This window comes from Epinephelus fuscoguttatus, linkage group LG4 (genome assembly GCF_011397635.1).
Source record: "Epinephelus fuscoguttatus linkage group LG4, E.fuscoguttatus.final_Chr_v1".
Lineage (NCBI taxonomy): Eukaryota > Metazoa > Chordata > Actinopteri > Perciformes > Serranidae > Epinephelus > Epinephelus fuscoguttatus.
In genome coordinates, this window is record NC_064755.1 from 3,646,383 (window position 1) to 3,718,471 (window position 72,089).

Sequence of the window (72,089 nt, forward strand, 5' to 3'; positions counted from 1 at the left end):
GCTATATATATATAAAATTTACTTACTTACTTACTTACTTACACCTTTAAATATGTCAAGTGCAAATAAACACATTAAAATTGTGAAAAATGTAAATTAAAATGCATGACGTTTTGTACAGAAAAAATAACACCTTATCTCATAATTGCGACATAAGATCTCGTAATTATGAGATCCTGATGTCGTAATTATAAGATAAGGTGTCAATTTCTTTTTTCCTAGTCAGTGAAGGCAATGCACCTCCGTAGTGTAGTGCAATTTGCAGTGCTAAATGTAATTACATAAACACACGTTTTCTGTAGGCCTACAAATGTCTTTATTTTGCATGTTGTTGTATGGGGCTATAAATGTAGCCTTCTTATATTCTGGAGGCACATTCATGGGAAACACGTTTCCCCTTGGGTGGGAGGGTCTGTCTATTATTCCAATTAATCCAATCTCATTTTAAGACATACAGCATGCAAATAAGCCATCCACTCTGTGGACAACTTGTTTTATATATTACCAGCAGAGGGCGCTTCACAGTGTTGCCAAGTCCGCTTATTATAAGCGACTTTGGGCTTGTTTTTTTTGTAAAGTCACTTACAAATATTGGTAGTCGCGGGTCGCGGTTTTTTGGCTTGTTTCTAAAGCGTAGTTGCTTATTGGGCTTGTTCGCAGCTCCATAATAAGTTGTCAAGCAGATATTTTTGATATGTTATTTAAACGTAGGATAGCTTGTCTTGCCTGTTCCCTCTGTCCCTCCCCTTTCCCCATACTCACAGGAGTTTTTTCCCCACCCACATCCTGCTTCTAATTGGCTCTGACTCTGATGGCAACGAGTACTAGCCAATCAGAGGCAGAGCAGGGTAATGTGTTTTTTTTTTTTTTTTCTGGTTAGGAGAAGATCAGTCCTGTAACTAAAAGAAAAGAGATGAGTGCATAAAAAGCAATAATAAATAAAGAATTTGTGAATTCAGGATGATATTTATTTGTGTGTGCAAATTTTAATTATCAGAGGTTTACTGTGTATATAATGTACTTGGTACATCAGTCTATATTTGATATCCCATCTGTTTTCTAATGTTAAAAGGTGGTTTAACTCCCTCTTGTAGTCCTTGTCCTGAAGCTCAGGGGGGAGAAAAATAAATAAACTGTGTACCGTGAGTTCAGTTTTCTAAAAATTGTGCACTTTACTTATCTGTTCACGTGGATGTAAATTGACAATCTGTACCCACAGTTTAAAATCCGTCCCCACGGATTGTAAAACCGTGCACACAGTTTATTTAATTTTCTCTCACCAGAACCTAGGGGGGGTCCGTGCATAAAGTCGCTTGTTTTGGGCTTGTTTTCACAGGCCTGGTTGCTTATTTGTCTCACGAGATCTGGCAACACTGGCGCTTCATTTACTTGCCCAAATCCGCTTGAGGTCTTATATTTTCGCAACCCTTTCTTTTTTATCCAAATATCAACACCCGCCCGCCGATGCAACACCGTGGAACAAAACGTGCAGCCCAACGCATTTTGATGACGCCATCACCAACGAGCCACAACAAAAACAACAACAGAACTCAGCTGTTCTGCAGCTAACTAGCCGGCCTAGTTACTCAGTCCTGTGCTTTACGTTTGGGATATGCATAAGTTGCTTTACAGTTGATAATACGTTTTAATATAAAGCAAATCTTATAAAAATCCGCAACAACGCGCTGTAACTAGTTTTTATTTTGATGTCTTTTCTGATAGCTTTTAGCAGCTAGCCTTTGACTGAGGACGGGAGGGAGCGCGTTCGACGTAAAGGTAAAGACGCGACTTTTTTCTTGACAATAGCGCAAAACAGTCACATTATACACTGTAGCCTGTATAATTAGACAGTTGAAGTTTATGGCTAGGCCCGTTTTTTGACGAAAGCTGAACGGTAACTATCTGCAAAGGAGAGGAAATGTTGGAGCTGCTAACAGACCTGTAGTCATGTTGCAAAAACCATGAGTCACATAACGCCATTGTAATTCAATATCGCGAGAAAACTGAGCAAGTGTGTATCACTTTTGGTGAGTTTTGTTGCCATCGTTGAGGTAGCAACTTTTATACAGTCTATGGGTAACAATGGGACACCAACAGTTGTGGCTCGCGTGGTCAATTTCCCAGTCAACTGTAAAGGGCATGAGAACGACTATGTTTTCACCCAACTGTACACAGGACTTAAAGAGTAAAGACACCCCAGTAAAGAATTCGCACAATTAGCTCAATATGGGGTAAGAACTTAAAGGGATAGTTCAGTTTCTTTGAAGTAGGGTTATATGGGGAACTTAATCGTAGACAGTATATTACATCCAGTATTATGTCAATTGCCCCCAGCTTGGAGAAACAGACTGGAGTCTGACATGGAAGCTAAGCAATCTACTGGTGTAGAAGGGTCAGCACACATGTATTTTAGCCACCTAAACAAATCCCACTTAAAAAAAATCAATATGCTATACTGAGACCTATATACACTGCTTTGCTTTAATGTCAGACAGTGATTTCTAACGGGAAAATTAAGCTGTTCTGTCACTCCAGACTCCTTTGAGGGACATTGCTGAACACAGGAGCTGCTGGTCTACCACTTCCTCGAACAGTTTGTTTGAGTAATTGTGTGATTTTTGCATTTAAAAGGTTTAGTTCAGATTCACCAGAGTCACACAAGAATACTAACTAACTAACTGATTGAAACTGGGGTAGACCAGCAGCTACTGTGTTCAGCATGCTGAAATTACTGTTTTTCCCAAGGGAGACCGGTGGCTTTGACGAGAGCATTGATGGGGAAATGAAGCTGTTCAGGCTCTCTGATGGAAAGGTTAAGTGCTGAAAATACTGTCAATATAGCTTCCACTTAGACTGATATTCTTTTAGATGGGACTTTTTTTTAGGTGGTTTAAAATGTTTTGTTGCTGGCCCCCATACACAGCAATACATTGCTTAACTTCTATGACGGACTCCAGCCTGCTTCTCTAATCTATGGGTGTGCCGACAGATGTCTACTGCATGACTACTCCGTACAACCCCACTTAAAAAAATTTGAACTATCCCTTTTAAATCGCCAAATAAGTCAGCATCTTTGTCTATAGATGGTGACAATGGCTCAGAGGTAGAGTGGGTCGTCCACCAATCGGAAGATCAGCGGTTCAAACTCCCTGGCTCCCAGTCTGCATGTCCAAGTATCCTTGAGCAAGATACTGAACCCCAAATTGCTCTCGATGATGCTTCCATCGGTGTGTGAGTGAGTTTAAAAAAACACTGAGTAGCATGTGGCACTTTGTATGGTAGCCTTGGCCACCAGTGTATGAATGTGTGTGTGTGAATGGGTGAATCTGACTCATAGTGTAAATAAGCGCTTTGAGTGGTCGGATGACTAGAAAGGCGCTATGCAAATGGAGGTCCATTTATAGATCTGTGTTATACTATACATCTCAATGAAACTGTACTTTTATTTTTTAGTACATTTATGTACAGTTAATTCTTTGGTACTCCAGCTTTTGGTCCACATTCCCAAGCATTGACTGTGTTGTCCAGGTGGACTAAAATTTATATGAATTCTAATGATATTTTCCTGACTGTGTCCTCAGGTGTGTTGCTGTAAGACAGACCACTTAATGAACCAGAGTAGGTGTAATTTTTGTTCTGCCTGCTACCTTGAACATCTTCAAAAAAGAAACAAAAAGGTCAACCTCTTAAATTTATTTCTGTTTCTTTTCTCTGTCTCAAAGACTTCCCCAAGCCAGAGATATTTATGGCAAAGGCAGACCACAAGACCGTCGGCGGAGATTCTCTCCTCCGTCAATGACCACCAATATTATTTCATCACCTGTCATCATGTCGCCGCGAAAAAGACCCCTAATCCCTGTAAGCAGCCGGCGGAAAGCAGTGGATGACTTCTTTCCTTTCAACTTCCTGCCAGTGGAATGCCAGCTGCACGTCTTGTCCTTTTTGAATGAGGTGGATAAATGTAGCTGTGCTTTGGTTTGCTTGAGCTGGAGCTGCCTGGTCCGCTCATGGAAGCTGTGGCGGGTGGCAGACTATTCCCGTCGCGGCGTCTTCCATCTGGGTCAGGAGGGGCTGCTTGTTTCTAACCGTGAGTTTGAGAGGTGGAAATCCTGGGTCCACCATTACACCCATCACCTCATCTCCCGGCGGGCCAGCCTGCTCACACTGAAGGCCAGCTTCGACCTGGGGGATCGCTGCAACAAGTGGGGTGACCTGCTCAGTCACCTGCTGGATAATGTCCACTGCAGAGACCTGAGCCACCTGGACCTTAACTGGACATTTACTCTTCTTGAGCCACTGGACCTCAGAGTGCACTCCAGCTCCAGTTCGCACCAGGACAGCATAACCAAGATGGACCAGGTAACTGGGTTTTACTCAAGTTTATTTCACATGAAAGCATGATTGCAACAATTGGTAACTGAACTTAAGTGGCCTCAGTAAACATTGCACTTACGTAACCACCCTTGAACCAAAATGTGTTTAAAGTTCCCTCTGTGATGATTAGCTTTATCACTTCTTGTGTGAAGGAAGGACGAAACTGCAGGGGCATAGACTGATAATTTGTACATTGACTACGCTTCATTGCAGGCCCTCTTTGTAAGACAACTGATAAATGGTAAATTGTCAATGGACTTGTGCTTGTGTAGCACTGCTTTCACACTACTTGTCATATTCACCCATTCACACACATTTATGCACTGGTGGTTGAAGATACCTTACGAGACGCCACCTGCTACTCAGTTAGCCATTTTAATGCACTCACACACTGACGGAACAGCCATTGAGAGCAATATGGGTTTCACTATTTTGCCCAAGGATACTTTGACATGTGGACTGGAGTCAGAGTCAGATTTAGATAACTTAATTAATATCATCAGGGGCAATTTGTTTGAACAGCTTCCCTTGCACACATACTATAACATACAGTAACATGTAGACATATATCTAGATAGTAAGAAATAAATGTCAAAAAATGTGCGTAGGAGTTCAGTGGAACAAAAGAATCTAGAAATTATTAAAAAGTTAATAGACTGCTCATCAATAAAAGAAATTAAATCAATAAAATAAATTTACTAAATATTTAAAGAGAATTTAAAAGGCGATTCACAGAGGGAACAAAAGATTTCAAACAGCAGTTAGTTGAGGGTGAGAAGTGTCCATCATTTGACACACAGCTTTTTGACCATTTTGAGTGCGCTCGTAGTACACTGCATTTTCCCGTATTGTGCAGTGTGATCCCTACTTCCCAACTGCATATAATAACAACAACTCTTGGTAATACAGGGTTCTTGCAGATCCTTAAAAAGTCTGAAAGGGCATTTAGTTCAATAATCGAAAAAGAAGACCTTATTTGGTATTAAAATGTCTTAAATCAATTTTTCTCAAGTCTTAAAAATGCTACAAAATAGGGAGTCAGAACTTATGATTTTTTCTTCTTGGACGCTGCATTGTAAAATCTCAAAATAATTGGTGACATCTTTTTTTCTTAAATAATTTCCCAAATGCTCTTTGCATTAACGATGCACAGATCAGGATAGTTAAAACAACAACAGTCATATTTTGTTTCTAGTCGGGATGTTCAGAGCAGAGGATCCACTTTCTGCAAGCCAGCCATCACTGTACCCTGAACAACGAGGGGAAGTGCAAATTCAATTGAAATTGGCTATTTAACCAAGATTTCACAGCCTGAAATCGCTTTAAAGGGAATACATACAAGCCTGTGTGTATTTCATGAAAAAAATGATTTAAACTCACTACAGGAGGCAGTGAAACCCTACATGCAGAGTGAGAAACACAAAATTGGCAAGAAAATCCTCCAACAAATGGCAGGTAATTCCCAGTTCTGTCTCCTCTCCACCATGCAACAAAGAAGTCAGGTTTTATGATACAAACAAATATTTGGGCAAAATTTTATCTAACCATTCAAAATGAATGTCGGTTCATATTTTTTTGTCTTCTGTTTTGGTTATTGTAAAATAACCTGGTACCCTGCAATATATAATTAATTCATGTGACTAGGACCCACAAAAGTGGCACAAAATTGAGTGGATTGACCTATATAGAAATTATTAACTTGTGTAAGTTAATTTTTTATATTATTTTTGCTATGATTTGCACCAATCATGAGTTGATGAGCCTCCTAGCTACTGTGGCTAAGAGAGATAACAGTAACACTGTGTTAAATTTTGCAGCTGTTTTAGATTTAGTCTTTGTCCTGAGACAGAAATCACATTATTATCCTTAATAGTTTTAGTCTAGTTGTAATCATTATGTTTCTGCATTTAAAAATTGAATATAGACATTTTTTTTCTACAACTACAAATAATTCTACACACTTACAAACTATCATTTCTCCAGCAGTGTTTGACAGGTTTAAGGGGTGGTTTACAAGCACACACTGATCATCATTTGAAAAGCTCAACATCTCTATTTATGCTCTCAAAAACGTTGACACCACAGTTAACTAATCTGAGACAACTAGGATTTGTACCCAGGTTCATTGTAAACTCCAACTTTTCCATCTCACTGTTCAGAAGCAGAAAAAAAGCCCGAATTCTTTATTAATCTGCAACATGTTAGTCTGGAAATTTAAACTCGTCTCCTCTCACAGAGTTGGTGATTAAAATTTAACTTTCATCTCTGTCAGAGAAAACTGATCTGAGATCAGACTGTTTACTTACAGTACAGCTACACTCACAGATAACTGAGCCTTCTCCCTGCCTGTCAGACAGCATCAAACCATTAACCTTCCTGAGATAGTCCTGATCTGAGTGGAGTCCTGCAGGCATCAGCTGCGATGTCCGACAGCCAGTGGCATGTCGTGATCTTGGCAAGGCTATTAAGATATATTCAGACAGCAGAATGACACAGAGTACAACATAGACAGATTTGGGGGAAAAACTGCTGATGATCATTAGAGTCAGTCTGGGAAAAGCACTTGCACTTAAGTCTTTGCACGATTATTTAGTTATTTCAGTAAAATCTGGCAACTTGACACTTTTGACACACATCCCCATTATTGCTAGTGGTGGATTTAAAAATATGATCAATTTCCAAGGAATGGTTTTCTTCTATAGAGGGACTTGGCAGAAAAAAATCAGGAACCGTCGTTGTGATCTGGTCTTTTCCATACTAAAATGTCATTTACACAGAAAAATGTCCAGGCAGTTGGTTTATCTGTGTGATTTGATTTGACAGGTGACCAGTTTCCAGGAGCTGCTGACCAAACTCACCCACAGCTGCCCACGCATCTCCAAAATGCGGTTACACTTTGACTGGTCGGATGTGTCCGTGTCACTGCTCACTCAGTTCCAGCAGCTCCGAGTCCTTGAGCTCAAATACTTCTGGGTCTTTAAAGGAGTGACGCCCACAACACTGCAGACCCTGACCAAATCCTTGCCTAACCTGAAGTCTCTGACATTGCAAATCCTTGTGCCGCTGAGGAACCTGGGCATCTCGTACATTTTGGAGTCTCAGTCTCTGGAGTTCCTGGACGTGTCACCCAGCCGAGGCTTGGTCTTCTCATGTCTGAAGCTACCTGCCTTGCGTGAGCTTCGAGCCAAGAAGATTGTTCGCGGCATCACACTGGACCGCAGGACCAGGCTGAGTATCCAGAGCCGGTGGCCCTGCCTTTACCACGTCCTCCGAGAGGGGACGCCAAAGCTCCAGGCCCTCAACAATGAGAGACTACTTCCTACATGGAGAGAGGAGAGCTATGGGGAGCTGTCTGCCATCCTGGAACAGTCCTGTTACTGTGTTCAGCATCTAGACAGCTGGCTTTGGTAGTCAACTGCGTGACTTGAAACTAAGTACATTAGACAGGTGGTCATTAGTAATGTATTGCTTTTATACACACACCATATTTGTCCCCATTTGAATGAACTGAACATGTCCTCAGAGGGACACATTTTTGCACATAGTTGCAGATAACAAAATAGTCTTGAAAAGAAATTAAAGGACTGCAAGTTGTTTTTTTTTTCACTTCTTAAACAGAAAGCTGCTGTTACAGTTGGAAACACGTACCAAGGACAATGATACACAGTGTGTCTACAACTGTTTTAATTAGTTTGCCCATTATGTCCAAAAAGCAAAGGTGCTTCATGCTGATTGCACTGTGTTGTGCTGGCCTGGATTTGTTTCCACCAAAGTTCTGCGCTGGAAAACTGACAACATTAACTACAACCCGGAGCTGAGAGTGAATGTGAAAAGAAGACTTGAGTGTAATGGTGACTCAGAGTTGTGGAGAATGCCTTCTAAATTGTAAAAGAGAGAAATGATTGAGAACCAGGAGAAAATGTATATGAAGTTTTATTTTCGTTACTTTTTACAATGAGCCTCAACTGTTTGCTTCTGTCGAGTCAGAAATGGAAGCAGTGCTTTTGCAATGATCTTTCTAAACAGCAGAGGTCCTTACTGTCACAGATTTGACTGTGGAGATTTCTCTCCCAAAGGTCTTACAACTCAAACTTGTGTTTACATGTGCATTAGTGTAACCTTGTCTCTTAGTGGACCAAAAGATTCTGAACATTTCACTTGTCACTTGTCAACACTTGTGCTCATGTGTTGTATGAGTAGCAGATGTGTGCATGAGGGTATTTTTGCATCAATGTATTTGTGAGATTTGGCTGATATGATGGAAGGTTTGAGTGGAGAACATTTCACAGAATTCATCATGAAGAACTGTTTTTAATCTTAAAGCTGCAGTTGGTAACTTTTATTAAAAAATACACTTTTTTTTCATATTTGCTGAAACTGTCACTATAGTCAGTTCAATTCAGTTTTATTTATAAAGCCCAATATCACAAATCACAATTTGTGTAACCACAGCCCACAGTCCAGGTGCAACCATGATCGAAGGGAACCTGCGAGACAAGGGAGGACAAAGGCTCCAGGGAAAAATCTGAGTTAGTAACATGCATTAACGGAACATGAATGTTTGTTAATGGAGAGAGACAGAAAGAGAGAGGAGCTCAGTCAGCACATTTACATGACATTAGAGAAAATGTCATACATGTTGAAATACATGTAAACATGTTCGATCAAATCAAATTTCTCAAAGCTAGATACCCAGACCCAGATAATGTGATTGGGAGTCTAATTACTCCTGCATGTATACAGACAGTTGGACCCAAACTGGCCTAGGCGCTCTGTGCATGCTCCACAATTTCCGCCCCAGGCTTTGACCTGGAAGTCGAATAGCATTAACTGCGTAACAGAAGAAGCCGGTAACAACATGACAAAATCTACATCCAGAGCCGTGCATTTTTGGACAGATGAAATGTATAGAGCTTTAAAGTTGTCCACCATGGTACCAGTTTGTTGCTAGCTAACCACAGCTAAATTGTTCGTTGTTGTTTGGTCTGTGACGTAATAAGTCAACAGGAAAAAGGTATAATAATAACAGGCTAACAGAGTCAACGTACTTAGGTCAATAAATCGATTCCCCTCACGTGCTTGTATACTGAGACAAGGACAGTAGCCCAATTAAATGGCTAAGTAGAGCTATATCCGTAGCTCAACTTAACTATGCATGTAAATTGATTGATCGATTGATTGATTGATTGATTGATTGATTGATTGATTGATTGATTAATTATTTTTATTTCCATGTCATGCACAAAGTGCCCAACCCTAATGGGTTTATAAGACACCAAAAAGAAAGTACAGTTGCAGTGTACATTATTATTATTATTATTATTATTATTATTTATTTTTTTTTTTTTCATTTCATACATAATTACAGCCCCTTTTATGGCTCAGACTTTAAACAGAATATTCTGCCTTCTCTCCCACGCTTTACAAATAAAATCTGCAACAAAAAAGGTTCCCTTTCTTAAACACAACTCAAGTTTCTCATACTTGTCCAGCCAAAAGAAATCAGCATAAATAGAGGACATTTTAATAAAAAGTACATCCCTCAAGTCCTCATAAACAAGACAGTAAAACAGAAAATGGACCTCACTCTCAATTTCACCGAGCTCACACACCTGACAAAGTCTGTCCTCCTCTGGAATGGCATTAAACCTGCCGGTCTCTAAAGCCAAGGGTAATGTTCCTGAACATAAACATACTCAGTATGTCATAGGGAGTCCTCGGCAGACCAGTCCTGTGTCATCCTCAATAATGGCTGGCCCAAGGTAAGCCCGAGCCAGCCCTAACTATAAGCTTGATTCACACAGCACTAAATTTGTGCATCTCAAAGTCAAGGATGCTTCCTTAGTAAGACAAGTCCTTCCAAGTCAGGTAGTCAGTACAGAGGCTTGGTAAGACTCCTTCCTAGCATTCAGTGAACACACATTGGAACATGGTACTGAGTGTCCAGGTGTCCGTCATTGAAGAGGCACCACCTTCACTTCTGGCAAATCATGTGAAAACAATTGTGGGTACTTCACACCCACTAAGGATACACACATATTCTTAAAAATTCTCTGAAGGAAGCCTTTTATCACAAACTGTTGGTATGTTTTCTTATGAAAAAACCCAAATCCCTACATATCCCACATTTTTCAAAAGGCTGCGATCACACATCTAATACACTGATAGGAGTTAACAAGGAAGCAGTCCAGAGCGATCTTGTAAGGAGGCAGGTTGAGGTATGGCTGGTTCACAAAAGTCCGGATTTTCCCCTGGAGTGGCGTGTTTGGAACCATGTGAACATGGAATCATTTTAAGGTACGTCCTCACTGTGTTTCTTTCCTAAACCTAACATCCATAACTTTACGTTAATAAAGTAACTGTACATTAAGGTCATTTGTTATGTGCTAATTCATACGATATCATATGAACTGTTGTGCATGCATTTTACATAGGATATCATATGAACAGTTCTATGAGCAATCCTTTTTCTAAAGGAAGAACTCAGTCCTCGGTAGACTTGGAAGGATCCTTGACATTGAAACAGTCCTTCAGCGGGACTCAGTGATGTGGCCTCCTTGAACCTCAGCTGTTAAGAATCCTTCCTTGACTTTGAGAAGCACCAAATGAGACCAATTATCTTACAAAAAAGCCTTGTAGCACTTGTAATGGCATCATCTCATGTAATGAAACATCGACTCAGAGCCAAGGGGTCTCCAACACAGCTGCCAGTCATGCCAATCTCTGTTAAACTAGGCAGCGCTGATAAAATATGAATCAAGATTCTGTTACTGCATTGCCTAATTATCACCTCAAATGTTTTCAGAAACATATCTTTGTGTACCGTTTAGCTGTAAAATGAGAAAGTTAGGAACCTGGCCGCCATGATGGAAAGTTGAGCTGAAACAATACACCACCTACCAACAAGATAAAATTTTTTACAACTTAACAGTACATTCAAATGTGTTTCTGAAAACAGGAGGAGAGACTCCTCGGCTCTGATTTGTTGTTTTCAGTGAGCAGCAGTTAGTTCTGGCAAATGCCATTAGAAGCAGCTGGAAGAGGAGGAGGGGTGTGATTTTTTTCAGACTATCTGTTTCATGTAGTTCTCTCACAAAAAAAGTGGTAGTTTCAGCAAAATGACAAAGTTTTTATAAAAGTCACTTACTGTAGGTTTAACTGTTCACAGGCTTGTGTGTTTGTGTGTGTAAGGCAGCAGATTAAAGTTTCACTGAGAAACATGAATCATTTTACAGACAACAGCTCTGATTCCAGGACTTACCTCCTGCTTTCTGAGGGAAAATCCCTCCTGAACAACAAATGCACAGAGTGAGTAAAAAGCTCTGACATTTAGACAGATGTTGTAACATCTGGTTTGGACCACTTTTTTCACATCATAATACATAATAAATTTAATTTTATGGACTCCAATGCAATGGAGCATTGTTATAAGTAAGCACTGGGGAAGTATTTGCTGTTGTTAAACTTTTGATGAAATGGATGGAATTTACTTTAAAAGTTTCTTTTTCCCAAAAAGCTTTCACAAGTGTCATAACCATCATTACAGCCCATAACAGGCCATTAATCAGAGATAATGTGGAATATGGCCTTGCTTGGCTGCTCCTCCACCTGGCTCCAGTCTCACAGCGACGATGATTTGCCGTCATTGTTGCGCCATCTTAGTGTTTCAGTATGCTCGTGCTGGTCTGATTTCCTTGATCCTGCAACAGGGACATCTGTTCTGAGTACAAACAACCACCGCCGCACCCAGCACAGACTCTCTTCCTGCACTGTTCCCATTTTCTCTATTTGTCTCCCTGTGTTTTCTCTCCTGAGGTGAGGCGTGTGTGTGTGTGTGTGTGTGTGTGTGTGTGTGTGTGTGTGTGTGTGTGTGTGTGTGTGTGTGTGTGCGTGTGGTCATGGTGGTCGTGATTCCCTGAAGTTTGGGCTTTCCAGCCAAATCTGCTCTCTACTCTCCTCCTCTTCTTTCTCCTCTCTTTTCCAGCCCACTCAGCACTCCTCCCTTCATATGCTTCTCGTTTGTTAAGAGTTTGTTGAGCGCACAGGATCTGTGTTGACATGTATCGCTGGAAACCATCATCTGACCCCCTGCACTGAGGTTTTACCTGGCCGTGGAGGGCAGTTGTTTGAGGGAGACACCACTGCATCTTGAAACTCAGGACACCTTCACCTACAATCCAAAGTGGTGACGCTGATGTTCTCCTTCTGAAGGATTTTCTTCAGCTACAGCTCTTGTTTCCATTGAGACGTGATTATGATGATTCGGGCAGTGTGTGCTATGTTCATAGAAAGGGAATGTGAGGGAGTGTGTGTGTGTGTGAGATGGGTCGGAGAGTGCAGTGTGAGGATAAAGTGTTCCTTGAGGTTTACCTAACCCCTGCATTAGTGGCAAGACCACAGTAACCGCCTCCAGATGTCTGAGAGCACAATCTGACTGATTATTTACGACGAGGCCAATGAACATCGCCCTCTTCACACTATAACACTTACTCTTTGCTCCTTCGGCAATGCCCAAGTTAATGCTTAATCAAAGTACAGACCCTTAATTGCTAAGGCCAAGCCCTGTTTATGGGAGGGAGGTTACTTGGATGTGAACAGATCAGTCATTGCAAACCAAAGGCACACAAGCTCAGGGACTCATCAGAATCATCTCTACCAGTCAAGCAACAGGACCCTCAGGACTGACCGCAGGAAACAGCCACCATGCCCAAAAAATCCATCATATCCAAGGCTTTCGGCGCTGCTTTTGTCATCCTGACTGTCTCTGTCATCGCCGGTATTGTTATCATGATCATCTTTTACAACACTGAGCTCTCTACATTGAACCCGACGCCTCGTCCAACCTTCCTACCCACCACCCAAGGTCCACCACCCACCATGCGGCTGCCAAAGAATCTCATACCTCACAGCTACAAGGTCTTCCTCCAGCCTCACCTCTACACCCGAATCATTGAGGAGGTAAATGTCACCAGTCCCAACCAGACAATGCTCTTTACGGGGAACTCTACTGTCTACTTTCACTGTGTCCAGAGGACAAACACCATCTACCTCCACAGCAGTGACCTGACAGTGTCTAATCCACTGGTGATGAACAGGGACACGAATGAGATGATTAGTGTTTCTACAATGAGAGACCACTTTGAAGGCACTTACTTTCTAGAGATCCAGTTGAACAATGCACTGGAGGCGGAAGGGAATTACAGTTTGTTTCTGGATTTCAAGGGAGACATGTCACAATCTCTCGATGCGATGTATCCAAGCACATATGTTGAAGGTGTCCCAGCTCATGAAGGTGATAAAAATACAGAGAGGTGAGTAAAAAACAATAAAGCTTTTATGTTTGTGTGTGTAACTATTCTGATGGTATACATTTTTGGAAAAAACATTCTGTAAGGGTTTACCCCAGAAAACCATTAGGTACCAAATTTGAAATTTCCCAAATTTAAAATCTTGGTGACTTTTAGACACACAACATAAGATGAAAAGGCTCAAGCTATGCCATCATTACAGCAGAGTCAAATTGCAATGCTTTCATGGAAACTAAAAGAACGTATGAACTGCAGTTGAACTTAAAGCTTGAAGTATTCATGTCCAAAGTTCTGTGTTGTAAATTATCCTCATCCAGCTTTACTTTAATTCCCAGACTTAATTTGTTATTCTGTGATGATAAATCAGCAAACTTCCAATCCATCATATTTTGTAGAATTATTTAGTGAGTTGCTAAAAAATGTTATCATCAATTACTTTCGTTTCTTTACTAAGTACATAACAGTAGAAAAAAAGTTACATTACTTGCTACATTACATTTGTTCAAGTCTAACTCTTTACCAGGAATAACTCGTTTTTTGAAGTGGGGTTGTATGGGTTATTTTTCCAAAGACAATACATTACCAAACTGATATCAGCTTCCATCAATCTCATTCTTCAGTCAGTCATAAACCAAGAGGGAACACAAGAGCCACCCAAAGCTCAGCCTGAAATGATGCAGCAGACTTTTTTCTGTGCTTTTAATTTCCAAAGCCAAAGTGAAGTTGTGAGCTTCAGTGTTGAAGAAATATGTGAAATAAAAACTGAGACTAAACTTCAACTATAATCTTCATGATATTTATTCTACTATGAAATATAGAATCAAGAATGAACCACTGTGCTCAGTAAAGAATCAGTGTAATTATTTACCCAAATGAGATACCACAGATGACATTATTCCTTTTTGTTAAGTAATGTGCCTGCCTAAGACGTTTTTGTCATTTGAGGAAACAAACTTGGTCAGCTCACAAGTTTGATTTTTGAGATGATAAGCAGAAAAAAAAATAAGATGGAAGCCAGTTAGTCCCCCCACCACCACACCTCAAAACAAAAACTGCATCAGATGTCTTTGCGGTCTTTTACAGAGTGAGCTGTTTACACATGCACTGTGCTACAGTCAGTGTTCCACAGGCAGCTGTGGCTCAGAGGCAGAGCGGGTCGTTTGATTCCCCGGCTTCTCCAGTAGCCTACGCACGTCGAAGTATTCTTACTGAGGTCCCCAAATTGCTCCCGATGGCTGTTCCATGGGTGTGTGAATCATTACTGAGTAGCAGGTGGCACCTTGTACGGTAGCCTCGGCTACCAGTGTATGAATGTGTGTGTGAATGGGTGAACGTGACTCGTAGTGTAAAGAGTGCTTTGAGTGGTCAGAATACTAGAAAGGTGCTATACAAGTGCAGGTCCACTTACCATTACCATGACAGATTACTGATTACATGCCCTAAAATGTAATTTTAACATATTGTATTAGATTACTCAAACTAAGTGACATATTCTAAATACTTTTGAATTACTTTTGAAAAACTTCATAATCATCTTACTGAGCTCAGTTGTCTGGGTCTTATATTTCCATGCCAAAAACACATCATAGAGTTTAGGCTGTGCATCTCCTCTGCCTCTGCCACTGTCATGCAACACACACTTTTTAAAATCTGTTCACGGGAAATGCTGCCTCTCAGAAATGTTACACAGTGTCCTGATAGCAAGCGAGCATAACTCTCTGTCGACACTCAATCTGTTAAATATGCTTAAATATGTACTTCTGTTACGTCGTGTAAACAAACCACATAAGCGACCTATCAGCTGTGCGCTCGACTGGACACACATCAGATCTTGATGATAGAATTATTCAAGTAGAAAATCTTTACTGATGTACAATGCATAATTTGTTGAGAACAAAATGACAAAACAACAGTCAGTGGCAACCAAAATCATCAACCCGTTAAGGACTGGACTCAAAATCACACCAAAAATCAGACTAAAGAACTGAAATCACAGGCTGATCCAACTTGCATATATTTTATCACGGCACCTCACAATGTGACTCAGTAGTATGGCCCCCATGTGCCTGTATCCACTCCTGACAATGGCTGGGCATGCTCCTGATGAGCTGGTGGACGGTGTCCTGGGGGATCTCCTCCCAGACCTGGATCAGGGCATCAGTGAGCTCCTGGACAGCCTGTAGCGCTACTTGGCGGTGGCGGGTGCAGCGATACATAATATCCCATAGGCGCTCAGTTGGATGTAAGTCAGGGGATCGAGAGGGCCGGTCAATGGCATCGTCATCCAGGGACTGCCTACACACTCTGGCCACATGAGACCGGGCATTGTCCTGCACTACTCTATCCCGCCTGTCACATGTGCTTAGTGTGAACCTGCTCTTATATGTGAAGAGAAAGGGGCGCCAATGGTGGACCTGCCATTTCTGGTACTCTCTGACAAATGCCATTCAAGCTGCATGGTACTGGGCTGTGAGCACATGGGCCCTCATTCCATCCTAATGGAGTCTGTTTCTGACAGTTAGGTCAGATACATGCACACCAGTAGCCTACTGGAGGTCATTTCGTAGGGCTCTGGCAGTGCTCCCCCTGTTCCTCCTCGCACAAAGGAGCAGATACTGGTCCTGCTGCTGGTGTGATGTCCTTCTGAAGTCCTGTCCAGCTCTCCACATGCAATGGCCGGTCTCCTGATGTCTCCTCCATGTTCTTGAGACTGTGCTGGGAGACACAGCCTGGAGGAGCTGGACTACCTGTACAACCTGATTGGGCTGTAGGTTCTGCCTCATGCAACCAGTAGTGACAAGGACACTAGAAGAACACAAAACTAGAGAAGAATCAGTCAGGAAGGATAAGGAGTAATTGCAAACTGCAAAACCTTTTGGGGGTTGTCTTGCTTTTGCCTCTCCACTGCACCTGTTGTCACTTTGATTTGCACCAAAACAGGTGAAACTGATTCACAATCACTTTTGCTTCCTAAATGGACACATTGATATCCCTGAAGTTTAACTGAGTCTGTGTTAGACTGTGATGATTAAGTGTTCCCTTAATGTTTTGAGCAGTGTGTGTTGTATTTTAAATGCATAACTTCTATTAAGTTACTCTCCAACCCTGGCTAAGGCAGGGTGCTGTGACACACAGTTTGTCACATTATAGTCTGTTCTGTCCAGACCCACAGGAAACGGGATATTCCATTTATTACTCACTCGTGTCTTTTCCTCACTATTTACACAATCATTTACACTTATTAAAATTCATAAGCCAAATGATTGGTACTCCTCCCTTAGATGGTGCTCAGTGGTCTTGGGCTAGCTGTTTGCTATTGTCTGTTCCAAATACACAATCCACCTTCTCGCTTCCTGTGTTATGGACTTTGGTATACTGTCCATACATTACCACTGTTTTCATCAGTAATTGAAAGACACAAAGACTGCCCTCCACAAAGTCAATACATTCAGTACTTATAAGGGCATCTGTTCAAAGTGATTTGTCATGAGTTGTTTACAAAATCCAATCACTTCCTCATAGTTTTTATCTAGTGTTCCTGCAGTATGTACCTGATAATAAAAGGCTGGCTGTCTTTATCTGTATTCATAGATTCCTTGTCGCCACCCATGTGGAACCAACAGATGCCAGAAGAATATTTCCTTGTTTCGATGAGCCAGAAATGAAGGCAGAGTTTGACGTGACCATCATCCACAGGGCAGGCACGACAGCTCTAGGGAATGCGGAAAAGTCAGGTAAAAAACAATCTCCTGTGATATTGACTATATGTACAATATACTGTTGCTCGTGTCTCTTAAAAAAGTCCCCTGCAGCAGTAAAAAAGTCATAAAAGAATTCAAGATATCCTTCCTTATACTGGTCTGCCTTGTTTCCACTCTCTTAGACTCCAGCATTATAGATGATGACTGGAAATACACTCGTTTTCATCCAACACCGAAGATGTCAACATACTTGTTTGCCTTCACAGTTTCAGAGTTCACAGCAACCCCCTCCTTACATGACCGTGTGGACATTAAGGTATGTGCACTGTAGATTCAAGATGAATTGAATGTAATTGCCTACTGTTGTTATTTTGCAAGTAAAATTCTGTTGTTTTTTTTCTGCAACATTTTGAAGTTTGCTCGAAAGTTTACCTAGAAAAGAGAGTCCTGCCAGTGGTTTTGGTACGGTTCAGTATCAAATCAAAATACCATTCAGCACCATGAACCAAATTTTTTCCAATACCTAAATCATGTTACCTGTTCTTTATTATCATTATTGTTGTCATTATTATTATTATTATTATTATTATTCAGGTTTTTGACCTCTCACTGTTTTTTGATTAAGCACAGATATTACAGAAGAGAACTAGAAAAGCACTCGGAGAGCGCAGACCTCCGCCAAGCAGCTTGGATTTCCCACCATGTCATTATTTTATCCACTTCGCTTCAACCGATCACCACCCAAATTTTATCATCTGTTCCTTGTCCCATTATCAGCCTTTCCTTTCATCAAAATCCCTTCAGAACTTTTTGAGTTATTTTGCAGACAAACAAACAGACAAACAGACCAACGCCGGCAAAAACATAATCTCCTTGGCGGAGGTAAATATGTAGGAGGATATGTTCTACCTCTGTGTTTTAACTTGCCTCTGTTTCGCCCGTACAGACATATGCTCGTCCTGAAGCCACTGCAGCAGGACACGCTCAATATGCAGCTAACATCACCGGAAAGATTCTCAAGTTCTATGAGAAATATTTTGACATTGATTACAACCAGAAAAAGCTTGGTAAGTCTAGATATAATTGGATGGATGTTGATAAGACCATATGTTCATTATTTAGGAGGGGGAAAGTAGGTAGTGCAAAAAGAGGGATGTAAAATATTTTTTAAGCACCAGGGGGACTTATGTTTTTTTTATTTAGGCTTACAGATGGAGCTTGAGCATAACCTGGGATCGATCTGCTGCCTGCTGGCTAAGCAAATGTCTTTACATTATTTGATGTCCATACCTATGTGATTCCTCCAGATCAAATTGCACTGCCAGACTTAAGTCCTGGAGCAATGGAAAACTGGGGACTGGTCACATACCAGCAAGGAGGCCTGCTTTATGAGGAAGGAGTGTCCTCACTGTTGCACAAGGAAGTGATCGCCACTTTTATCGCACATGAGCTGGCACACCAGGTTAGAAGGGGAAATAAGTCTTTGTGTGTAATAACAAAATATGAGACAAATTTGATCAAGACATCATCTTTTCCCACTAATTATAAGTGTGTTGTGAGTGTTACCTTAACTATCCACATTTTCTCTTTTTGTTGACAGTGGTTTGGAAATCTGGTGACAATGAAATGGTGGAATGAGATTTGGCTTAATGAAGGCTTTGCCACCTACATGTCATTCTTCGCAGTGGATGATGTTGAGCCCACATTCAAATTAGTAAGCTCAGTCCAAACGTTCGGTGCCACAGCAGTAGCCCTCTTCCTAATGAGGATCCTGCTTTAAAGAATTACACACACTTTTTATTTTTGTCAATTCATTTATTTTCACTGAAGCTTTTCAGCTTGTAGTAACCATAGTCATTGAAAACTTAACATGAAAATTAAGCTTGATGCAAAAAGCCAAGACATATATGTGTTCATTTGTTTTTCTTCAGAAAGAGGCACATATCATGGACAACCTCCATGAAGCATTTGAGCAGGATGCTCTGGAATCATCCCATCCTCTCACCCCTCCAGAGGAAGATGTCCAGGAAAATTTTGAGATTCTTGGGATGTATGATTCTATAACCTACTGTAAGGTAGAGAGTCAATAAGACTATAAATACATATTCTATCTATCTATCTATCTATCTATCTATCTATCTATCTATCTATCTATCTATGTCACTCATATTAGTGTACCATGCATATTAATGCTGACATGTATTTGGTGCTCACTCTGTAGGGGGCAGCTGTGCTGAGAATGCTGGCAGACGTCGTGGGAGAGAGGGTTTTCAGAATAGGAATCAAAGTAAGCAATGACTTTTAAGCTCATTCAGATGCGCTTTAATGCTTTTAAATGCCTCTGGCAGGGCCCTGCAGACCATCCCTGAGAGTCAAGACTAAAGGTGACGTCTGACTCCCTATTTAACCTCAAAACACAAGGTGACAGATTAGATTGTCCATTAGTCTGGTGCCAAAATAGGCCAGTGTCCTGACAAAGTAGTTGTAGCTATCTGAGAAGATGCATCCTTTTGATAATTGACCTACAGCATAGGTGGGAAAGCAAACTACCACAGTTTTCTAAGTTGATGCCTTCATTGAGGTTATGAAACATTTAAAGCTGAACTGGACTGAATTTGTGTTTCGTCATTCCATGTGCATTTTTCTATTGACTTTGCAAAGACAATGTAAAGATACATCATATCTACATCCTGTCTAGTTGGTAATCCAACACAAACTCTCTGTTGATTTGGAGTGGTCATGTTACATAACTTAATTTTAATACAATTTCTTTCAGTTTGAAAAGGCAGAGAAACAGGTTTACGATCCACAATTCAATCCACTTGTAGTTTCCATTGCATCAAGCCAGCAGGTGCCGGACTGCTCCCTTGCAGACCTAGAACATCACTGCTGTTGAGGTGCATTTGGCCAGAAAATGACCTTAACATTTATTTCAACATCCCCCTCTTTGGATCTGCAGCTGGCAACTGTGTTTAAATATTTTCTCCCAGTCCTCAACATCAAATTTGAATACAAACTTTCCTCCTAAAAATACTTATTCTGAGTGCAGGGTTATACTGTTAACTATTACCTGTCTCTGGTTCTTTCTGTTTTTGTGTTTTAGGAGTACCTCTCAGACTTCAGGTTTAAAAACGCAGACCAGAACGACCTGTGGAAATATATACAAAAGGTAAAGTCTTAGGTTTAATCAGGTTTTTTTTACACAGTAATTATGCTAGTGCTAATATCATGTCTGAATGACTGACTGAATTAATTGATCAGTTTATATTTTTATAGCATCAAATATTAATGTGCCATGTTTGCAGGCTGACCATAATGATGATGGCCACACTGAGGTTGCCAAGGTGATGAACACCTGGACCAATCAAATTGGCTATCCTGTCATCACCATCAACACTACCAATGGAGAAATCTACCAGAAGCACTTCCTGTTCAATGACTCTTCTGAATCTAGGTATGTGCTAAATGGACATTGCTTCAGTGTGTACAGATAGGTTGAAGCTCAGGACAGTGACAATGATAATAACCGTGCAGTTATGTTTTACTCAAAGTGTCTCAGATCCTATAGATTTATAATGACACTCATTAACATTTAATTTCCACATAAGGATTGCTAAGGTCTTTATTTATATCTTAATCTGTATTATAATATGTTAATTTTATTGAAAAGAACAAATTATTGAGTGATACTCAAAACAAATAGATTTACATCTTTAGCATGGAAACAATGGAAGATATCACAAGAGCAATGGAAATAAAGAATTACATAATTTAAGTATATTAGTATTTAAGTTTGAGTGACAGATTGGCTGCTGATAGTGTCCTCAGCTTCTTCGTCAGATCCACCCCTCACTTCTCCACAGCACCAGCCTCTTGTCCAAATATGGTCACTTCTGGCTTTAAACAACCAAGACGGCGACATCCAAAACACCACACTTGAGGCTTCAAAATGGGAGTCCACAAACCAACTGGTGACATCACAGTATACGTGCATTATTTTATTCAGCCCATGAGTTTCCAAAAAAAATAAAAAATCAATTAATGCAGGTTTAACAATACTGAAATAAGGTAATGTAATAGTTTCTCATTATTGATTATACAGATCAACAATGTTTGTGTTCGACATGAGACACCATGAAGCATACTGTCAACGTTCACCTTCAATAAGCAGACAGTTGAGATGATGTTGTCATTCATTGGCATGTATACTTGATTGTCTCACTAATGGAGGTGGGAAATGTGAGCAAATGTAGTGTAGCAGGAAACTTGTGGTCCTAAATTGGTTCCAAAACAATAACCCAATCCTTCAGTATTTATTGAAATTTTACATCTCAGCTGTGAGTGCTGCCCAGTAGGTCAAGGATTAGAGAAAATCCTTTACCTTCACTATCGTTCCAAAGGCCAAAGTTGGATCATAAATCTGTCCTTCAGCAACTTCATCACTTCACAATGTCTATGTCCCTCTGAAAATAGTTTTCACCAAATAATTACAGAGTCAGGTTCATGTATCTGTTTTGGTTGGCAAAATACAGTAAGTTATTGCATTAATGGTGTCCTTATTAACCAAGTATTTCTCTGCCAGGCCTGCATGAATGCACTGCAACTGATTACAATAGTGTTTTGAAACACTGTGTTGTAATTATGTGCTCCATAACACTGCTGTGGGGAGTTGCGCAATTATTTAACCTGACACGGTTTTAAGTTGTTTTGACCACCCCCACACCATAACCGCTCTGAACAATGGCATGATGGGATTGCAGATATCTGCATATTATACAGGAGATTAGAATTCATGCTCCATTTACAGATCACTGTGCATCACCTTTTTCTAAAAATGTTTCTTTTTGATTTTTATTTTGACACTTCATTGCTTTCTGTATAGATGCTGCTAATCGTTTCCTGGATCATGAGCATCCACAAGTACTTACTCTACCTTGTTTTTTTGTTTATTTGTTTGTTTTTTTCTGCTATTTCCTGTCTGTTTAGTCTTTGGTGGTATGTCCCAATCAGAGTCATGTCAAAGACATCTACACCTACCATTGTTTGGTTGGAATCCAGCAACTCAGGTAGAGTATACAACACATAGCCTTGGAATAACACCTTGTTTCTTCTAAAACACCATTTAAACGACTTTGTTTTCATATTGGATGAACAACCATCAATTAAGATCTTTCCTGTTGCATCAGGCTCACAGAGGACTAGATATAAAATGTCATGAAAACAAACTTTTGACATATTAAGGTAGCTATGTGATGGTCTTTGGTTGGGTACAAGGCAGTTGAACATTTAATGAGACAACAGAACAGATGATTATATACACAAGATTACCTTTTTCTCATTACTAGTTTTTCTTTTGTATGCATACAGTGCCATTGATTATTTATGATATTTACCTTTTAAACAGTAACGAAAGACGAATTCCTTTCTAAGAGTGGAGAGTGGATCCTGGCAAACATCAACTGTACTGGATACTACAGAGTCAATTACAACCCGGAGAACTGGGGACGCCTCCTGACTCAGCTGGAGACAAACCCACATGTGAGCACTGAGCCACATAATGAAAGAGCAAATCACACAACTGAGCAGAAACTAACCTCTGTCTAGATGTTGTTTATCTGAATGATTAAGGTACAACAATTTACAAACTGCTTTTTACTAAGGGTGAATGACAATAGGCGGCAAGTTGCCCTCTGAAGGCTTATCCCTGAAGTTCTTGGAGACTGGCAGACTGAATGAAATCTTGGCTCACTTTTTTAAATCCTGGCTGTTAAACAGAAAATCATTTGCTGTTAACACACTTCCTTGGCTGACATTTGGTCTTGCACAAGAGGAATTATATTGAATCCAGAATGTGAACCTCAGTTTCTTAATCTTGACTCTTGCCAAGTGCTGATTAAAATGAACATTCCTGTGTTCTATCATAGACACCTATTACACAATGGGAGTACTGAATTTGGTACTTGCATTAACAAACAATGTCATCAACATCTGTTTAATAAAAACGATAGAATGTGTCTAGGGATGGTAATGTTTTGGACTGGTCAATCCAACTTGGATGGATTGCCGTGAAATATTGTACAGACCTTCATGGTTCCCAAAGAATTAATTTACTGACTGTAGATTCCCTGACTTTCCATCTAACTCAACCAGTGAGTCAAAGGTCTTTATGTTGGGCTTTGTGAGTTTTTGTGCTTCTGGAGGCATTATGTTTTCTGGTTGTCCGTCTGTCTGCCCATTCTCATGAATATCTAAAAGAATACCTTGAGGCAATTCTTTCAAATTTGGCACAAACATCCACTTTGAGCTAAGGATGAACTAATTAGATTTTGGTGGTCAAAGTCACTGTGACCTCTCTGTCGCATTCTTGTGAATTTAGTATCTAAAGAAGATCTTGTGGGGATTTTTAAAATGTGGCATAAACATTTACTTAGACTCAACAATGAACTGATTAGATTTTGGTGGTCAAAGGTCAAGGTCACTGTGACCTGTCTCATTCTCATGAATATGATATCTCAAGAAAGCCATGGGGGAATTTCCTCAAATTTAGCACAAACATCCACTTAGACTCAAGAATAAAATTATTAGAATTGGTAGTATAACTCAGGAATTCATACATTAATTATGACCAATCTTCACATAAATGTCTAATAGGATAAAATAATGATAATATCCAAAAGGTCAATGGTCCACTTCGCTGTAACATTATAATGTTTTGCAAAAACACTTTTCTGGCTATTATTTAACATCATATCTCAGGAACAGAAGGGGAGACATTTGGTCAGATACTGAATTGATGACACTAATCTTGAAACTGTGCTGCTTGTGCTGCCAGGGGGAGTACACCGTAAAACTTCAATTAAAAGCCTAGTCTCAATTAAATGCCTATTTTCAATTAAATACCCAGTCCCTTTTACTAGCCCGGTGTGGTTACACATTTGGACAAATAAACACCTGTCTCAATTAGACGCCTGGTCTGATTGCCAAGCAGTTCATTTTTTAATAAAAGTTCTTCAAATGTATAAAAGCGGGTTGTTGGCTACCTCAAATTATGTGTCCATTCCCTGTAAGTTATTCATATTCCTTAAGTCCGTAAGGGTCCTCAGATCAAAAGAATCAAAAGGGTTTTTCATAAAAATTAATCCAAGTTTTGACTTTCAACAGGACTAAGTGGTGTTGTGTCAGTGTGCTGAGTGCTGTTATCCTCAAGTGCCATAACTGTCTCTCTGATGCACTGTCTGCCAGAGCTAGATCAAATTAATGATTCATCATTGATATATTATCTGAAGCCTAATTTTTAAACAAGCAATATTCATACTGATTTAAATAAGAAAGTTAATTGTATTTTCCATTTTTGCTGATTGACAGTTTTGTGTGAGAGGCATTAAAGGCCTGTTCCATATAGATGCCTATCCCAAATATGGGACTGTTGATTTCAGTGATTCAAGCAAATAAGAGCTCGGGCTATTAATTGAAATTTTACAGTATATTTAAAGCACCATGTTTTTTACAGACATGGATATAAACTATAAGGGCAACTTGACAGGTTTGTGGGAGCATACCATCAAGAGGCAGTAATTGTAGTTATGGAATTAATACTTGAGTTATTACAATCCTGTAGGAAAGACGAACATGTCCGTACCAAATTACATGGAAAATCCTCCAGTAACTCAAGTCCAAACCAATCATAGGGAGCCTTAGGAGACCCTACCAGGAGTTATTACCTCTTGACAACACAGCTGATTTTGAAAATGTAAAAATTGCATTCAATCAACAGATAATTTTCTGTTGGTTCAGAGCCTCATTTTGCCTTCTTCTTTGGCACTGAAGTCATAATTTCCTGTTCTCTTATTGGTTTTGCTATAATGACTTTGTTCAGTTGTAGATGTCTTCCTGTTTGGGAACTTTGTAAATGGAAATGTCAACTGTCCTTTGTCTTGCTCTTGTTTTTTAGCTGATCCCAGTGATGAACAGAGGGCAGCTTGTTGATGATGCGTTTAACTTGGCAAGGTAACAACTTGGATTCAGTTGATCCAGACTGCTACAGCTTAAATTTCTGTAGGTTATGTGTGTTGTGATCACAGCAGATTTTGCTGGTGGCTCATTTGCCTCCCTGATCTTATAAATCCAATCTCTGTTGCCTCAGGGCCAAACTTGTTGAAGTCACTCTGGCTCTGAATTCAACTCGCTTCCTTCGGAAAGAGAGAGCTTTCCTTCCCTGGGAATCAGCAGTCAGGAACCTTGAGTACTTTGTTCTCATGTTTGACCGCTCCGAGGTGTATGGACCCATGCAGGCATGTGACATTAAAACATCCTTTTTAACTTCTGATATTCAAAATAAAAAATGTATCTTGCTTTCTAACAATACCAACCGAACTGTCCTGTATTGGAAAATAGCAGATGTACAGTGTTATGTTGCTTTGTGTGTTCCTGAAACTCTGCTGCGTGTTCTCTTCCTGTAGGCATACCTCCGGGAACAGGTTAGGGGCCTGTATAACTTTCTCAGGAACTACACAGATAGTTCAAGAGTCCCAGAGGATCACTCCTTACAGTAAGGACAGATGAGCTGTACTACACTCAGTTAATCCTCAACAGATTTACACATGTTTGCAGTTTACTGTTCTACAAATTCACAGTCCACTCTAGAGAACCGATGCAGAACAGATGTGTACGTTTGTATTGTTAGCTTACACATCATCAGTTACACGCATACAAATTACAGATGTGTTGTGTGGACTTATGTAATGACAATATGCAGCATGCGTATATGCAACCAAGAAGCTCTCAGGAATTCAGGTTGTTATAGATTAAGAATAAAATGACTCTACTATCCACAACTTTTGCAAATGGAAAACCAAACCATGACTTGTTAAGTTGATTAGAGCTGCACTGTAACATGCAGTGGAAGTGGGATTATTATTATTATTAATGACTTATCACCCATATCTATAGAGCCTGTAAACCATCAGTGTCATTTCTATACATTTTGAGCAAAAAGAGCTTTGATAAACTAACTGTATATGTTTCTGAGACAGCTTTGGTAAAAATCACTAATGATCTCTAAATGGTAGCTGACTCTGGGCTTTTAACTATTCTCATTCTTCTTGATCTGAGAGCAGCCTTCAACACCATTTCAAATAATATCCGCGTAGAGAGACCAGCGACCATTGATATCAAAGATTTTTATTAAATCTTGGATTTCATACAACTTCCTCAAACTTAACAGTGATAAAACTAAGGTTCTCCTCGTAGGCACTAAATCCACTTTGGCTGAACGGCATTGTTTCTCTCCAATCACTGACAATTCCAAAGTCCATCCATCCCCTCAGGTTAAGAGTCTGGGAGTCATCCTTGACAGTACATCGTCCATCAATAATGTTACTTGGTCTGCATACTTTCGTCTGTGAAATATTAATTGCCTTCACCTGTCACTTACACCTCACAGTGCCGCTATCCTCGTTCACTCTTTACATTCCATGATTGCAATTCTGTCCTCTATGGTCCCCCTCTCAAGTGTCTTCATAAATTCCAGTTGGTCCAGAGTTCAGATGCCTGTATCATTACTAGAACCCCCTCCACAGATCATATCACTCCTGTTCTCCAGAAACTTCACTGGCTTCCTGTTGAATAACGGACTGATGTCATTATTCAACGTCTCACCTTCTCACCTTACTAAGACCTTTTATAATCAAGCCCCTGCGTACCTGTCTGAATTCCTTCATATCTACACACCCTCCCATACTCTTAGATCCTCTTCTGCAATCAAACTCACAGCACCATCTGCCCGCTGACTACCATGGGCCCTAGAGCCCTTAGCTGATCTGCCTCACACCTTTGGAATTCTCTCCCCCATGACATTGACAATACTGGCTCCCTTTCCACTTTCAAATCCCGTCTGAAAACACACCTTTTCAAGTTGGCATATTCAGTTTGATTTTATGGTGACACACATATCGAGACCTGCACTGAAGATGACTTTATGATGGTGATTTTATACCTAATATTCATAATAATGATGTTTGTTAACTTTTATGGTATATTACTAAATTATTTGATTTTATGATGGATGGATACATCGCTGCTTTTTTTTAAATGTGTCTTGTAAGGTGTCCTTGAGTGCTTTAAAATTATTATGTTTATTATATGAAAAAGCCTGGCACTATTCAAATATGACAGCTGAAGAGGCTGATACCAAAAAAGCAAAGCTAATAGGAGGCATTTAGCAGGTGTACACAAACATGACATAATAAAACATCGCTCAATACACATTACATTTAACATATTTAATACAACTTATTATATAAAATTAAAAATACATAATAATTACTAATATATATTAAAAAAAATGTGCTTTATTCCAAGGCACACCCAGATCACCGCCATAGAGGTGGCATGTTCCAATGGACTCCCAGAATGTATAGAGATGGCTACAAAGATGTTTGCCAACTGGATGAACAGCAACTCTACTAACCAGTATGTACACAACTCAATAAGTGTTTTCAATGTGGAATTTGAACTTTACATTACCTTATGACTTCACACCTAATGAAATGATCTGAAACTTGCAGGACTCTTTTGTTTACAATAACATTGTTCTCATTGTAAAAGCTTTCATTATCTTCTATAGTTTTACTCTGCAGCAATGTTTTAGCAAAGGTAGGTGTCATTTAATCACTTTTTTGTGTTAACTGTTGGTGGCTGTTGTTACCACTGTGCATTGTGGCTCTCTAAAGCTGCACTTGGCACTATTTTTATACTAACATGTGCTCTGATACTAAATCACAAACTGCTGCACCTATGTAGAACGTGATCTTTGAAAGGTGTTTGCCTTCTCAAACACTGCCTACGAAGGCACAGAACTGCCACGGCAAAAAAAAAAAAAGAGAGAGAGAGAGAGAAAAAGACAGAAAAAGAAAAGACAAAAAAGATCAGCATCAGGTAATAACAAAAAAGTTTTGTTTTTGTTTGTTTTTTTACAAGAAAAGTTTCTTGCAATAACATGGGTTGCCACTTTAGGTCCCCATATGGACCAAATATGGAGTGTGAACTGGTAGCTGGAGAGGTGCCAGCGGCCTCCTGGGCACTGCCGCAGTGCCCTTGAGCAAGGCACACAACCCCCAACTGTTCAAGGCACCTGTCCAAGGTAGCCCCCCTCGCTCTGACATCCCTCCATTTTTGTTTTGTTTTTTAAAGATATTTCTTTGGGCAGTTTTGCCTTTAATTGACAGGACAGACAAGTGTGAAAGGGGGAGATTGAAAGGGAGTGACATGCAGCAAAGGGCCACAGGCTGGAGTCAAACGGCCGCTGCAGCAACAGCCTTGTACATGGGGTGCCTGCTCTATCCACTAAGCCACCGACGCCCCGACATCCCTCCATTTAATGTATGTATACAGTAGGTCCTGTTTGTACATGTGTGTGTATTTTGGGCTTGTGTGTATTTGACAACAGAGTGAAAAGAATCTAATTTCCCCCTTAATAAACCATATCTTCGTCTTCTAAAAAATATCTTGGTATAACAAGAAACTTTTTACGTTATAACCAGATGCTGATCAGTTTTTTGTCTGGTGAAGCAGTTCAGCACTTCTGTACTTTGAAGCCTTTTGGAATCCAAGTGCAGCTTTAAAGTAGAGGGACACTGGGCCTCATGCAGAAAGTGATATACAAGCAAATTTACTCTTATTTTTGTTTGTATTTATGATTTATTCTTATTTTGATAGTACCAACCGAATTTTGGAATTCACCAGTGTATATTTATTTTTGCTCTGAAGAGAAAATTTTAAAAGTTGTCCAGAGACCCCTTACCAAGATAAATGAAAAACATCTAATTTTCACAGTCCACATATTATTTGTCCAATATGAGGAAAACATGAGTTTTAACTTTGAGAAACATAAAAAAAAGCATGAATATCATATAATCAAATTTAGATCATTACATGTTTCAAGTAATAATGATTGCATTATTTAATTTGTGGGCTAAAGAACTACTATTGGTCCATTGATCCAAATTAATGTCATGTTCACACCAGGCGCAAATAAAACAATTAGCGCGAGTGAATTACATGTAAAGTCAATGTAAAGGCAAGAGTAGATGCAAATTCCTGGTGGAAGACGTGATGGATGCAATGGATGCCATGTGGATGACATGACATACGCGAATTAAGCGGTGCGAATGAAGCCACTAGCCTGATTTCGCGTCATATGCTTTGAGAGTTGAAAAATCTGAACTTTATCGACTGATTTGCACCATGATTAGCCAATCAGCACTGAGATCCTCTGGGGATGTATGATGCCAAGGACGTACCGACAGAAGTTCATTCATTGATTCACTGGTTTTATGTGCGTATGACACAAGATATTTGTGCATATAAAGCAAGTCAACACAAAATATTCTAGCAATCAAACTTGCGCAAATAATGCAATGGGAATTTTCATGATGCGTGTGAACACAACACAAGACAAGAAAAAACAAGAAAAAAAACTCAGATGATGTGCTTAAATACTACTCTCAGATTCTTAGGCCGTCCATGCCTGATGCAGAGAGCACATTTGTAGAGATCACAAAGATCTATCTGATGATCATTTTACTATTACTTTTACTTAAGTAACAATTTTACTGCAGACTTTTATCAATAAGAGTATTTTTACAGTTACAGTTACAGTATTAGTACTTTTACTTAAAGCTACTCTTACCTTCCTTGCATTTCACACATCCACAACTCCCGCCTCCCTCCAAAGTCCCATCCCCCTCCTCCTGCAACTCCACCTCTCCCAAAGGCCTATTCCCCCCTCCTCCATTACGTCCTTATTACGTCTATGATAGACGTAGGCGTTGGCAAGGTAACGTTAGATACACGGAAGAGGAGGGTGAGTGTAAAGTTACAACCAAGACAGTCAAATGCAACCCTGGAGTTTTAAAACTCAACCGGAGTCAGTGATGACTGATGAGCTTTAGAATACGGTTACAGTGCTAACATTAACATTACTAGTAAGTGGAAACACACAAGGAAGATAACGTTAATGTTTCAAAGGCTACGCTACAGCCGATATTGACCCGATTTTTGGCTCTTGCAGCTTCGAGTTCACTCTTAGTGTTAGCTTTTCTGCAATATTCTTTCTTTTGCCAACTGGGGGGAGATGTTACGCGAGCAGTTACGTCAGTCGGAGGCCTCCACGTTTTAGTGTGCCATCAGCTTATTAATAGCATTTTAACCTAAACAAAGAAAAGCGTAAAATTTCCAGAAAGGTAAGTGTTGCTCTAAGTAAAGGGTCTGGATTCTTCCTCCACCACCACTGCCGCTGACATGATATTTACATCATCACAAATGTTTGGTCATTGCTTGGTTGTGACTGACACTCTGTAAAATCACATTGACTTTGTTTCAGTTGATTTAACAGTAAATTGATTTAACTACTTCTTTAGGTCTTCTTCTTACAGCCTTTGTTTGATAACATCACCCCAATTCTTGGGCATGTGTCAGAGTGTTTGTACACGGCACAATACCTGCCCTTATATATTGTTTTGGGGATGTTACCTATGCTAACAGGTTGCTTATGATAAAGTGGGATTCATCATTCAGCACACCTGGGTAACAGCATATTTGGATGGTTAAGAATGTTCAGTGTACTGTATCTGGAGCTTACTCCTCTTATTTTTCTCCTCACAGAAACTTAAGCGAAAGATACATTTGAAGAGAATGTTGTAGCATGAGGCCCACTGACCCTTCATTAAATGTGTATACTGTATGTGCTTATTACATACACACATGAACACAAGCATTGAAGTGTGTTAATACATTTGCACTTGCCCAAGAAGACACTTTGAAAAAGACACAGGGAAAATGACTGTGTCTGTATGTGTGTGTGTGTCACTCAGCATCCACCCCAACCTGCGGTCTGTAATCTACTGCCAAGCTGTGGCTGCTGGCGGGAAGAGAGAGTGGGAATTTGCATGGGACAAGTTTCAGAGCTCCAGCGACACCTCAGAGAAAGACCAGCTACGTCAGGCTCTTTCCTGCACCAAGAAGATCTGGCTGCTCAACAGGTGAAGCCAACATTCTCATGTGAGACAGACCCAGGACTGAACATTAAGTCCTGGTGTGTCACATGCAACATCCTTCTAGGATTGTTTTTACTGTGGACATATTAACTTCTTTCACAATGGACACACCTGTGATAGGGTGAATCTCAAACACACAGTTTTTACTAAGTGAAGAGCTAGTCCATGCTTTCCTTATCTTGCAGATACCTGGAGTACACATTGGACCCTGAGAAGATACGTCTGATGGATGTTGCTTCCACTATTAGCTACATAGCCAAGAACGTGGCAGGACAGGCGTTGGCTTGGAACTTTATCAGAGCACACTGGGACTACGTCAGACAGGGGTAGGTTGCTATTTGGACTCCTCTATCTTCCGCCTCCTCTATTGGTTTATTTTCTGAGTCATGAACAAGTATTTGAGATTGTGTTAGATTTGGTTGGACCAATATAGACTTGAAAAGAAAGACACCTTGCTAACGTTTAAATTTAGCAATTTTTATTCCGACAGATTTACAAGAAAATTACAAGTATTCATGGTTTACCTCAGAACATATGTTAGTCAGGGTGGAGACGCCAACCTAACACAGCCGTCAGATTATGAGAACTCTGAGCTAAATATTCTTTTTATAGTGTACAGCCCTGGAGAGCTCCATCAGTCTTTTTTGCCACATGTGGACAGAGCTCCTCAACCAGCTAAAAGTCACACACATTTGTCCTATTATGATTTCGTGAAGTTGATGTAGCTAACTTTAATAGCACTCTGCGCTTTCTCTCTCTCAACTAAATGTTATAATATGCACAACTGCACTTTACCATTCTACTTATGATGTGTAGAGGGGTCTATGTCTTTCGTCTATCTATGTTAGCAAACTGTTGCCTGTTGACTCCTCCAGCAGACACAGAGCAGCATTAGCCTTCGTTTGGTGTCATCTCAGCTGGCCACCAATGTTGTTAGACATTGATATTTGGTTGAATTTAGATTGTCACGTCGGGTTACCAAAATTAAATGTTTGGATAATGTCTAATGCCAATATCAATATGAGGTAGAATACTGACGACCTTTGACATATTTTGTTTGTTCTAAGTGATGAGGCATGTAATGAAGGTAAAGTGCAAAGTGCTGAACAGCAGCCTATAACTATGTTGTGAGTATAAAGTGCATAGTAGTGACATGAGTTTAAATGGTTTATGACAGTCCAGTCACTGTGGGTGTGTGTGGCACAGGAGTGACATGTCATGATATTTTCTTGACGTACAAAAAGGGCATTTAACTGTAAGGTATGGAGAACAAAACCCAACATCTGCAAAACATCATCATATACAAACAACGTAGTTAGACATTTAAATTATCGTTAACCTGATTTTCATAAATTAAACGTCCGCTATAAGAGCCCAAAGTTTTTTTTAAATATGTCACCTTTTGTGTTTTCAGGTTGTCCTACTGCACCCATATGGGCAAAGTATATATAAATGAAAAAGGCAGCTTCAAATCTCTGTGTGTCTAGTTTAGAGATGGGTCAACAATGTGAATTTGAGTTTCCTAGGATAGGGAAGACGTGACCCGCCCTACTCTTCCTCGATTGGCTAGTACTTGTTGTTATCACGCTAGCAAAGCGTGTGTCTTATCTACAGGGCTACAAACTGCTCGCATTTAGTCGCATATTGCAACCATGGAGCACCATAGCAACTTGTAAATATCATTAATAAATGGACTGGAGAGCTGTTAGTGTTTTTCCATCTTACAGTGAATAAATCATCACATTGATCAGCGCCATGGTAACAGTTTATTTTATTGTGTTTCATGATAGTGTGCACAGATGAAGTGTGTGTTTTTGTACCTGCAGGGCTCAACACCATAACTATTGAGTCATATTTTGCAACCATGGAGCACCAGTTTGACTTGAAAAGCTATTAACATATGAACCGAAGGCTCTTTGTTTGTTTCCAGCTCATGGTAAATAAATCCTCACATTTAAAGGCGCCATGGCAACACTTAAAGTTTCTGCCAATGGCTAACATCTAACTGCTGACAGGAAGCTTCAAGTTCACAGTAAAAACATCAACACTTTTGGCCAAGTCATGTGCTTCAAAATAAAACTACCAGTGGCTCTACTTCATTAATTGAATTGTAACAATACTCAACTTTTTAACAGTTCTTTACTGTATTATAACAGTACTTTATTTAATTTTATTATGACAGTAGCTACTTTATTTATTTATTTTTACAATTGTAGTTATTTTAATATTTTTTTATTTTAGTAGTTCACAGTAAGAGGAGATTTCAAAATATTAATATGTATGTGTATATTTAGTGTATTCTATTGCAATACAGCCTAAAAATATTTCAGTATTATTTTAAAGCCATATCACCCAGCTCTACGTTTAGGCAAGAGGATTGAGATTTGTTCAGGTTAGAATGAGAAGCCAAATTAGAGGCAGAGTAAGGTAGAGTAGGGCGGGTCATGCCTTCACTGTACTAAAAAATGCAAATTTGCATCTAGACAGGAGACCATTAACCTAGCTTAGCTAAATTATGATCAGGGTTCCTCTGTTCTGTGGCATTGGAGCTTAGCAACACTGATTACGCATCCATATGATAAATAACACAGAATGATCATTGAAAATATGCTGATAAATGTGGGTTCATAGAGCAGTGATATGCAAAAATACAGTGCTGTTAGTGTTTTGATGTTGGTGTCGACACGGAAGAACCTCCACCACCTCACAGCTCTGTAGACCAGTATTCCACACTGTCTACCAGTAAACGGATCTGTCAGTCCAGCCCTGATCACAGTACTAGCTTCCTAGTGTGTTTTTTGGTTCACAGTTCTGTTTCATGGCCTGCTCCAAGGCCATGAGGTGCCAGTTTAAAAAACTGTTGTTGTTTGTGTTTTCTTTATGGAAGTGCTGCTGCTCACAGCCTCATCACAGACGAGATCCAAGAGTCCGTTCTTGCCTGTGGGCTGTTGTTTACTGACGTCTCTTGACACTAAAGTGACCTGTGGTCGAGTCACTTGGATAAATAAGCACTGCCATAAAACAACAGACTGCAATAAACAGTGGCTTATAAAAATCTCACATGGTATCATCAAGTACAAAGGTCTTGTCATTTAATCAGTGTTTATCATTAGCTCTCCTTCATAAATCCTTCACTGTTTGTACCGTTACCAGGAAGCTAAATTGATTGTTATCACGTTTATATAGACATAACAGACGGTTTCATGTCACATGCACACAGTGGCAAATAAGATTGATCTCAGTCAAGTCATCGGCAGGGACTTTTAATCAGTAGACATTTTGACCATCTGGACTTTCAAAAAGTTTCTTTAAGAAATCCAGTTATGCTTCCAGTTTACAGTATACAGGTTATTAGGTCCACCCAGCTAGATCTAATGCAGTCTAACACATAAGGGTGGGGGGAAAAAATGATGCAACATAGTATCATGATGTTTTTATGTGGCAATATTGGATCAACACATGGATGCCAAGTATTTTTATACTATAAATTATTCATATTGCAGTTATGAATTAAACTTTTGGCAGCCTTCTACAAAAATTAAAATAAATTGCTTTTTGAGTCTGCTAGATACATTTTGCTGCAATAAAAATTAGAAGTGGGAATCAGGATACAGTATTATCACAACACTTAGGTCACAAAAGGATACAAATGTTATATTATAATGTGCTGAGTATTGCGATAAAATATATTGTGATTTATTACATTTTTTTTTTCAGCTGCAAATTATTTCCCAAAAGGAAAACTTTGTAAACGTCAGTTTGACCTCATAACATAAAGTTTTCAGTCTATTCATTTGATTTTAATCATTTTTATTGCAGTATAATGTGATGTAAAGCAGACAGACAGAACAACACCGTCATAAAACCTGTCAGAAATGCTGCATACACTTGACAAACTGAACTGTTGGCAGATTTAACGCCCTCTGTGAGGCCAGATTAAGCACGTGAGCTAAACACTTTACATGCAGGTATGCCGCAGACTGAATGGCAACACCCATGTTAGAGGTGTTGTCTGTTAAAACCACAATCCCCAATTTGTGTGCTGCATTTTGCAGGAGGTCTGCAGTGTTTGCTACAGTGTGACTTTCGTGTGTTGCTCTAGTTTGAGATGAGAAAGTCATTTATTTTACCATTCTAGCAGCAAAAGTTGTATTGAAATGTGTATTTGCAAAAATTAATAATGTATATAATAAAAGGTAGATACTTGGCATCCGTGTATCGATACAATATTGCCATGCAAAATATCACAATACTATGCTGGTATTGATTTGTACACCCACCCCCCATAAAAACGACTGAAGTAAGATGAGCAGACTGAAAACTTTATCTTGTTAAATAAAACAGAAATTGACAAAGTTCTCTTTTGGGGACATGATTTGCAGTTGAAAAACAAGGTAATAAATCACAATATCTGTTATCGCAATACTCAGTGTGTTGTGAAACATTTAAAATTGCAATAATATTGTACTGTAACTTAAGTATCATGATAATATCGTATTGTAGTGCCGCTGGTGATTCTCACCCCATGCTAAAGTCTACCTTCATGAAGCCTAAAATCTTAAGTCTTTAATGAATCTGCTTTTGACTGCAGTTGAATCAGCTTTGAAGTCATGTAGAGGCTGAGCTTGGTGATGCTGAAGTGTACTGAAACCGTTCCTAATATTTTTGTCCACCCTGCCTGCCTCTGCTCTCCTGCAGGTATGCAGGCGCACTGATCGACGGAGTGACCAGCAGGTTCTCGACAAAATTCGAACTGGCAGAGGTGAGTTATTGATATTTTATTATGTCAAAATTATAATTCCGTCATATAGTGATGTCAGGTCAGGTGGAAACTCCTCTTTCCAGTCACGCACCAATAACTGATTATATCGAATGAGTAACCAGATACACCCTGATATCATATCAAAGGTTTCTCTGTCATGATGATAGCATGTCAGTTTTACCTCTGAACCAAAACTCCAAATTCTCTTGCTAAGCTATTTCTTATCTATAGTTTAAAAGACAAGGCTGGTTATATTTTATGTTTTTCTTATTGTCAACAAATCCAAAAAAAAAAAGATGAAACCATCACTGAATGTATCTACTAACAAGTGAACCACTGTCTGTGTATCACAGCCTGACGTATCTTCTTCTGTGCCACAAAGCTCTATTGTTCATGAGTCATGAGCCACAATGTTGGGTGACATGTTACTTTATTACCTTGAACACACACAGTGTAGTTTATTTTGGCTCAATCCCACAGTTTTTAGCAAACATTACACTAACTGGAGTAAATAGTGTAGGAATATATTCACTGCTTTAATTCACATTTGGTGCTCTGGTGAGTATTTGTGGCAGTAGGACAGTGAACGTAGGATTGACACAAAGTAAACTACAATGTGTGTGTGTGTGTTGTGTTCATAGTAATAAAGTAATATGTTTCTAAGTGGTAATTCTGGTTTTGTAACCCACAGCCCTACAAAATAATGTAGTATGAAATGCTCCCTGCCATGCCTCATTATGGTTTATAAGATATAAATGAGTCACAGGCCCAGACACACCAAGCAATCATTTAAGAACTCACAGCGATGAAAGCCAACTGTTGTGTTACCACACATTGCTTGCGTCTCAGCCACAAAATTGCAACTGCACACACTGCAAAGACCACAGCTGATGGCCAACTAGTATGAACATTCTGCACCTGCTTGAGAGGAAATAGCTCTGCACACTGGGCAGACGGCAGTAGTCTGTATTCGTCATTCAAAAAGGGAAACCAGAAGACTGTCTTGAGGCTAGTTAGCATATTAAACACAAATCAATGTTTAAAGAACAGAGCATATTTACTGTGCGCTAGTGAACAATAACACAAACCATCATGAAATGTTTCTGCTGAAGAGGTAAGGGGTGAAAAAAATTCTCATCGCCTATAAGAAGTTTGTTATAGTCACACTCCCTCTTGACTTTAGCTGTTTGTTTACTTTCGTCATTTCTGTTTTTCTTCTCATGCACTGAGCTGATTTCATTCACCAACAGCCTCCGCCATTTCAGACGCCAATTTGACATGCTGAATCAGCTGAAAAAAAATTTTGGGGAGGGGTGAAGCTCAGTCACTCGAGCCAGTGTTTAACACACTGATTGGTTCTGATCTTTTCATAGAAGTTGTTGACGACAAAAAAAATCTTTAATTAAAAAATAATGCCAGCTGTGTACTTTAAAATGCTACTCTTGCAATTTATGCAAATGCATTGCACTTAACAAAGTACATAAACAGGACACCTTATCTCATAATCAGGACGTTCTATCTTGTTGAGGTCTGTCCTCCACGTTTTATCTTTGGGGAATGCCATGCACTTCTAACAATTAACATCACTGTTATGACCTCTGTGTGTGTGTGTGTGTGTGTGTGTGTGTGTGTGTGTGTGTGTGTGTGTGTGTTTGTGTGTAGCTGGAGCGTTTTGCAGCGGAGTATGAGCTGGCTTCTGCTACCTGGGTGGTGAATCAGGCCATAGAGCAAACCCGAGTCAACATCCAGTGGGTCAGCGAGAACAAAGATGCTATACTGGAGTGGTTTGAAAGTGAAACAGCTCTGTAGAGTGGAAATGTCATATCTGAATGTTTTAGAGCTTCACAGATCAGTCGTGCTAAATACTCTTCAGACATTCCTCCTCCACGAAATACACTTCAATAACAAGAACCAATCAAGACCTGAGTCTCACTTTGCCAAAACAGAATCATGAAATAAGACATTCAATATCCCACCAAACAATTTACCAAACTGAACTGTGACAGCATGTAAGTCTGATAGATAGTAGAGTACTAACCATTTAAGGTAAAAGTTTACGTATGTACATTATTTATACAGTACAGTCAATGCCAGCAGTCAGAGGAACAAACTTTTTACTCCACCGTTTGCCATTTTTGCACATGATGCTGATAAAGCATCAGCCAACTTTACAGTATAATTATATGTTTGTAAAAGTTTTATGTTTGATTAAAAATATATCATATATACTTTCCAAAATTACTTTTTTCTTTGTTGCTGTTGCCCATTATTAAAATAATTTTACAATCAAAGCTTTTTACTGTGGAAAATGGATTGAAACTTCCATTGCTGGTGTTTATCTCTTAGCAGATCTGTAATTCTGAGGACAAACCCAGTGATTCAATACAAGTTAATTAGAACAGCAGTTTGATGCTGGCAATTTCCACAGCAGCTTCTCAACAACTTGCACAAATCACAGCCAAAGGACAGACCTGTCTCTGTTTGTTATAGAGGATATATCTACATGTGTATTTATGTTGTAATCAAACCAGATTATTCTTGTATGTTGTATTTTTAATAATAAAATATTGACATTGTGTTAAATATGAGTCCTTTAATCCTGTAATGTCACATTGGTTTTACCTTGTAAAAATAAAATGGGTCATAGTTAGGGTGAAGTCATGTAATTTGGGACGCTTTTGGTGATAAACCTACCACCTATATCTAATATGTCTGCCACCATTTCAGTCTCTCCATACACATTGTATACAGTTTCCATTGTATCTGAACATATGTGTAGAGAATCTGTAATTACTGTATATCTGAGTATTATTTTTGAGCAAACAAATAATGGACATCCATTAACTGCTGACATGTTGCAACATAGTGGCACGATTACACATTTAAGAGAGAAATTCTTTTAATTTAACAATTGAAAATAATAAGCTGTGGCAAACTGTAGACATCTTGTGCACTGGAAAGCAAGCAGCAACCTCCAAGGCTGAAAAATAAAGCCAAGGCCAAGTGCCAAACTGCAGTTCCTCTAATGTCCGGTTGAGGCTGGCTCCAAAATAGTCAATCCTCACAGACCCTCATCTTAGAATGTCCAACTTTACCGCATAAATAAACATGTTAACAGCCTAGTACAAAAAAAATTTTTTAGTCTCTATAGCTCATTTCAACATTCATGACAATTGTATGAGGGGAGAATTTTTTGTATAAATCACCTGTTTACATTTTATTAAGGCCCAAAGTTGTGCATATTTAAAGGCGGAGCTGCTTGAGCGACGGCTGTCTGCCAGGCGTTCCCACAGTCTGTGAGTTAGATCCACCCCTTGCCCCTCCACAGTGCCACCCTCTCTTCCAAATATGGTCACACCTGGCTCCAAAACAACCAAGGTGGCAATGATGAAAATGTCGAGCTTAAGGCATCAACACAGAACTCCACATACCAACTGGTGACGTCATGGTAGCTAAGTCAGTTAATTTATACAGTGTATGGACTTAACACTATACATTATTTTAACTTTTGAAACAATAGGTCTTTAATATTTGACAGAAAAAGACAAAAGCAGCTTTCTCAAATGCAGCTGCTTTTATCAGCTTTAGCTAACTAGCTAAAAATTCTAACATTAGCTCTGGCTGACTATTTTTTAAACCTTTCCCTGGGTCATGGCTACATATTATCATGCTAAAAGACTGAGGCTAAATCTACCTGTCCTAAGAAGTCAGCTTTCTGTTTGATGATCCACGTAGGAGGCATCATGAAGTTCCAGGGTTTCTTTTATGCCTCCGCACTGGCAATAGCCGTGGCCGGAGGCATTATGTTTTCGTGTTGGCTGTCCGTCCATCCATCAGTCCCACCCTTATGAATATGATATCTCAAGAATGCTTCAAGGGAATATCTTCAAATTTGGCACAAATGTCCACTTGGACTCAAGGTCAAAAGTCAAGGTCACTGTGACCTTGTCTGTCTCACTCTCGTGGACGTGATACCTCAAGAACGCCTTGAGGGATTTTCTTCAAATTTGGCACAGAGGTTGACTTGATCTCAATATGAACTGATTAGATTTTGGTGGTCAAAGGTCAAGTTCGCTGTGACCCTGCATCCATCTCATTCCTGTGAACATCTTCAGAAACTTGAGGGAATTTATTCAAATTTGGCACAAATGTCCACCAAGCAGTACGGTATGGTACAGTCCAGTTCAGTACGCTCTTTTTTCCGTTTCCACTGCACAAAGTTGTGGATGGTACCAATGGAACCGTTCCTAACCATTACCATTTTAGTACCCCTTCTGTTAGGGTACCTAGCATACAGATCTGGTACTAAAAGGTGGAGCTATGAACACTGCAGTCTGTTGATGTGACAGTAGTGGACAGTCACTCTGCTCAGGGCAGAGTTGTGGCTGGTTTGAGGCAGAAGCCACTGTTCATATCGTGGAGAGTTTAATTAGTAGACTGTAACTATAAAATATGAGGATGTTTTGCTGCCTCTTGCAGAGAAAAAAATAACTTCATTTCACTGGGCCGACTGCTGGGATTTTTAAGGTGGAACGATAACCTGTAATGTTACTCAATGCATGAGCTGACAACGTTACTCAATTAACACAACTTAAATATTCCATATTACAACTTTGACCATTACTTTAGTTTTTATATGACAGACACTTTTTGTAATGAGTGGATCTTCAAGTGCTTATATGTAATAATTTCGGCTGGATTATGTGAACTGCATGTTTTCTAATCCTCACTCTAAGAAAAGAGGCAACACTAAACCCCCAAGCTTGCCTTAGGAGGACTAAATGCACAAACTCGCTATTTTTAAATATCCTGTGGAGAGAGACTCTCACTGCAGCCTGTTTTATTTTGTTCTGAAAATGTCAGCCTGCAGCCTTGTTCTGTGGACGATAAACGAGGTGCAGATGTTCCCCTGTGTCACCAATGATGAGGAAATACAGTGAGTGCTGGACGGAGCAGTGAGTGACAACAACCCTGCTCACATTTAAGAGGACTGTCTGTAGTGGAAATGCTAGGGTCTAGGTACCATGTCTGAAGGGTACTTTCAGTTCCAAAGGTACCATACCGAAACTGTTTGGTGGAAACGGAGCTATACTGTCTGACTGTTTTGGGAGAAGTGTCTCAGCAGTTGTTTTAATCTACCAGCTGCTGAAAATGCTTCTGCAGTTTCATCTGAAGATAAAATTCCTGTGTTTGTTATATTGCTCTTGGTTTCTATATTCAAGCACTCTGTGTAACTAAAGCTGACTTTATTTCATGTGACTAAAAAGATCAGGGTATCATTAAAGTATAATTAGAATATAACTATTGTTGTTTTCCTCTTCCTCTGCTCAGTTAGAATCTGGACAGGATTTAAACAGGATTTTGAGGTCTGAAGTAAAACTCCCTAGTTTGACATCAGAATTAAAAACTGCTTATGCAAGAAGCTTTTATTTGCATCTGTTGTCTAGAAATATGGCTTATGTCGGGTTCACAGTTACACTATATGATATTAGCTCGATTATAGCCTGACACAGCGTTGTATGGTGTTGGATCATGAATGACAATGAATGTCATACACGATAATCCATCTTGTGTATTGTGTCGTAGTAGATGATAACTGACGCCACATCTGGGATGCCTCTTGACATACATGCTAGACTTTCTGTCTAGCATGTATGTTTTTCTTCTTGTGGTTCACGACTTCTCCCGTCACAGCCGTCACTCTGACCAATAAGAACACAGAGCGATCTGCTGCTATGGATAACTGTATGTCAACAATACACCAGCCTTTTTGATATTTACTCTAGGGATGTAACCACACAGATTAAAAAGGGAAAAAATGCTCACATGAAACAGCAGAGGCACCTCAGCAACCTGGTGAGTGCTGCAATTAGCATCAGACTAGCAAGGAATATAACTTCTTCATAATGGAGGATATAAAGTAATAAAATTAAAAAGTAGTGGCATTAGGGGGATTGGATAAAGACAATGAATCAGCACATTTATGCTGGGAACACAGCATTTTTGTCTGTTCCGATGCGATGGTCACTATGTCAGATTAGGCAACTGTGCAATCTTGCTGTGACTTGGCAGACAGATATAACAGACTACACACTGGTCCATGACCAATCATCCCTGGTCGTCTTTCACAACGTGTGTGATGTTATCGGGTTATTATTGTCCGATTCTTATCATTATTGCTATTACTTCAGTCTCTGTGGCTGTTCATGTGCCAGTCGAAATGTTGCTGTAGTAACTTAAAAAAGCGCCATCAGATGGCAGGAGCTACATTTGAAGTACCACATGCAAACTATTTAAGTCACTGAATCTTCCACAACAACTTCCTACAAAGTTTCACAATAAAAGCTTTTTAGAGAATGAAGGGATTCTCTCAACTGAAATTATGAGGGGCTTTTCATTTTAAATGGGTACAGGAAGTGCTGAGTTTGAAATGACGGTGCCATGCATTAACAACATCAAGGTAAACTGGAGCAGATTAAAAGTAAAAATATACAAATACAGAGGGAATAATAAATAACAGCCCTGTTTCAAATTAAGCTGGTGGTAAGTAAAAGCCCTGCCACTATTTTTTAATTTTATTACTTTATATCCTCCATTATTAAGAGGTAACAGTTTGCTAGCTTGATGCTAATGGCAGTACTCACCAGGCACCTGAGCCTCCCTCGGCATATGGGTGAGTAGATAATGGCTGAATTTTCATTTTTGGGTGCACTATCCCTTTAAGCTCCATTCAGCCTAGCTGTTATAATATATATATGATATTCTAGGGAAACAAAAGTCCAACCTGTCAAGAATATACACAAGTCTGGACCCCAATATGCAGATCAAAGCACGAATGATTTATTCACAAAAAAAACAAAAACACAAAAAGGCAGGGACGAAGAGTCAAGGTCCAAAAGAAGAAGCAGAGTTCCAGGAACAAAAAAAAACTCAACAGGAGGACTGGGCAGGGAAACACTGAGGGCAGCAGGGATAGAAAACAATGGCAGAGTAAGAAATCTTCACAGCAAATACAAAAATCTCAACAAAAAGAGTCCACCGGTCTGTTACCAGAGTGGTTAACAATGAACTGGCAGGGAGTGGAGAGTGAAGCCAGGCTAAATACTGCTGCAGAAGAGGTGAGTGAGCAATCAGGCTGCTGACTGGCAGGTGTGAGTGAGAGAGACTGCAGGAGAGTCCAGGAGCCCCGCCCAGCCCTGGGGAATGACAGACAGGGAAACAACACACAAACACAGAACAAGAGGGAGGGGAAAACAAAATACAAACATAGGGGAAGACAGGAGACGGCCAATTCCTGACACAACCATCCATTTTTTAAAACCACTTATCCTAGTCAGGGGAACAGGGGGACTGGAGCCCATCTAAACTGACACTGGGCCGTTCACCCCGGACAGGTTGCTGAGTTATCTGATGTTTGCTGGATGCTCATCTCCCTCAACTTGCCTATAAAGTCTCTGCAGCATAGATGTAGTGCTGTTGGAGCACACTGAAAAAATATTTCACCACTATTTTTTTCTCCAAGTAAAAAGAACAGATTATTTGTTGTTGACATAAACTGATTAAAATTAATATTTTAGGCACTCCAAGATCCTTTCATCACTAAAACGTATGTCATGCAAGAGAACCAATAAAAACATTGAAATATGAGAGTTTACCATTGGTAACTTTTAGGAAAATAACTTTATATGATATTTGCTAAGATTGTCACTATATTCTAAAAGAAGTACATGAGACAGGGTCTGAAAAAATTCATGTCCCTCCTCCCATCCTACTGCCACTAATGGCATATGCTAGAATCAACCATGGTGCACCAAAAACAACCAGTCAAAGCTGAGGAGTCTCTGGCGCAGCTGTCAATCATCTCTGTGACACCAGTCAAACTGGCAAACTAGGCAGCAGTGTTTAAGGTGAGAAATAGGCAAAGCGGTAACAGAATCTTAATTCATATTTCATCAGCGCTACATTGTTTTACAGTATGACTGCAGTTCACGAGCAGTGATGCCATGATTTATAGCTGTGTTAGACTCTTCAGCTCTGACTGGCTTTCCTTCACATGAAGTAAGTAACACCGAGCTGACAGTTGGCCATTGATCAAAGTTAGACCGTTGGTGAGCGTCTGCCACCCTCATTGGTGTGGTGTGTCCCACATCTCTCTGATTAGCAGGTCATTTAAGCAAACAAGAAGAGAAGTGAGGAAAGTAAACAAAGAGCTGAAGTCGAGAGGGGGTGAGGTCGAAACAAATGTCTTATATGAGATCAGATTATTTTTTCTTTGGCCCATCGGGATGCCCATCTGACGTCACCTGAACCAGCTTGAAGGCAGTCAGGATAGATGAGGCCGGGAGATGGTCCATCTCGGGTGCTTTAACTGGTAATGGAAATGCAAATCAACGTGGTATGATTCAACTTGACGAGGCCAGTGTGCCAATGTAGAAAAACTGCAGAACCCGGAGAAAATTCATGCTAACACGGGGAGAACATGCCAACACCACACAGAGAGGGCCCAGCTGTCCTACGGGTTTGAATCTGGAACCACTTTACTGTGAGGTGACAGTGCTAATCACTGCAACACCGTGCCGCCCCTCACGGGATACATGGGTACTAAAATATGTGTCCTATCCTTTGTTCCTAATGCCATTATTCCAGCTGGCAAATTAGTGGTGGGCTTTGTTTTTAGACATTGCATATGACTATTAACTTCATTATAAGTTAATAATAATAATTATTATTATTATTAACTTATATGGCAGCAGTGCCTGGATAGTGTGATGTGTGTGGTTGTGCTGCTGCTGTGGTCCTGTCTGATGCCTCCTGCTGCTGCTGTTATCATTAGTCATACTTCTACTATTATTATACACATGGCTATTGGCACATATGTCTGTCCTGTCTCTCTCTCTGTCTCTGTTTCTGTCTCATTGTGTCATACAGATTACTGTTAATTTATCATATTGATTTGTTCTGTACGACATCTATTGCACATCTGTCCATCCTGGAAGAGGGATCCCTCCTCAGTTGCTCTTCCTGAGGTTTCTACCATTTTTTTCCCCCATTAAAGGGTTTTTTGGGGGAGTTTTTCCTTATCCGCTGTGAGGGTCCTAAGGACAGAGGGATGTCGTATGCTGTAAAGCCCTGTGAGGCAAGTTGTGTTTTGTGATATTGGGCTTTATAAATTTTATTGATTGACTGATTGATTGATTGATTGATTGACTATTCTTTGGAAAACATGACCCTCGTCACCAAAGATCAAATGACATTTATTTATAAAGCACATTTAAAAACAACCAGAGTTGACTAAAGTGCTGTACAATAAAATAAAAAAAATTTAAAAAATCGATACATAGATATAATTCATATTTGGTTTCTTCAATCTTAAATATAACCTTCTTAAATATAACCTTAATTTATCCCATAGGCCCTCTAAACCTGGATCAAGCTACCATAAAGTGGCAGCTGCTCTTTCCATACCAATTAAATCAATAAATTCTTCCAGCCAACTACTCAAACTAAAACAGGATGGGGCTCTAATCTTCAGATTCATAACAATTTTACGTTTAGCAGCAAGACAACCAAGTGTTACATATCCCATTGCTCTTACAGCTACACCATCTAATTTGTCTCCTAATATACATAGTACAGGACATTTAGGAGTATCGACCTGAAAAATCTCTGAGAGAGCTTTTGTGACCTCAGACCAAAATGAGTTCAAATATTCCCCATAACAAAGCATTACAATAATCCAAACAAGAGGAAATTAGGGTATTCATGACTATTTTCAGGTCATTAAACCAGGGGATCAGATTGAGTTTGGCAAGAAATACTTGAGAATTAAAATTAAATTAGAATTTGTACATTTCTCAAGAATCTGGACTGAGCTGTTTGTGAATGCTTTGATAGTACAAAGGTTGGTATTTTGTGTCTTATTACACATAAACTCACTCAGATGACAGTATACCTGCCAGGAAGGAATAATAACCTGTTGGTGACATTTTAACAGCCTCTTTGATAAGCTCTTCTTTGCTCCTTCGTTCTTCCGATTTCCAATTCAAATTCTATATTAGTAGCTTGAAGCTGGAGGAGGGCAATGCATTTCTGAATACATCAGGTGTTACACAGAACCCAACCAGCATACTGAGCTCATGAAACAAGAAACACAGCTCTTTAGATACCCTGTGTCTGTGTTTAGACAGGATATAAATTACAGTATGGAAGGACTAACAAGTGCGCTGAATAACAACACATTTTTGGGACTGTATTTAATACCATTAATCCAAAGTATAGAAGAGTGAAGTTACAAAGACAGTGTGCATCACAGCCAGATATACTCTGTAGAGCTGGAAGAGTCTAGTCCCATACTGCAGGAGTGATGCAAGGTTTCCAGCCCCAAGGCCACACATATAAAAGGTTAAGTACCCCAAGTCCAGTCCAATCTACAGAAGGAAAGACAGGAATGGATCCAAGCTAAAGCAGTTCAACCTGGAGACTGGAACGGGTCCAAGAGTTCAGGCTGACGAGAGAGGTGGTTTCCTCAATCGTCCTGAGGGACAAACAAAATGGGAGAAGTGTTTGTCTGAGACATGACCTGCTCTGTAAATACTGTGAACACCGAATGCAGCGACAGAGGAATTCTGCTGCCCACTTCCTGTTAGGACAAATTACAGCTTGTAGCTTGTTTTCCACATCCATTTTAGTGTCACGTGTACAAAGAGGTTGAGTTCCTGGATTCAAGGCTTTTATAATTGTCAAAATGAGAAGCAACATATGTCTTTCACCTTCCTGTCTCACTAATGTTTTGTATACATTAAAGCGACACTTACCTTTCTGGAAATTTTACACTTTTCTTTGTTTAGGTTAAAATGCTATTAATAAACTGATGGTACACTAAAATGTAAGTGAATTTCACCAGAGATGAATACACATAATTAAGCCATTCTCATATGGTTCTAAGAAAACTCCGACTAGTCATTGCATTCAGATTAGTCTGAGTTTTCTCCTGTCCTGTCTGTCTGTCTTCCCCACGTGGGGGCCGCCGACAGAATTTCCAATCTAGCTGGGGTATTACGTAAAGAAGGTTTAATTAGGCCCTGTATATAAGCTTGAGTTAGATTTACTAGGTTTCCTCACCCACTCGTCCTCCTCTGCTCCCTCTCCTTCTCCAGACTTCTGAGTGCTGACTGCCTCTGCTTTGTTGGCCATAATCTTGTCCGTCCACGATGCTCCAGCCTTTTCATCTCCAGCAAAGTTACACTTGGTCACTGTGCTGCTGTCCACTTTGGCAACCGAGACTGGAAGCACAAAAGTAAGGAAGACAGTATGTTTGTTTAAGGGCTTCAGAAAAAAAGCATCAGAAGTACAACACAGACATTACAAGACATATGAAGGTAAAAGTAAGAGGAAATAAATACGATAAATAACTACGACTACCGCCCTGTGGTTGTACGCCTCTGCACATCAGTCAAGTTTCTCTTAAAGTTTACATCCATATCTGTGAAAACAGGGATGCTTCAAACACAGAAGATCTATACAATCAGCACAGTTCCAAGGTGGATACCCAAGATTGGTGTCACCAATTCAGCATCTGACTTAATGTCTTCCCTTCTGCTGAGATATGATGCTGAATAATGGCCAGAAAAGTGTTTTTGTAGAACATTATGATGTCACAGGGATGTTGACCTTTTGGATATCAAATGTCATCACTTTATCCTAATAGACATTAGTGTCAAGTTTTTTCATAATTAGTGTATGAATTGTTGAGTTATGGCCAAAAACACCTTGACCTTTGAACTTCAACCACAAAAATTCTAATCTCCACATCCTCGAGTCCAAGCAATATTTGTGTCAAATTTAAAGACATTCCCTTGAGGTGTTCTTGGGAATACAGTACAGGCCAAAAGTTTGGACACACCTTCTCATTCAATGCGTTTTCTTTATTTTCATGACTATTTACATTGTAGATTCTCACTGAAGGCATCAAAACTATGAATGAACACATGTGGAGTTATGTACTTAACAAAAAAAAGGTGAAATAACTGAAAACATGTTTTATATTCTAGTTTCTTCAAAATAGCCACCCTTTGCTCTGATTACTGCTTTGCACACTCTTGGCATTCTCTCCATGAGCTTCAAGAGGTAGTCACCTGAAATGGTTTTCCAACAGTCTTGAAGGAGTTCCCAGAGGTGTTTAGCACTTGTTGGCCCCTTTGCCTTCACTCTGCGGTCCAGCTCACCCCAAACCATCTCGACTGGGTTCAGGTCCGGTGACTGTGGAGGCCAGGTCATCTGCCGCAGCACTCCATCACTCTCCTTCTTGGTCAAATAGCCCTTACACAGCCTGGAGGTGTGTTTGGGGTCATTGTTTTGTTGAAAAATAAATGATTGTCCAACTAAACGCAAACCGGATGGGATGGCATGTCGCTGCAGGATGCTGTGGTAGCCATGCTGGTTCAGTGTGCCTTCAATTTTGAATAAATCCCCAACAGTGTCACCAGCAAAAGTGTGTCACCATCACACCCCCTCCTCCATGCTTCACAGTGGGAACCAGGCATGTGGAATCCATCCGTTCACCTTTTCTGCGTCTCACAAAGACACGGCGGTTGGAACCAAAGATCTCAAATTTGGACTCATCAGACCAAAGCACAGATTTCCACTGGTCTAATGTCCATTCCTTGTGTTTCTTGGCCCAAACAAATCTCTTCTGCTTGTTGCCTCTCCTTAGCAGTGGTTTCCTAGCAGCTATTTGACCATGAAGGCCTGATTCGCGCAGTCTCCTCTTAACAGTTGTTCTAGAGATGGGTCTGCTGCTAGAACTCTGTGTGGCATTCATCTGGTGTCTGATCTGAGCTGCTATTAACTTGCGATTTCTGAGGCTGGTGACTCGGATGAACTTATCCTCAGAAGCAGAGGTGACTCTTGGTCTTCCTTTCCTGGGTCGGTCCTCATGTGTGCCAGTTTCGTTGGAGCGCTTGATGGTTTTTGCGACTCCACTTTGGGACACATTTAAAGTTTTTGCAATTTTCCGGACTGACTGACCTTCACTTCTTAAAGTAATGATGGCCACTCGTTTTTCTTTAGTTAGCTGATTGGTTCTTGCCATAATATGAATTTTAACAGTTGTCCAATAGGGCTGTCAGCTGTGTATTAACCTGACTTCTGCACAACACAACTGATGGTCCCAACCCCATTGATAAAGCAAGAAATTCCACTAATTAACCCTGATAAGGCACACCTGTGAAGTGGAAACCATTTCAGGTGACTACCTCTTGAAGCTCATGGAGAGAATGCCAAGAGTGTGCAAAGCAGTAATCAGAGCAAAGGGTGGCTATTTTGAAGAAACTAGAATATAAAACATGTTTTCAGTTCTTTCACCTGTTTTTGTTAAGTACATAACTCCACATGTGTTCATTCATAGTTTTGATGCCTTCAGTGAGAATCTACAATGTAAATAGTCATGAAAATAAAGAAAACGCATTGAATGAGAAGGTGTGTCCAAACTTTTGGCCTGTACTGTATATATATACATATGTGTGTGTGTGTGTGTGTGTATATATGTCATACTGGCTCGGACGTTGCACGGGTCAACAACGTCTGCGTCAGTTGCTGCCCCCCCCCCCCCCCCCCCATGCGAGATTGGGTTCCAAGCCCCAGTAGATATAAACAGCCTCAATGTAAGAGCAGCTGACCTGAGAAGGAATACTGTGAGCAAACTGGAAACCTTGCTCTTCCAACGAATCCCGAGGCTGGGTTGCCAAGTACCTTCAGATGATCTGCTAGAAGATGTGAATGCTGCCCTAAATACCATCCCTACAAGAACCATCCAAGGACCATCACTGAGACTGTGATGGAAACATACTGGAAGGGCATATGGGATGCCCAATGGCTAGTGGACCTAAGAGCTGGCTACAACAACCTCCCTGAACAAGATCCAGTAACCATCTCAATGGCAGACATCCAGGAAAGAGTGTCAAAGATGAAGAGCTGGACAGCACCTGGCCCTGATATGATCCATACCTACTGGCTGAAGAAGCTAACTGCACTCCATGAATGCCTAGCAGCACAGATGACCCAGCTGCTAAGGGAAAGAACCCACCCAGAATGGTTGACACAGGGACTTCCGGTGGCGCGCTACGCAGCATGGCAGCATAGTCATTGAGCTCCGGGCATCAGCCTTAAATTCAGTTTTCATTACTCATTAATATTACACACAAACAAACAAATTACATCTCGCCTCGACGATGAATGGGGACAAAGTCAAGAAAGGAGGGTATGAACTACGCAGTAACTTTGAAAGAGAATCCGAGATGGAGGCTAAAGCTAGCGAAACTCCAAAACAAGATGGAGGCCGCAGAGAGATCGGAAGTCTGGATTCAATACGTACGGTGGTGAGTGAAGTTATGACTACGGGAATGGCAGCGCTCCAGGCCGAATTGAAAAAAGACCTCTCAGACTTCCGCACGTGCTTCAGGGAAGATATTAAAAAACAAATGGACGAATTTGTATCAGAAGTAAACCGGAGAATACAAGATGTGACAGGCCAAATTGAAGGGGCAGTGGAACGCGTAGGCCAGATGGAGGAAAACATGCTCGACGTGGAAAGATGGGACATCGGAGTCAAAGATACTCTCACCCAGCTGCTCACTAATCAGCGAGCGCTACAGGAAAAAGTGACCGATCTGGAAGGGCGCTCCAGGCGCAATAATATCAGGATCTATGGCATCCCCGAGGACGCCGAGGGTACGTCAGCGGTGACTTTTATTGAAAACTTCATTAAGACAGAGCTGGGGAGCGAACTCGGCCATGGGCTGGGGATTGAGTGCACGCGAAACCACCACCGAGTGCCCCGCCACGCTCCATGGTGGTTCGTTTCCTCCAGTTCTCTGTCAAAGAAAAGATCCTTCACGCCGCCTGGAAAAAGGAGCTCCGTGTCCAAAACAAACGGGTGTATTTTGATTATGATTATGCAACGGAGGTGCAGAATAAAAGGAAGGAATATATGCCCATCAAGAAAATACTACGGGATAATGGCGTACGTTTCCAGACCCCATTAACAAGAATGCGTGTTTTTTTTTTAAACGGGCCCTGTAACGTACAACAGCGCTGCACAAGCCGCAGAAGACCTGCGGAGGAGAGGATACACGGTGGGCGAGATCCCCGGCGGCAGGACCAAGAGCAAAGACATTTCGGAGGAGACGCTGGCTCGGCTTCTACCCTGGAAGACAACGGAGGCCCGACCCAGTGGAGAAAAGCACCGGTTCCAGGAGCAGATTCGGGAGAAGTTGAAGGAGTACCGCAGAACGGAACCAGGAGCCACAGCAAGGGATGAATGAGACATTTAATCATAATTTCCCCATTATCTTATTATAATGATGTTTAGTTAAAACATAGGCTGATGCCCACGGGCAAAAGATACAGCCACCAAACTTTCTTTTTTTTTTGCAACTACTGAGGGCCCCACCTTGTGGCCAGCCCCCTCACTGTCTAAAGCAACATGACAGCTTTTTTGATGGAAGTTCAGTTCACTGTTCTACAAAGTTCGGTTCTGTACTGTACTGTTTATTACCATTGGTCCAGGGTGATACAAGAATGTTTCAAATGTAAGACTGATGCATTATCAACACTATAATATACTGTCTCTGAATGTAAATGGGCTGAATAACCCGATCAAAAGAAGCAAAATGATAGCTAAAATAAAAAGGGAAAAGATAAATGTGGCATTTTGGCAGGAGACGCACCTTTCAGGTGCTGAACATGAAAAACTTAAAAAGATGGGGTTTAGAAACACCTTCTTTTCATCATATAGGAAAGGAAAAAGAAGGGGAGTAGCTATATTGATTTCAAATGCTGTCAAATTCGAATTAACATCTCAAATTAATGATAGAGAAGGTAGATTTGTTTTGGTAAAAGGAAAAATAGACCAGAAAGAAGTAACATTATTTAATGTCTATGCTCCCCCTGGGAGCAATATAACCTTTTTCAGAAGGATATTTGCACTAATTACATCACAAACGTATGGGACTCTTATTTGTGCAGGAGATTTTAATATACTTCTGAACCCCTCTTTAGATACAACCAATAGAATAAGAAGAAGGAATTTGATTGAAAAACGTATAAACAAAGTACTTAAAGACTTGGGACTTATTGATGTATGGCGGGCTCTGAATGGTTCAACTCCAGGTTCTGCTTTTTATTCTGCAAGACACACAGCCCACTCAAGGATTGACTATTTTTTTCATGTATAACAAAGATCTACATATGCTGAAATATTGCAGAATAGGTCAGAGGGATCTTTCAGACCACTCAGGGATTTTTCTAACTTTACATTTAGATGGTAGACAGCGAAAAACTTTGTGGCGACTTAATAGTGGTTTGCTAAATGACCATACCTTTAGAAATTCAATGGAGAAGCATTATAGCATTATACATGCAGGACAATAATAATGAAGAAGTAAACCCCAGTATATTATGGGACGCAGCTAAAGCTGTTCTCAGGGGGAAGATTATAGCCAGGACAGCTGCACTTAAAAAGGTGAAAACCCAAAAATTAATTGGTCTACAGGAAAAATTGAGAGACCTGGAACAAATACACATAACAAATAAAGAGCCCTCGATTATACAACAAATCAGATATACTAAACAGGAAATAGATAAAATATTAGGTGAGGAGGTGGAGAAAAATATAAGATTCTTGAAACAAAGATATTACGAGGCTGGCCTTAGGGCTGCAAAATTGTTGGCTTGGAGGCTCAAAAAACAACAGGCAGAAAACACTATCCACAAGATTAGAGACCCTACTACAAATAAAATTACTAACATTTTGGACGGCATACAAAAAGCATTTGAAAGATATTATAAATCTCTATACTCTCAATCAGAACAGATTAATAATCAATCAGCTGCTGAATTTCTGAGCTCCTTAGACCTTCCCACACTAGGTAAAGAAGCTAATGATAAACTCATCTCACCAATAACAAAGGAGGAAATAAGTAAAGCTATCTCAAGTTTGAACACTAACAAATCACCTGGCACAGATGGCTTTCCTCCAGAATGGTATAAGTCAATGAAAGATCACCTGCTCCCTTATTTGGAGCCCAGTTTTAATTATATTCTAAAAGGAGGCTCCCTCCCTCCCTCCTGGAGAGAGGCCTTCATATCTGTGATCCCCAAAGACGGTAAGGACAGAGTGGACTGTAAAGGGTACAGACCTATTAGTGTTTTAAATTCAGATTATAAATTGTATGCCACCATTTTAGCAAAAAGAATGGAACCTGTAATGTCCTTGTTAATAGACGGGGACCAAACAGGATTCATAAAGAATAGACAGGCACAGGACAACATAAGAAGAACCTTACATACCATTGAACAGATTAACAAAGACCAAATTAGTGCCATCACTCTCAGTTTAGACGCTGAAAAAGCTTTTGATTCAGTCGGGTGGGAATTTCTGTATTTAGTTATGAAGAGATTTAACTTTAGTAAGGATTTTATACACTATATCCAGGCACTTTATGCCTCCCCCACTGCGAGAATTAAAGTTAATGGCAGTCTGTCTGATTCTATAACCTTACTACGTGGTTGCAGGCAGGGCTGCCCTCTCAGCCCCAACTTATTTAATTTATTCATTGAACCTTTAGCCCAAGCAATACGTCAACAGTCAGAATTAGAAGGTATTTCCATGGGAGGAGAAGAATATAAAATAAGTCTGTATGCAGACGATGTATTGATCACAATAAAAATTCCTAATTCAGGCCTGCCTCTATTAATGAAAATGCTGAAAACATATGGGGAATATTCAGGATATGCCCTAAATATACATAAAACACAGGTTATGACATTTAATTACACACCTACAGAAGAACTCAACGTAATGTATAGTTTTAATTGGAACGCACCCTGTATTAAATATCTGGGAGTGAGTTTGCCTAAAGACATGTCACAGTTATTCAATATTAACTATAACTGTATTAACAAAAAAATATATGATGACCTTGATGGGTGGAGCCTGCTGCCTCTTGACTTTGGTAGCAGAATTAGATCAATAAAAATGAATATCCTCCCTAGGTTATTATATCTCTTTTTATCATTGCCAGTGGAAATCCCTCTGAAACAATTTAGAGAGTGGAATAAACATATTTCACGATTCATCTGGAATAAACAGAGACCAAGGGTTAAATCTTCCACCCTTCAGCTTCCGGAGGAGAGGGGCGGTAAGGCCCTCCCATCTTTAAGGGACTACTATTTAGCAGCCCAACTGAGACCCCTAGTATATTGGTGTAATTCTTCTTATGTGGCTAAATGGAAAACCATGGAGTTATCATTAAGAGATGCATCAATACAATCACTGCTTGGTTGTGTGGGAATGGAGAAAAAAATATTACATACGGAGAGCCAATGGGTGAACTGCTCATTGAAGGTATGGGGGGAAGTGGCTAAAAAATATGAACTCCAAAAACAGATAAAACTACTTAGATGGCCAGCGTATGACCCCGAATTCACACCAGCATTACTAGATCATAGATATAAACAATGGACCTATTATGGTGTTACTGCCGTATGCAAGATTGTTAAAAAATGGGAACTTAACAGCTTTAACAATTTATGTCAAATGTATGGACTAGGTGGGCATGACTTTTACAGGTACTTACAGTTCCATAATTATTTTTGTAAAAAGCTGAAAGGTTGTAACCCAGCAGAGCCACCAGCAATTATTCATATATTTATGGATGCATACAACTTTGGGAATATTAAAGGACTTATAAGCAAGTTATACCACAGCATCGCCTCATTGAAGAAGGATTCTACGGACTATGTGAAACAACGATGGGAAAAAGAGTTGAACATTGTGATTACAGAGGACATGTGGCTGAATGCCTGGGAAACACAGTCATCTTCCACCAACTCCTGGACTTGGAGAGACTTCTGTTGGAAAAGCTTAATTCGTTTTTTTATAACTCCTAAGCAGAAGTCCAAACAGACTGGTACACAACTGGCCTGCTGGAGAGAATGTGGAGAGGTCTTTGCTGATCATGCCCATATTTTTTGGTCTTGCCCCTCCATCCAGTTTTTCTGGAGGGAAGTGGCAAAAATTATTTCAAAGGTTCTATGTTTTAATATGAATGTATCATTCACAACTCTCTATCTTGGTAATATGCCAGATGGGTTGAGTAAAGCTGATGTGTACCTACTTAGGGTCTTGCTGGCTGCAAGTAAAAAAGCCATCACAAAATGCTGGCTCCAGAAAAATGCCCCCACTACAGATTCTTTTGTTAATATTGTGAAACAATTACATGTACTAGAGCAAATGACTTACTCAGTCAGACTCCAAAAAGATCTAGGGGAAAAACGATGGCAGAAATGGCAAGCCTATTTGGCTAATGAGTGAGACTGTATGCATGTACTGGGTATGATACTTTGTGTTTTGGATTTACTGATCACCCCCGGACCTTAAATATGGGTAATTGTTCAATGTTTTGTATTTGTCTTTTGTTTTACCTTCCTGTACTAAAAGAGGAAAATGATCTATAAATAAAGAGTTAAAAAAAAAAAAAAGAATGGTTGACACAGGCAGGACAGTCCTGATCATGAAAGACCCCCAGAGGGGAACCATCCCATCCAACTACAGACCGATAACCTGTTTCTCCAGTAAGACAAGTCCTGCGAAGTCAGCTGAATGGTCAGACCAAGGTCTGAGCCATCAACATGTATGCACTGCAAGTCATCAGATACCCAGCTGGGATCATAAGCTGGCCAAAGGAGGAGACAGAAGCCACAGATATCAACAGATAACAAGAAAGCTCCTCACCATGCATGGAGGGTTCCACCCCTAGTCCAGCACCCTGAGGCTATACACTACGTGGAAAGAGGGAGGCCGAGGACTAGTGAGCATCAGAGCCACTATCCAGGATGAAACATCCAAAATCCAGGAGTACATCAAGAAGATGGGCCCAAAAAATGAACTGCTCAGTGAATGCCTCAGGCAACAGAAACTTGATGAAGAAGTGGAGGAGCAAACAACATGGAGGGACAAGCCCCTACATGGTGCATACCACCATCAGCATGGCCCTGATCTGGGCCCTCTCTGCCTTTCCTCATGCCTACTCAGAAAGTCTAATACTGAAGGTGTTAATAAATAAATAAAACTTAACATAATAACAGCTCTGATCAGTCAGGAATAGGCATGGTTTTTAATATCAATAGCTATTTACAAACTATGTGGCCTAAAACTAAGCTCTCTATGCAGAGGGAAAACACAAGTACTTTTGAAATTGGTGCTATATGACTAGAGAACACAAAAAAGGGCTGTGGCATTTGCTTTTTATCATGAGGTAAAAAAAAAAACTACCAGAACGCACTGCACTGCACCGGACCAATAATACGACAGCCAGCTGGAAACAAACAATCTTGTATTAGAGTTAAACAGTAAGACGAAATATGTTTCTGAAAACATTCCAGGTGAGGATTAGTCAACACTGAAACAGAACCTTAGGTTTCATTTGATCAACACTGCTTAGTTTTACTGTTTGATCTCAGTTTTTTTTTTCAGCCTCCATTTTTACAATACAGCAAACTGTAGGGCACCCGCTTCCTGTTCACCAATCTTTCGTATTACAGCTAAACAGTGCACTTATATATGTTTCTGAGGACATTTTAGGTGAGACAATACAGTAACAGAATCTTGGTATATATTTGATTAGCACTGCTTAGTGTTACCGTTTAATCAGAGTTTGGTCTGAGTTTGAGAGAGGAAAGGAGGGGGGCGGGTCTCTCTCTATGGGCCTCATTCACAAATATCTTGTATTTCATTTGTCATCAAGAAAAATCTACATCAGATTCACAACATGTTCTTAAATAGCTGTTCACACCTATGCTCTTTTCATGATTAAACCCATTGTCCCTGTAAGTTCATAGCACATGCCAGTTGATCCTAATTAGCGTAGGTAAATGCCCACAAATCACCATAACAGGATATGAGACTGCAGGGCTGTGTGCACACATAGTGACCAAAGATGAAGCAAAGTTGAGAGATTATGTAAAAATCACCAAATTAAAGTCTGAAGAGGGCAGATGAACATAAAAAAAAAACGTTTCGAAGTGGAGGTGCTTCTGAAGAGAGTAAACAAAAAAAGAGCCGTCATATTTAGTAGCGTCAGGAGTGGATATAAAATAACAAACAGATGCAAAATACATGTTAATCAACCACCCGAACTGCAAACAACAAACTTTATGTGTTTTAGTAGCACAACTATAATGACTAAGGACAAAGACGAGCGCCATAGCACTGTTCAAGCTGTGAGTATGTGTGTAAGAGAGATACAGAAAGAGAGGGAGAGAGGGTGAAGGCAGACTCACGCAATGTTTCTGTAACTTAGCCTATTAATGTAACAACTTACTCGGAATGTTGCTTCATAACTTTTTGATCCGCTTGCCCAATCCACCAGTGATACTTTCTAGTGGGATCAATCACTAATTATTTGATGGCCTGGTTGCCATTTACATTATTGATATGAATTGAAAAATGGGTGTAGTATTTATTATGAAAGGCCATCATGCTTTTTTGTAAAATAATAAAAAGTATACATTTTAAATACATATAAATTATGAAAATATCATTGTAATATAAATCCTATAATATTATACAACTGTAAAATTGGCTTTATGTCTGACGAAAAATAGCAGATCAACTCTATAATAAAGATCTATTTTTCAAACATTTAACAGGATATTGAAATTGTATAATTAACTAGCCTGACTGCCTTTTGACTACTTCTTCTTACTCTCCTTGGGATTCTAAAACTTCCAAATGTCTATCAATAAATCTTGGCCAAAAATATGTAAAAGGAGAGGCTGTGAATAGACCAAAGCACTCCACTCCACTCCACTCAAAACTGACTATTGAATATCAAAGGGTTGGATGAGTCTCCTGAATATGAGAGAGGTCAAACACTGTTCATTCCCCTTGAGGTTACTTGCCAAACTGTGACAGACCGGGAAAACACAATTCTAATTTAATTTCATTCACTCTGCTCTCCCATGGAGGTCAACACTAGGACAAGCTTGATCAATGTGAGGGTCATGAAATCCAGAAGGACTCTGTGGCTTTGAACAAACATGCCCATCTTCTTAAGTCAGAGAGCAAATTAAAGAGCTCTGACCAAATCTTGTTCTGCTTTTATCCTCTAACAAAGATCCACTTCAGACAACTTGCTTTTAATGGGTAACCTTGAGTTTAAAAGAAAAGGAAAAAAGCCTGCACACTGCTCCAAGTCACAACTGTGGTTTATTAGGACAACGTTTCGATCCCTTCTGGATCTTCGTCAGGTCAAACAGTGCTCATACGATGCACACACCTATATTTATACATATCTTTTTGCTCACCAATGAGCTGTCAAAGTGATGACAGGTGTGGCCAAACATTAAAAACACTTGTGTTGTTTTGAGCATCTCCAATTAATCAATTTGGCAAAAATACATGGAAAAAGGTATATAGAAATGCATAGAAAAATACATAGAGACATGCATAGAAATATTAATTCAAGAGCACATGTGGCCAACATAGAAAAAACTTCTTAAAAATAGAAATACAATATTTTTAAATACAGAATTCTTAAATATTCTTAAATACTTTTAAATACAGTATGCCATCACAACCAACTTGAAGCATAAATTTCTCACCTTCGTTATCATTTTAAGATAATTTATAAGAAACTGACCTCTTAGGATTTTTTATATATAATATACAAAATTATTTTAAGTCTTGAGAAGAAAAATATTTAAAGAAAATGTTTGATATCATACTCCTGGTTTAGACCTCGAGTACTGAGAGTCTGAAGGGAAAAAATATAAAAAGATTCTCTTAGGAGTAAAAGGTTGTTTAGATCCCCTCCTCTTCTAGGAGATTTAACATGCTCGATGCCGATATATCTCAAAGAAGCCACTGAATGATTGGCCTCCTTAAAATGGTCCTGAGTTCTAATATTTCTCCTGTGTTCTGCTATTCTTGTTTTTAGTGCTCTTTGGGTTTTACCCACATATGCTAAGCCACATGGGCATTTTAGAAGGTAAATGACATTTTTTGTGGAACAGGATATAGTGCCTCTAATCTTCATGGGTTTGCCTGTAATCAAATGATCAGATCAGTTATATGTGGTGCATTTTTGTGTAAAGTTACACTGTGTGCATGCACCACACAGATAGTTACCTGGTGGTGGTTCCAGGCAGGTAGCATTCTTAGCCAGGATGAGGTCAGATTTGACTAACATTTGCCTTAAGCTCGGAGGACGTTTATACACCACTTTGGGGAGGTCTTTAAATTAATTTTTCAGTTGTGGGTCAGAGCTTAAGATGTGCCAGTGTTTACGAATGGTGTTTTCAAAATCTTTACCCAGAGCAGAATATTTTTAATAGCATCAAGGACCATTATTAGTTGGAGTTCTGTCTTTTTTGTTGTTAAGGCTAACCTTGAGTTTAGGCAGAGTTCAGGCAGTAGAGTATTCATTTATTTTCAGGCTTAATGTGAGATACGGGTAGTGTTGGGGAGTTACTGTTTTTTTTTGTCTTTTATGAGCTGCTGGACAGCTTAATTTCCATCCGGGGATGAATAAAGTTCTTTCTATTTTATTCTATTCTATTCTATTCCATTCTATTCTATCAGAGTTACATAATTGCATTACATTACATAATAAATGTAATTGTAATCTGTTACAGTTACTGAGAAAAAATATATAATTCAATTATAGTTACTTATCAAAATATTGGTGATTACAATAGGGCCGACACTTCTGGTTGGTTGATTGGTTGGTTGATTGGCTGGTCATTATGCCATTATGTCTGACCAAATTTTCATTGGTTGGAGAGTTGCTGGTGTGACTTTTAATCAGGCTGTGTGTTCACCACAGCGTTTCTTTTCCAGCTGGAAACAGCAGTTGCTGTTGATTTTTATACGTATTATATGTATTTGTCCTCTGTGACAGTTGGTCTTTGTGGTATTTGTCCCACCCCTTCTTCAGTGATTGGGCAGTTGGTGATAGTGACGGGCCAGAGATTTACTCAAAGTTAAACTTTTTTTCAACTATCATTTCTAATCCGAAAAACAGATAAATGATCACAGAAGACATTCAGTGTCGGATTTATCACTATGGATTTATTTTACTAAGTCTCCAAAAAGACACTGCAGTGCAAGGCTGAAGATATGAACACACCGGAGCCCGTGTTGGAGCTGCTAAGGCTAACATTAGCTTCTAGGCTAAAAATAGGTTTAGTCTTGCTCTCACATGCAGCCTTAAAGAGATATTTAACATTAATAACTTAATGTCGTATATGACACAGTCAACCCCAGAGTTACCCTCTCTATAGTGTCCAGTATGTCAGATTTTTCTCATCAGTCATCTACATTAAGTTGTGAGATGAAGTCAGGAATGCAGCTCAGCTGAATGATCCCAGTGTTACAGTGCACAGTTTATTTTCAGAAAATATTGCACTTGAGATCACATTTACTTTTAGCTCAAGGCATTCCACTTGCCTAAAAACAGAATGTACTTGCCCTGGGCAAGTGTTACACCTTGTTTCCATTTAACAAATGTGACTGGTGCTCCTAGATCTGTAAATATACAGATGATGCCTCTACTGTCCAACACAAGGAAGTGCATTTCTTTACAAATGGATAGAAACCTGATAGAAACTACCTGTAGCCATGGGGAAGAGGCTAATTTTTATTTTGTCTGGCCTTCACCATCCAGTAGTTTGGAATATACACTCGGAACATTACCGGGACAAAAACAGGATCAATGTTGCATGGCAACAAAAAAAATGAAGATGCTGGCCTGTCAGGTACGGAGCATGTTTTGTGAAATATTTCCTTAAAAAGAGGTGGCATGGTGGTATGGTGGTTAGCACTCTCACCTCACAGCAAGAGGGTTCCCGGTTCGATCCCGGGTGTGGGAGCCCTTCTGTGCGGAGTTTGCATGTTCCCCCCGTGTCAGTGTGGGTGAATGGTTGTCTGTCTCTATGTGTCAGCCCTGCGATAGTCTGGCGACCTGTCCAGGGTGTACCCTGCCTCTCGCCCAATGTCAGCTGGGATAGGCTCCAACCCCCACGCGACCCTCAAGAGGATGAAGCGGTTAGAAGATGGATGGATGGATTTCCTTAAAAAGAAGTGTGGCGGGTGGAGCAGGTGTCCCATGTGCAGGGGCATTTTAAAAAAAACAACAACATATGAATGGCTGAATTTGTCATTATGACATTAACATTACTTTAACATTACTCACTTGGCAGTGGCAATCAACATAGGCAACTGAATTGAAGGAAACAGCCTGTCAGCTAGTTCACAGCCAGTAAGGTAAGCTAACACACTATCATACAGTCTCTCTGAATTCCACTGCAAAAGATTAATTTTTTTAATGAACTTGAGGCAAATTCCGGACCGAAATATAACTGAGAGGAGGAGTTTCGCAGGCACATTGGATACCAAGGAGATTCCCATAGTAATGAATAGACTTCTGGTGATTAATCTCCATACACATGTTAGTGGAAACAAGGCGTTAATGTCAAGCTTTTGTGGACGCACAGTGTGACCAGGTAGAGTGCACTCAGTGCACGGTGGTGATTTATTTAACCTAGAGATAACATGCAGATTGTTTGTACCCCATCAACCAACCAATCTATTGGATGAGGAGTAGGTAAAATTGCCGTCACCAAGATTTTCTTTGGTTGAATACAGCCCTAATAACAAAAAGGTTACATCTAAATATATTCTGTTGCTTTGCATCTTTTCGACTTCTGCACTTATGTTTAAAGACTTTTTAGCTATACTTCCCAGTTTAAGACATTTGATAGAGAAGTAATTAAATGTCAATGTCAAGTTACATTACTTTGATAAAGTAATAAAAATAGCTACACAACTTAATATATTTAGCAGGATAACTAGTAATCTGTAACCTATTACATTACAGAAGTAAACTTCCTAACACTGCATAAGGACATACTGGATGCACATGTGCTGTTTTCAGTGTATGTGGAAGCAGCTAAGCAGTAAAAAAAAAAAAAAAAGCATGACAATACAGACTCACATATGAAAGGACTGTTTCCTCTGGTCTTCAGCCGTACATCCTGTCCTGTTTCCAGCTCCATTTCATCCATCTTTGACTCCGGGTACCAGAAGGCCCAGGTCCCGCTGGGTTGGTGCTTGTCAGTTATCTTCACCAGCTCCGCTTTGTTCACCATCGCTGAGAGCTGCTCCTCGGACAAACAGTCTGACTCCCCTTTGGCTTCCACCTCTGGATGGATACAAAATGTGCATCAACGCTGGCCCTTAAGCTCAACACGCTGCTAATTAAGGAAGCAAAATCATCACAATTTGAAAATCTTTGTGTGCTCTTATTAATTTTTGATTTTGTTTTTAAATGACCAGTTTGGCTTCTGCATAACATTAAATGTAATATCCTCATTCTTTAACAGCCGTTCAGAAATTGGAAGTATTTCCCTTTAAGTCACTTTGCTTGCTGTAGCTGGTCTTCAGAAATGTCTTCTTTTAGAAGTGGGACTCAAACACACACTGCGAGGGGAAACTGTGACCTGACCACAAGCCTTATGATCGCTCACTCAGCCATTCTGCCATTTCACAGTTGGCAGACAAATCAAAGTCAATCTTAAACTACAACTAAATGGAAGACAAAACACTCAAAACAGAAAGAGGCTTGGTGAGGAAAGCAAATATGCAAACATAAGCTCAAATGTTTATTGCTAGCTACTTACTGTAGGAGGACATGAGGAAGCCAGTGTTAACCTTTTTGGTGTCACTGAAGTTTGGCTCAATCTCCTTCCCCCTGGCGTCAAACTTCCTCTGATGGATGCGGCTGGGTTTGATGTACAGCACGTAGAAACGGACCTGCCAGTGACAGAAACAAATTGTGGTTAATGTTTTGTCCATTTGTGTTTGTGTTTAGTCTGTCCTAAATGCTAAAACCAATAAGGATTTAGGTAGTTAAAGTTCTTTCTGACACAACAAAAGAGGAGGATGATTCTTGTAGAGCATAAATACAGCTAAAGCTTTCAGTTTCTGTCAACAACAGATGGCTAAAGACTAGGGGTGTAACGATCCATCGGTCCAGATTGATATATCAATTTAATGCAAAGTGAAAACATCGATCCGTATCGCCATCTTTAGCATAAGCTTTTATTTTGAAAGCCTGTGTCACTGTCAAACAGCAGCAGGCAGATGGCAAGCAGCCAAGAGAGGGACAATGAGGATTACATTATTTACTCAGGAATAAATCAGCAGAGTGGAAATATTTTGGATTTCTGAGAAAATACAGGACAACAGACAGAGCACATGGTGTATGTAAACAATGATGTTACAAGATAAAAAACGAAAAAAACGAAACATTACCTGCCTGGACGAGCGTCTCACTCCGCTAACTTCTTGCTTTAGTAACATTAGCTGCTCTGTTTGGCTGAAAAACTGTGCATGCAGGCTGAAATTCAACTGAGCTGTTCTGTCGGGAGATGCAACGGTAAGAAAAATAATTGCGTTGCATGTAATCTGTTAAACTATGAGAAGAGGAAAAATGCCCGCTAGCCGCTAGGCTAATTTATGCAATGTAAACAAGCTCAAGCTAATAATGGGTCACTAGCAAAAAACAATTGTTTTGTCCATGAACCTTGACAGTTATTACTGAGCTGAATGTTATACTTTTGTTGTTAATCTGTGTTTTATGGCTGTTTGGAGAAGTCTCCATTCAGGACTTTAAGCCAGATATTCTTGAAGTTTTATGAAAAAGATGATGATTTGGGTTAAAATGAAAAGACTTTGTCCAGAAAGGTCTCTCTGTCAGAAAGCCCTGAAGGTTAACTTATCCCATTTGCTGTTTTATTTGTGTTAGTGGAGTCGGTTTAAAATGAACTTTACTGTACTTATTTATTATTTGTTGTTTATGTGTTTTATGGCCAAAAGTAAAAAATGAAAGGGGTGGCAGCGTCTTCTGTAACAGACTGTGTTAAATGGGCATTTAATATTGGCTAATATTGATCGCAGACCCCTGAGTCGTATCGAATCAAAATCGTATTGTGGCAGACTTTGTAATATCAGAAAATATCGCATCGTTGTATAATATCATATCGTGATGAATGTGGTGATTTACACCCCTATTAAAGACATGTATATACTAATAAAAGAACAAGAGAAGAATAGGTGGGAAAACATTTTGATTACATCGATTAATTATACGAAACAGAAGCAGCTTATAAACACGGTTTCACTTTTTACAGTAATTATGACAAAGTAGGAGTAGGAGACTGGGGGCAGCTGCAACACTTGCTATTTGAACTACACCAACCAAATTCATGTATGATGAACTTACACTTGTCTGCTAAATACCCATGCAATCTAAAGATGATGCATATAATATATCATTCACAATATTTATTTGAATCGAAGGTGTTGCTACTGCTCCCACCCCTGGGGACAGCTGCAACACAACACAGGGATGGTTTTAGAATGTTACAAATACACTAAAAATTTCAATAATTTACTTTGGTTTTTTTCTCAATAAGCTCAGTATTCTCAAAATATGCACTGTTGTACAATATTATTTATTTCTACAACAGTATTATTTATTTATTTCATGTATTTATTATCTATTTAGTAATATTTATCAAATAACTATTAAGTTATTAAGGAGCCTAATTTCATAGACCCACAGAATGTTCTTTTACACCCAAATGAGCTTAATTCAATTGTAGTGTTCTCATTTCTGAAACAGAAAATGTACTCATATATAGAACATTCAGAGTATATGGGTACATTTTCACTGCTCTCAGTGTCATCTAGAACATTTTTCACCATTCATTGTCTGTAGAGCAGCTGCAGACTTTATACCCTATGACATCACAGATTTGAGTTTTATCACTCTAGTTTTGGGGTTTGGGAGAGAGTTTGTTCATGTTTACTAATACTGTTGGACTGTCTCAATTAGACACCTGGTCTGGTTGCCAAGCAGTCAATTTTTACTGAAGTTCTTTGGATGTACAAAACCTGGTTGTTGGCTACCTCCTTGAGCTAATCTTAGATAGCTGTTTAGATCACACATTGTTATGTGTGATATAAATGTTTCAAGCTCATTTAAATTCTCCACAATTCAATCATTCTATTCATTTAACTGAAACCATGAGCACCAGAGAAGATCTTATTTCATTCAGATTTACTGGGATGATGAAAGAAAAGGGGGGGCTCCCTTCCTATGAAGCTGTCATAAAGTCAGAATATGTGTCCATTCCTTGATTACCCACTAAGTTATTCATATTCCTTTTGTCCGTAAGGGTCCACTGATCAAAAGAATGAAAAAAAAAGGGTTTTTCATAAGTTGTAAATATTATATTGACTGGATAAAGTGGTGTTGGGTTGGTATGCCGGGTTGCCGTAATGCTTGAGTGCTGTAAAAAAAAGAAATTCAATCGTCTTTCCCATCTTTGCTAGGCAACTGTTTTGTGTGAAAGGAATTAAAGGCCTGTCCCATATAGACGCCTGTCCTAAATATGGGCCTGTTGACTTCAGTAATTTAAGCAAATAATAGCTCTGGCTACTAATTTAAGTTTTACAATAGCTCCCCTCTAAACAAAGATTAAACTTGACTTTAGTCTTTGTTGTTATTTGATAACCTCTACTGAATCTAATAACTTGAACAGGGGCGGGTAGATTTCTGACCCGCTTGCCCAACCGGTAAGACCCAGTTGGATTTGCCTAATGTACCTTTTGGTTGTTGTCATCAATGATAGCATGTCTGGAAACATCAAGCACCTTTCCTTCCAGAAGAACTCCCTGGCCACTGTGTGGAAGAAACATACCAAAAATTAAAATCATTATACTTCCACTCATGAGCTGTGTTTAACCACTTAAAACATCTGTTCTCCCATAAAGAGCTGCATCAGGACACCTACCACTTCCATCCAAACCCCTCTCAACAAATGGTCAGATATGGCAAACTGAACAATAAGTAGGGCTGGGTGATATGGAGAATAAATCAAATATCACAATATCTTTAACCAAATACCTCAATATCAATATGGCGACCATACTGTAGAAAATATTTACACAAGAAGGTCTCTGATAATTTATCATCAGTAATGTGGATATTATGGGTGGGGGAATAAATCAGTACAGCATAGTACAGCATTTGGTGTCAGTACAGCAAACCAAATGGGAGGGGGGCCCTCGAAAAGCCTGGAATGAAAACTTTGAAAATTCTTTGCACTTTTTTTTTAAAGAAATGAATGCCATAACTATATTAAAAATGGCTAAATAAATCTGTTGTTTATTGGCAAAAATTGTTGTCTGCATTCATAAACATGTCATCATTGGTGTACTATTACCTGCACCAATAATCTGACTTACTCTCATAAAAGGAGAATTTCGGATTTGTTTGTACATTGTGCGGGTAAGTCATCTGGGGGGCTCCATAACATTTCGCCATCTTGAGAATACATCCGCCAGCAAGGGACATACAGCCCCACCTTCGGCGTTTTCGTTGAGAGCCAGGCCAGCGCTGCGTGACTGAAAAGCTGAAGGAGAGGAGCAAGAGCTGCTTCGCTACTACCCTGGCACTACTGCAGCATAACAAAGTCCCACACTTTGAGCATAATGCAGGATCATGCATATGCAGCATCACAGGAGACGGAATCCTTGTCGCCAAGAAAGCGCAAAAGGGAATCAAAAAGGCAACGTGACCGGCAAATTTAAAAAACAAGGGTCAACATTGCGGCAGCCTTTCCCAGGTGTTAAGAGCTGCTGAAGGAGAAAGGTAATGCAATCACAGGCCGCTAGTGTCGATGGCCACTAACAGCTGTTAGCGGCCAGCGACGCTAACAGCTGTTGGCGGTGCAGTGATGCGAGGAGAGGGATGAGGTGTGTGAGGTTGAGCTACTTGTCAGTTGTCAAAAAACAAGACGTGATTGGTTTGTTTCGATTTACGCCCGCCCCAACAGTCCTATGTTGTAAACACAGCCAGCATGGTGAGGAGGGGGTTTGTCAATTTGCGTCGCGTGTATCTGTGAAGGAGCCTGAATCCGTTTGAATGCAATATATAATTTCAACATTAGATGGGAGAAATTCCTACACACTGTGGCTTTAGGAAGACTGAACTTTGTATTAAAAAAAAGTTGATGCTTTCTGAGGCCCCTCCCTGGCCCTTAAAAAGCAAGATGGTTTGGTCCATCCCTGTGCTATGATTCATCTCTACATCAGTCCAGAGCCTTTTCCCCATAGACCACCAAAACAAGAGATGTCTGTATAACTGTTAACAGGACACTGCACAGGAATTTATTTGAGGGCAGGGCCAGCGGGAGAAACACTACTCTGCATAGTCAGTGAGCCACATACTGCAGAAGTAAACCTGGAAGCTACAAAACGTTTTTGACATAACGCACCAGACAAGCAACTCCATGCTGCTGGAGCACCAACAAATACTGTCCCATCTTATCCCAAGAAAAAGGAGATCAGTTCAAAAAGAGAAAAGAAAGAAAGACATAAAGACAGAAAGTTTTAAGGTGTGTGAAAGAGACTTGGATCAAGATTGGAAGGGTGGGGGGCCCACAGAGACCCCTCGTGAATAGAGCCCAGAATTTGATGCTACGTCCCTGTTGCCCAACCCTAACGTCAAGCTCAGTCTTTCATTTAGACAGACGTCCAATGAACTTATTTGAATAGTCTACATTTTGAACTTTTAAACTGTAAAGTAATGTTAGCTGTTCGCCAGGTGTTAACCTTGGTCAACTGAAACACACGATGGAAAGCGTTAGCTAGCAGCAGCTATAAGCATCAATACATTACTTTTATTTTGAAATTAACGGCTGACCGAGGATTCAGTAAAATGACAAATACACAAACACCAATTTCTTATAAGACAATGATGTGTTGAGGTGTGCAAACCTCGGGAAAAGTAAAGTGCAGTGGAGTTTGGTGTTGTCTCTGCACAGAAAGAACAGAATGTATCATACGGAGATACTGTACTGTTACCTGTCACTGTCCGTCTACAGAAACGTATGCTCCTACCTTTCATACATGGAGGGAGACCACACGCGGTCAAATTTCTCAGTATGTACTGGTTTGTTCTGTAAAGACGTGTTGTGATATATTCGGCTCATTTTCCAGTAACAGTGTTGTAACTTTTCTGTTCTCCGAGATTTTCTGTGTCCTGACTTCCTGTTCCTCGCGTAAGAGAGGTGCGCTCGATTTCTACAAAGGACGTGCCGACGGCTAACAGCTGTGCAAGACACTGTTGCATGAGGTAAGAAACGATCTGAAATAGTAATAGTGAACATAAATACACAGTCAGAATCAGAATAAAATGTAAGCTAATTTCAGACAGGAATTTGTTATGAATGACAAAGACAAATTGTTACTTTTTATTTTTACAGTATATGCTTTTTGAGTCAAAGTTTGACTTTAAAAGTAAAAACAATATTATGAGTCCTGCACATCCACATGGGTACTTTAATTATACTGGCTGATCAGACCTCATTGGTACGTGTGCTCCACACTACCAAGCAGAGAAACTGGAGAATCTTTAATAACATTTTCCTTTATTTTCTTTTTTTTTGGCAGAAAAAAAACAACAGAAACTGTGCAGTCACCAAACTCCATGTACTACTATTAAGGTGAACAGAGGCAACAGATGAGATATAAATGAAGGATACTTTGTACAGCCCCAACCAATCCTGTTAAGAGGTCTAGCATTAAGGTAAGGAATTGTTCAAATCAGCCAAGCACATTTACTGTGTGTGAGCAGGACCTTTAAAGGTCCAGTGTGTATGGATTTAGGGAGATATACTGGCAGAATTCAAATATATAATATGGAGGAGATTTTCTAGATTTTAGATTTTATTTAAAACATACAAAATAAATAAAAATTAAAAAAAATATATATATATGTAAGAAAACAAAATCCAGACACCTCGCAGACATATTCAGTAAACAAAATAAGTATTTCATGTCTGAAAAGGAGTAGGAGGAAGTGAATACTTATCATGTTCTACCCCCTTTTTAATATTTTATCAATAAACTTAATATTAAACATAAATATTGCAACTTTCTGCCCCAGCGTTCACCGTACATAACTCAATTAAATCAAACAAAAAGTATATTTTCTTCAGTTTATAATCACCTAAAAAAAATGTTTAAAAATCATTGTGTTTTCATTACATGAGCCATTTGTATTGACAAAGGGAGCCGGTCCTTGTCAATGGAGATTGCCATGCTGCTCAGTCTTTTTTCTACCACCATGGCGAGTAGCGTTGGAAAAACTTTTTGTTTTTTGTGAAACTGCTTTATTCTGTGTTTATACTGGTTTAAGTCATCGGGTCTGTTTCTTTTGGATAATTTGGCTTACAGAAAACCTCCTGATGACCACATATTCAGTGACTGATATTATTTTTTACTGTTGTAACTGATTGTGGCACCGTCTTGACCAGGACTCCCTGGAAGAGAGATCTTGTATCTCAATGAGACCTTCTTGGCTAAATAAGGGTCAAATAAAAAAAGATTAAAATAAAATATCAGAGAAAAAGATAAGCACATATTACCAGGTGCCAGGCAAGCAGCCAAACGTGGTAGGAATGGTTTGAAACGTGAAACTGCTTTATTCAGTCTTTCTATTGGATCTGTCAGGATCTGTTTGTTTTGTAGAGGAAAAGACCTCTGTGGATAATTCCAATCCCGGTAAAAACCTCCTGAACGATGGGCACTGAAGGAATTCTAACCAGTAGAAGTTTCTGCTGGTTTCAATCTGCAGTCCTCACTGTTAGACCCCACTAAATCCCTCTAAATCTTGTGCACTTTTCCTCCAAAGCAAAAAGGAAACAACAACTTCAATTTAGTGGGTAACACAGAAAAACACACACACTACTAATAGTTTATTGCATGCTTTGCAATAGAACTTGCATTGTACTGCACTATCAGTGTATTCATGTATCAGTCTAAAATGGTCTGTAAACTTCATTTCATAAATACAGTGTAAAGGTCACCTTTGTTCAACAGATAGAGCATCCACATAACGTGTATGAACACTTCCTGCTGTTGCACACAATGGCTGTATGTGAATCCTCATGTCTTTCTGACTCGTTTGGCACTTGTTTGTGTTTCCTCTGACTCTGGCTTGACTTTAATAGCTTGTTTTGTGTTTAGGGACTGTGCTAGTCTGGTGGGAGGTTCACAGTCCAGATAATTAATGTGGGCTGCAGGAATACATCCTGTTCCAGAGATCTTGCTGCTTGGGGAGCATCCTCCTTGGCTATGATCACAAGGTTTCACTTGTTGTACAGAAAAGCCTATTACCAGCGGACTGTTCACATTACAGCTGCTCAGTGGGGTCAGGTCTGGTCTACAATTGTAAATCTGCATCGGAAAAAACAGAGGGGACAAATTAATGCATGAATACAATATAAAAGCCAATACAATACAATAGGAAATAGGTTCCACTTTCTTTGAGCTCATAATATTCGTCAGAGATGTGATTCAACTCAAGGTTTATTTTTTGAGGCTGCACTTTGTAGTGTCATTATGCAAATAATAGAAAAACTGCATTAGGAAAGAGTAACAGTGGTCAGAAGTAGTAGAGCCCCTTCACAGTAACTGAAACACATTCTCAAAAATGATAATGCTTAATACCTCTGACAGGTTCAACTAGAATAACCACCCCGTGGTTGTGTGCCTCCATGCACCAGTCAAGCTTCTCTTACAGTTCACATCCATGTCTATGAAAATATGGATGCTTCACACCCTTTGACCCCATGACAGAACAGACGATCTATACAATCAGCACAGTTTCAAGGCGGACACCCAAGATTAGTGTCACCAATTCAGTATCTGTCACAGTGGACTTAACCTTTGACCTTTTGGATATGAAATGTCATCACTTCATTATTTCATACAATTAGACATTTGTGTGAAGTTTTGTCATAATTAGCATATGAATTCTTGAGTTTTGGCCAAAAAAATACTTTACTATACTTGATCACACTGACCTTGACCTTTGACCTTCGACCACGAAATTCTAATCAGTTTATTCTTCAGTCCAAGTGTACGTTAGTGCCAAATTTGAGGAAATTCCCTCACGGCATTCTTGAGATATAATGTTCACAAGAACGAGACAAGACAAGGTCACAGTGACCTTGACCTTTGACCTATGACCACCAAAATCTAATCAGTTCATTGCTGAGTACGAGTGGACATATATGCCAAATTTGAAGACATTCCCCTGAGGTATCCTTGCGATATGGTGTTCACAAGGATGGGACGGATGGATGGATACAGGTGGGCAACCCAAAAACATAATGCCCCCATCCAAGGCTGTCGCTGGTGCGGAGATGTAATGATTAAAGTCTTTTGGAGAGATTGTTTTAACATGAGCAGAGAAAAATTGAGATTCCCACCTTCTGAGAGGAGTCATCTTCATTCATTTGTGTCTCTTCTGATGTTGACCTTCTCTCCTCCTTAATACCTAGAAAAACACGAGTCTAATGAGGTCACATAAAGGTGAGGGGTACAATTAAATTCAGACAAGTTAAAAAACACTGGAATCTTTGGGAAACTTAGTTTTGCAGTACGATATCTAAAATGTGAAATTCTTTTAAACATCTAAACACACACAGAAATCTTGAAAATATAATCTGTACCGAGGGAATAGCGGCCTAGTTGGATGTTGAGCCAGATGTTTCTTCGTTGAGCCCAGCCCCCTGGAGCCTCCACCTCATACAGATGCTCCAGATGTTCCTTATGCTGCTGCAGGAAACTCCTACATACTGAACACACAGGAGACACAAACACACAACCTGTCAAGGTGTTGCAATAGAATTAGCGCCTTCAATTCATTCACACACTTTCCTCCTCTGTTCATCTCAGCTGTCAGAGAATAAT

General features: G+C 39.8%; 4 protein-coding genes across 5 annotated transcripts in view; 2 read left to right on the forward strand and 2 right to left on the reverse strand.

Annotated features, from left to right (window-relative positions):
* The first annotated feature begins 1,497 nt into the window (after positions 1 to 1,497).
* Positions 1,498 to 8,679, forward strand: si:dkey-12e7.1 (uncharacterized protein LOC557553 homolog). 2 transcript variants are annotated; one of them, XM_049574492.1, is made up of 4 exons: positions 1,498 to 1,776; positions 3,582 to 3,618; positions 3,723 to 4,359; positions 7,198 to 8,679. In XM_049574492.1, the coding sequence occupies exons 3-4, from the start codon at positions 3,796 to 3,798 to the stop codon at positions 7,783 to 7,785; spliced, it is 1,152 nt and encodes a 383-aa protein (XP_049430449.1). In that variant the 5' UTR covers positions 1,498 to 1,776; positions 3,582 to 3,618; positions 3,723 to 3,795; the 3' UTR covers positions 7,786 to 8,679. The 2 variants fall into 2 exon arrangements, with proteins under 2 accessions (XP_049430449.1, XP_049430450.1); XM_049574493.1 differs by lacking the exon at positions 1,498 to 1,776 and adding an exon at positions 1,813 to 3,227.
* A 3,710-nt stretch (positions 8,680 to 12,389) lies between these two features.
* LOC125887528 (aminopeptidase N-like) lies at positions 12,390 to 38,773 on the forward strand. The gene is made up of 20 exons (XM_049574422.1): positions 12,390 to 13,685; positions 17,274 to 17,416; positions 17,566 to 17,699; positions 18,330 to 18,450; positions 18,691 to 18,845; positions 18,984 to 19,097; positions 19,315 to 19,458; positions 19,605 to 19,670; positions 20,487 to 20,552; positions 20,689 to 20,837; positions 22,370 to 22,449; positions 22,788 to 22,921; positions 25,335 to 25,390; positions 25,527 to 25,674; positions 25,843 to 25,931; positions 27,743 to 27,853; positions 31,255 to 31,422; positions 31,623 to 31,763; positions 36,136 to 36,199; positions 37,862 to 38,773. Exons 1-20 carry the CDS (start codon positions 13,078 to 13,080, stop codon positions 38,006 to 38,008), a joined length of 2,838 nt encoding a protein of 945 aa, XP_049430379.1. The 5' UTR covers positions 12,390 to 13,077; the 3' UTR covers positions 38,009 to 38,773.
* A 6,662-nt stretch (positions 38,774 to 45,435) lies between these two features.
* On the reverse strand, positions 45,436 to 68,394 carry arpin (actin related protein 2/3 complex inhibitor). Its single transcript, XM_049574523.1, has 6 exons — positions 68,229 to 68,394; positions 65,931 to 66,006; positions 62,939 to 63,071; positions 62,254 to 62,460; positions 47,321 to 47,481; positions 45,436 to 46,733 (listed from the first exon to the last, which is right to left on the reverse strand). The coding sequence occupies exons 1-6, from the start codon at positions 68,318 to 68,320 to the stop codon at positions 46,725 to 46,727; spliced, it is 678 nt and encodes a 225-aa protein (XP_049430480.1). The 5' UTR covers positions 68,321 to 68,394; the 3' UTR covers positions 45,436 to 46,724.
* Positions 68,395 to 69,791: 1,397 nt separating this feature from the next.
* The window catches only part of fam169b (family with sequence similarity 169 member B), a 14,504-nt gene continuing 12,206 nt past the window's right edge, over positions 69,792 to 72,089 (reverse strand). The window contains exons 7-9 of the mRNA XM_049574495.1: positions 71,849 to 71,974; positions 71,606 to 71,673; positions 69,792 to 70,568 (exon numbers count right to left, since the gene is read on the reverse strand). Coding sequence (XP_049430452.1) covers positions 70,278 to 70,568; positions 71,606 to 71,673; positions 71,849 to 71,974 — 485 coding nt within the window. The 3' untranslated portion in view covers positions 69,792 to 70,277. The remainder of the gene's footprint in view (positions 70,569 to 71,605; positions 71,674 to 71,848; positions 71,975 to 72,089) is intronic.

Excerpts from the sequence above, each read along its gene's own strand:
- LOC125887528 (XM_049574422.1), top strand. The coding sequence starts at position 13,078 with ATGCCCAAAAAATCCATCATATCCAAGGCTTTCGGCGCTGCTTTTGTC. Across the intron at positions 18,451-18,690 it reads TTACAACCAGAAAAAGCTTG|ATCAAATTGCACTGCCAGAC; the intron begins GTAAGTCTAGAT and ends TGATTCCTCCAG. Across the intron at positions 25,391-25,526 it reads GATGCGTTTAACTTGGCAAG|GGCCAAACTTGTTGAAGTCA; the intron begins GTAACAACTTGG and ends CTGTTGCCTCAG.
- arpin (XM_049574523.1), bottom strand. The coding sequence starts at position 68,320 with ATGAGCCGAATATATCACAACACGTCTTTACAGAACAAACCAGTACAT. Across the intron at positions 63,072-65,930 it reads TTGATGACAACAACCAAAAG|GTCCGTTTCTACGTGCTGTA; the intron begins GTACATTAGGCA and ends TGTCACTGGCAG. Across the intron at positions 62,461-62,938 it reads CTTCCTCATGTCCTCCTACA|AGGTGGAAGCCAAAGGGGAG; the intron begins GTAAGTAGCTAG and ends GTATCCATCCAG.
- si:dkey-12e7.1 (XM_049574492.1), top strand. The coding sequence starts at position 3,796 with ATGACCACCAATATTATTTCATCACCTGTCATCATGTCGCCGCGAAAA. Across the intron at positions 4,360-7,197 it reads GCATAACCAAGATGGACCAG|GTGACCAGTTTCCAGGAGCT; the intron begins GTAACTGGGTTT and ends TTGATTTGACAG.